The 71,392-nt window shown below is 45.2% G+C and overlaps 2 protein-coding genes across 3 annotated transcripts; one reads left to right on the forward strand and one right to left on the reverse strand.

The window, feature by feature from the left end:
- The first annotated feature begins 1,983 nt into the window (after positions 1 to 1,983).
- Positions 1,984 to 6,251, forward strand: LRIT2 (leucine rich repeat, Ig-like and transmembrane domains 2). Its single transcript, XM_049809706.1, has 3 exons — positions 1,984 to 2,168; positions 2,563 to 3,344; positions 4,851 to 6,251. Exons 1-3 carry the CDS (start codon positions 2,059 to 2,061, stop codon positions 5,660 to 5,662), a joined length of 1,704 nt encoding a protein of 567 aa, XP_049665663.1. The 5' UTR covers positions 1,984 to 2,058; the 3' UTR covers positions 5,663 to 6,251.
- Positions 6,252 to 8,223: 1,972 nt separating this feature from the next.
- Positions 8,224 to 56,753, reverse strand: CDHR1 (cadherin related family member 1). Of its 2 annotated transcripts, none has more exons than XM_049809689.1 (17): positions 56,589 to 56,753; positions 55,718 to 55,813; positions 46,827 to 46,972; positions 45,921 to 45,971; positions 44,498 to 44,587; positions 43,909 to 43,995; positions 42,079 to 42,195; positions 40,252 to 40,395; positions 37,200 to 37,278; positions 34,203 to 34,303; positions 32,242 to 32,445; positions 28,944 to 29,096; positions 24,143 to 24,307; positions 21,911 to 21,978; positions 19,090 to 19,318; positions 17,908 to 18,162; positions 8,224 to 11,063 (listed from the first exon to the last, which is right to left on the reverse strand). In XM_049809689.1, the coding sequence occupies exons 1-17, from the start codon at positions 56,647 to 56,649 to the stop codon at positions 10,512 to 10,514; spliced, it is 2,598 nt and encodes an 865-aa protein (XP_049665646.1). In that variant the 5' UTR covers positions 56,650 to 56,753; the 3' UTR covers positions 8,224 to 10,511. The 2 variants fall into 2 exon arrangements, with proteins under 2 accessions (XP_049665646.1, XP_049665648.1); XM_049809691.1 differs by having other exon boundaries at positions 10,952 to 11,995.
- Between the last annotated feature and the right edge of the window lie 14,639 nt (positions 56,754 to 71,392).

Consider the following 71,392-nt stretch of genomic DNA (forward strand, 5'->3'; position numbering starts at 1 on the left):
GCATTGGCCCATGGTACTGAGTGACAGCACTCTTGGAAAGGCCATTTTCCAGCCTTGTAGAAGATGATAGGTGGGACTGGGAGGAAAGCTCATGTCGGAGAAAGAAAACTGCAATGCTTTTTTTTTTTTTTTCTCTGTTAATCAACTCATTTATTTAAATTAATGTATTTCTAACAGAGAAGCCTGGATGAAATTTTACTTGCTGCATCCCAGGACATTGGGCATTGTGCACCCGTACTGTGCCCAAAGATTTACATGGCGGGGGGGGAAACCCACCAGTAGTTTTTAGTCTGTATATAAACCTGTTTTAATAAACAACACTTTTCATGAAAGATGTTTCTGAAGATGTGACTTAGCTGCCACATACTTTAAGGCCCTCCCTGTGAGCCATGGAGGTGGGATGTGAAGGTAGCAAAGGAGGCCTTCCCTGTGAGCAAAGGAGGTTTTTGCAAGGTTGGGCCTTAAAAGCGGTGAATCCCTCCTGCTGGCCTGCCTGGTGCTGGAGACAACCACACTGTCCAACCCAGTGTAAAATTATAAAATTATTATTATAAAATATTATTAATAATATCATTGTTTTATTAGGGAATATTTCCATGGCAGACTACAGAAGAGGACCAAAGGCACCGGTGAGTGTGGCGCTTGTCTCCCCAGAGGCCCGTGCCCATGCAGGGTGGGCATGGGGTCCCTGAGGCCCTCTCCTTCGGCAGCTGATGGATGACTGGGAAGGATACATCCTCCCATCGCAGCTGCCAGCATCACTCCTGCAGCACTCCCGGTTCAGCCAGCCAGCCCCGCTGATGGGTGTCCCCTTGCTGCTTAAGCTACACTGAAAGCACATAAGGAGCGTTCGTCTCGGCTCACGGGGGCTGTGCTGGCGCCCCTGTCACTGCAACAGCAACAGCTTCACCAAGACATGTCCCCAGCAGCCACCACGGTCGGGTGGGGGATTGATAGCTGCTGCATCTGCTGTGCTATGGACCAGCAGCCTTTCTTTCTCCTTCGCTCATGGCTTACTGACACGTTCAAATGTAGGGCAGCTGTTGAAATATCGAGTACCACACCATGGACAACTAAGGACCGTTTTAGTTTAAAAAAAAAATATCCCATAAGCTTGTAGTTAGATGCTGGGCACAGTGAGCGACAGCAGCCCAACAGGTCCACTACTCACAGCCTGCTGCTTGTACACAGGAGGCAAGCACAAAGCACTGCAACAGCCCCCAGCGGGTTACCATCAGTGCGTTTTGCTGATTTGCCTTGAAATCAAAGCACCTGTCGATTTAAAAGCTGCAGAATCAATCCTGTCTTCTGTAGGCTCACAGCAGCTACACCACTGCACACACCCCGACAGCCATGTATAGATCTAAGCTGTCACACCATAAATATTTTTCTATCCTGGTCCCCTAGGTTAGAGGTTAAGTAGGTCCAGGCTAATCTTGATTTGTGACCCAGCTTCACACGTACTGGCAGGGAGGTTAAGCCCTTTTCCATTGGCACGCTGCCTTCTGCGGGCTGTAATGAAGCCCATACACACTAGATGGCCCCAGGAGAACGCAGGACTGCTTGGAAATTGCAACCAAACCCCGCTATTTTGGATTAAAAAAAGGTGATAAATAAATTAGGTTACTCCAAGTCCCATCTCATAGAATTGTTTAGACTGAGTTTGCCAAGGTGACCAAAAGGCAATTGGCACCTGTGTTATGGGGAAGCTGGAGAATAGCACTGGAATTTTATATTTATACAATAGAGATAGGCCTGGTTAATTACTTGTAAGGGCTTGGGAACAGAAGTGATTTTGGCTCCATCTTACCAACCAACCAAACACGTCCGTCAATCAGAATCCCCACAGCTAAAGAATAAATGCCCAGGGGTGGTCCCAGGGGTGATTTTTAGCACTTTGACACAGCCTATGAACCATATTACATGTCTTCTCTAGGGTCGGGTCCCCAGCAGGATTTATTTCTGCGTCAAGGAAGATTACAGCTAATAGGATTTGCTTCTTGGAGGCTGTTGGCATGTTTGGTGCAAACCCTGCACAGTGCTTTCTTAAAGGAGAATATGGACCCTATTTGTCATATTTTTCTTCTTCTTCTGGCCTTCCACAAGATAAACCCATCTGTTTCATCTTGTGTCACAGGATGCTCTTGTTCTCAAGACAGCTTTGGAAGGTAAGAATGCTCATTACCCTAGTTGTAGCACCAGCAAAGCAGCTCACAGGGTCCCAGTACATATTTGCTGATGATGTGAGCACCAAAACCAAGCAGATGGCTGCATGATATGCCTCCTCTAATACTTGAATAGTACTAGCCTGAGCATAGAATGCCATTTCTCTTATTTCCCTGAGATACGTAGTTGCATACATAGCAATTTTTATGATATCTTAATTGTATTCTTTGTGGGAAAATGGCTGTAAAACCCAGGGAAGGATGGCTGTATGGCTTACGTGTGCCCTGCATACAACACCTTATAATTATTCAAGTGCTTGTAGATCTATATAGGGAACTGGTTTGTTAGCCATGAACATAGTGTGTGACCTGGAGAATTTTCTGGTTTCCTCCTTAGGAGTTTGCTCTGCATGTCTGCACTGCTGAGACAGATCCCAGCAAACATCCCTCAGGACATCCGGAAAATTAGAATAGAAAATTCTCACCTAACAGAATTGCCTCGTGGGTCTTTTGAGAATGTTAGTGCCTTGGAGTATCTCTGGCTCAATTTTAACAACATCACTGTGATGCACATCAAGAGCCTAGAATATCTGCCAGCTCTGAAGGAGCTGCGCTTGCAAGGGAACAAATTAAGTTCAGTGCCATGGACAGCATTTCAAGACACCCCGGCTCTGAAAATCCTGGATCTGAAGCACAACCGGCTGGATGTCCTTCCAGAACACGCGCTCCGCTATCTGCCCAACCTGACCTATTTAGATCTATCCTCAAATCAGCTTACTGTCATATCCAGGGATGTCTTCTACAACTGGCCCGTCTACCAGAGAAGCCAGAGGGCGGAGGGGCAGATAGAAGCTATTTCCAATGCCGTCCTGGCCCTTCATGACAACCCCTGGATTTGCGACTGTCGCCTGCGGGGATTTGTCCAGTTTATCAAGTCGGTTGGCCCACCTATTATTCTGATGAATTCCTATTTAACTTGCTCAAGCCCAAAATTCAGGGCAGGGAAGTTTTTTCATGAAGTGGAGCTCAACAGCTGCATGAAGCCCCTGACCTCAGCCCTTGACACCAACCTGACAGTCCCGGTGGGGCTGAACGTCACTCTGACCTGCTTTGTGCAAGCCAGCCCTTCCCCGGCTGTCTGGTGGACCTATGCGCTCAAACTTTTAAGGGCATTTAATGGTAAGAAAAGCTTTTTCTTCTTTTTTTTTTTTTTTCATTAAAAATTTATGTTCTGCTATTCTACTTACATAGGCCTTCAGGCCGTCACAGTCACCACACCATCTCTCAGCCCCTTTAGAGCATCACAGTTATTGTGGTGGCAATAATCCAAATAATCTTAATCACTCTATGTGTCTAAGCATGCCTGACCCATATGAGAAGAGCTGCTTCAAGCAGGATATCAGTCAAAGGTGATGGCCCCATTTTTACACAATTATTTTATGTGTGGATATTTAGCTCTTTCATCATGACGCATGATGTGCAAGAACTAGTAATAATACGTCAGTCATACACCTATAATAAATATGTCATTATCTAGACACGCAGGCATAGTTACACTATATATTATATAATACACACATATATGCACACACAGTCTATATAATTATATTTGTACGTACATGTGTGTTTGTAGGAGTGCGCGCGCGCGCACACACACACACACACAGAGTTGTATGTTTCTGTACTATTCCCATATGTTCTTTCAAGAAATACCCACACAAACCAGAAAACCCTGCAGCCCTGTTGCCTGTCTGTGTCCATTCATGTTCTACAAGCAAAACAGAGCTTGTCATTCTCCATAAGCCTTGCTTATTTACGTTTCTAATATGAGGCCTTTCCCTCCCCATCCAGCTTGGCTCTTACATGCTCTCCCTCACATTTATTTTTACTGAGAGCCTTCAATAGCACAAATTGCTATTTTCATCAGGTAAGCTAATAATGCATGCAGTCACCGCACAGGTTACGTGTGTTCCTAATAAGGCAGCTAGCTAAATAAGATAGCATTAGCCCTTAATCCTGGACTGATATTTGCTTTACTTGCAGTGTTGTAGCAGCACTTGTGCATCTTTCCACAAGCACATACTGAATTAATTACACACAGGCTTTTCCCGACCACAGCCACGCAGTCCTGTTTGGATAGACGACAGGGTGTTTCATACTGTTCTTAAAGCTGCATCTCACTTCCAGCCCAACACCTCCTGGCTCTACACACCTCTTTTTGGCCCGAGCCTCTTGAGACCGACGTTTTTCTGTACTCCATCCTAATGGAGGACGGAGCGCACGTCCAAAATGCAGCTGTGCCTCCTGCGCCTCAGTGGCTGGCTCTCCCTGCCTTGCCCTGACCTGAGCATGCTGACGGCACATGGGCGGCTTGGCCTTTGCCCGCGGCAGCCTCCCCAGCGACTTGCACTGGGCTGGGGGGTCGAACGCACTCCCTCTCTCCCATGCTCGGGTGTCCCAGTGCGTTTATCGCCTTTTGGCCCGGATAACGCTTTGCTGATGAGCTCTGTGGGGTTCGGTGCGCTCCTGCGTCCCTCTTCTGCTTTCCCTGGGCAGGGCAGGTCCTGCCTGGCCTCCATCCCACACCAGAGTGGTCTTGGGGCTGCCCCAAGGGCATGGTGGCTCCCTGCCTTCAGGGGCAGGAGGGGGCCGCCGCCTGCTGACACAACTCCCCTCTCCCCGCAGTGTCCACCGAGCCTGTCGGCGAGGAGACCATCCGCTCAGAGCTGCTGATCCCGGCCGCACGGCCAGCGGACGCCGGCAATTACACCTGCACGGCAGCCAACTTCTTGGGCAACACCTCGGTGGCCATCACCCTCCGTGTGGGGTCCCCGTGGGTGTCCACCACGCCCCTGGGCTGGGCCCCCATCGCCCCTGCCGAGCCAGGCGCCCACGTAGAAGTGCGCATCGCCAAGCAGACCGTCTACGGCATCACCCTGGAGTGGTTTGCGGCGGCAGCGGCGGCGGCGGACCCGGGGGAGACCTGGTACACCCTCCTGGTGGGCCGCTACGACGCCGCCCAGAAGGACGCCATCTACATCGGTCCCGGCGTCAACACCTACTCGGTGACCGACCTGCTGCCCGCCACCAAGTACGAGGTCTGCGTGGCCGTGCGCAACCAGGCGCCCCGCAAGGGCCAGTGCGTCGTCTTCGTCACGGGCAGCGACGTCAGCCAGCTGGAGCAGCGCGAGAAGCTCATCCACATCGTGGTCATCGTCTGCGCCATGGTGCTGGCCGTGCCCGCAGGCATGTACGCCTGCACCGCCGAGGCCCGTCCCGGCTGCCTGGCTCGCTGCCCCGGCGCCTGCCCCCGCCGCCGCCACGGGGGCCAGGCGCAGGCTGCCGGCAGCAAGGAGAGCACGCTGGACAGCCTGCCCGCCGGCAGCGAGGACGGCCTTTGCCGCCCTGAGGGCGGCCGTGGCGCCCGGCGGCCTCCGGCCCGCGAGGAGCCTGGCAAGACCCGGCCATCCCACCGGAACAGCGCCGACCTCTACTAGCCCGGCCCCCCGCCCGCCCCGCAAAGGCGGCCGCAGCGGCACGTTGTACGGACGACCTCGAACCTCAGCGCACGGTGGTCTTCTTGGGCGACCACGCGAGGAAGGCTCTGCGCTGCAAGGACTTGGCGTGCGACTGGGGTTCACAGCAGGCTTGGGGAGCCCCGGGAATGGGGGTACCCAGGGTGCGTGGCTGTGCCCCCGCAACTCCGGGCTGCCGCTGCAGCACTGTCGCGGAGCGACGCACGCGGACACGCAAGAAAACAAGCATTAACAAAAAACCCACCCCAACAGCAATAGCGATGCGCGTGGCAAAAGGCCTAAGGCCTCCCCTTGCTCACTTGCGCGGGCGAGTCTTTCTGTCTTTTTCCCAGCTGGGGGGTTGGTGGGAGGGTTGTCTGCGGCTCTGCCCTGTGCTGGTGCCGGTTTCTCCGGTGTGCTGCCTCACAGAAACAGGACGGGGGAGCCAGGGCAGGGCTGCGCTCATAACCAGCAACAAAAAGTAGGGAAGGAGTGGGTCAACGTGATGGAGCTCTTGTGTTCCACTTGGAGAAACACTTTTTTTTGATCAGGGGTGTTGGGTGTTGGTTTTGGGGGGTGTGTGTGTGTTTGTTTGATTGGTTTGGTTTGCTTTGTTATTTTGTTTCCTTACCCCTCCATAGGGTTTACACAGCCCTAAGAGGTTTACAGCTTCTATTGTACCACAACCAGGAAAACGTGAGGGCTTACTGAACACCAGCATAAGATAGCCGCAGCACAGGGTTTGGGTTTTTTTTGAGTTGTTTTCGGTTTTTGCTTTTTTTCACTAGGGAGAAGGGGAGAGCCTTTTACTTGTGTCCAAACATATCTTAGAGGTCCATTTTAGCACGCATGCACACACAGACACATATATACCTAACGCCTCTTGCTACACAAGTGGTGTGTTGATATATTCTTTTTAAAGTTAAGAACAAGAGCTGGTGAAAAAAATGAACAGTATTTGTTTTGCAGGCAAACACTCAACTGCTGTTTCCTCTTCCACCTTCCCCACCACTTGTCTGCTTTTCCCCAGGACGGCACTGTGACTGCGGGCTGATGTGGTGGGTGACAGGGACGCTCAGCCTGAGCCAGGCTGGCAGGACAAGTGGCCGGCGGCAGAGAGGGTGGTGGAGCCAGGGTTTGGGAGCCGAAGGTGTGAACTGGGCACCTTCCCCAAATGCAGATGGGCTGCCTGCCCATCCTGCTGCTTTGAAACCAAAGCTTGCCTCCTTTCTAGAGGCAACGTACCCCAAATATGCATGTAAAAGGAACCGGTCCCTGCTTGCGGAGCAGCTCACGCTGCATTTCTCGGGGGTCTGAGGACATGTGACTTATTTTTTTCTTTTCTGGCCTCATGCTTTCCAGCACAACCAAAGCACATGGCCAAGAGACCCGCAGCCCTTGTCATTTGTGTTGTTATAGACCACCTCAAAAAGTTAAAAACTAGAGTAGAAACCTCAGCTGTAAGCAGAGATAAAGTTTAATGTGAGCTTCACTATGTGGTACTTTGGCTTTCTAGTTGTATTTTGTTTTTTGTGGTGTGTTTTCCACGCTGCCTCTCCTCAAGCCCCACATTTCCTCCCCCAGCACCTCTTTCTGCTGTAACTTACTGCACAGCTTTTGAACAGAGACCTGTTTGGTCAATGCTGACTCTCGGTGTTAGACTCCACGGGACTTCCTAGTCTTGTCAGTTGTTTAGTGTCAAAATAATAAACACGATGGATTTTCAGAATACCAGACGTCCTCTGCTTCATTTCTATTCTTTTACCGTTACAAATTGCAAAGAAACCTGAATGCTAAGGAGCTCCGGGGTTCGGCTGCAGGGACAGAGGAGGCTGGGTGGTTGCAGCATGCGTGACGGGGGTCTGGAGTGGTGAGGAAGGGGCAGAAGCAGCCAGCCAAGTGGGGAGACAACCTTGTCCTGGAGAAACCCCCGGGGAGATGGTGCATACGGGGTCAGGCATGAGCTGATGCTGGTTGAGGGCCAGCACGGGGCCATGTACGAGGGGGTGTAACAAACGAACCATTGCCTGTAGCGACTGGCCGCCGCTCACCCCAGTCAACACGGAGGAACAACGGCAAACTGTAGAGACTGTAGAGAGAGATGCTGAATCATAGCAAGGAAACAGCCAGGGACAGACAACACGTCCCGTCACCACGTGTAGGAAGCTCATAATAAATCGTGTACACAGTGAGCACTGGCATCAAACTAAACCTGCTGTCCCACAAGGAGCCTTCCTGCCCCCGGGGCCATGCTGCAGCAGGCTGCAGAGCACAACGGGCACTCGGCCAGGGGCTCGTCTCTGACCCTGCCCATCCGCCGTGCTCCACAGCATCCCGCTTCTTGCCTCCTCTCCTTCCAGGCTGGTGTTGCCCCAAACCGACACGGTCCCTCTCCTGACTCGCGGTCTGAAAAACGAGCCATTTGGTCATCCTAGGAAGCTGTCTGGCTGCCTGTGCCCGTGCGGTCACATAACAAGCAATGACAAGGCATCGTTGCCAGCAGAACAACATCATGCACAGAAACACCTTTTACAGGTTTTTTTTTAATTTATTAAAAAAACACCCCTGAAGTTGAAATACAGAGTAACCGGAAAAAAGTCTCACAGCATAGTAATAAAACATCTTTATTCCCTCTTAAATATAATCTCTAAGACTATAAGCCTATAACTCCTGTTAAATCTCACTTAATTGAATGGTCTTTAAAGGCTTTCCTCATTGGACAATGAACATTGAATACTGGCTTCAACACAACAGCGGGAAAACAGTAGTACAGGAAATAAATCACAGACTCTTGGTACCTCGGGAAACGTTGCAGAACTTGGTGGAGACGCAACCAGCAGAAGATGCGTGCTTGTGCAGGGCAGCAGGATTGGGGCCGGGGGCTGCACGTCCCCTCCCTCCCACCGGCTCACAGCTGAACGACAAGGATGACGTGACCGCACACAGCGCAAGAGCCTGGGCCTCATGCCACGCGGCCCCAGGAGGAGGAATAAGCAAGAAAACAGTGGAGGAAATGAGAGAGGCGGAGAGGCTCTGGGAGCAGTGCTGCTGCCACGGCCCCCAGCTGGGACCCTGCTGCACCTTTTGGCTACAGCCCCTGGCTCAGCCCATGGGTGACATGAGCCATGGTCACCCTCTGGCTTCTAGGTGTCTTGAACTGAAGTTCAAAATTACGGGATTTTCCCTGTAAGTGGGTAACTTGTTATTCAACCAGCTATCCCCTACTCTGAAGAAGTCCTGGTGCAAACAAAGGGAATTACACCAGCTAATGGGGTGAGAGAAGAGGAGCCCCTGAGGGCCAGGTCTGCTGATCCAGCTGAAATGACAGCTGGATAAGAGTCTCGTGAATTAACACAGTGTCCTGTCCTGTAGGGTTTGCTCCCCATCTTGATGTTCACGGTGCTGAGCCATGGGAGCCCAGCTGCCCTGTGGGGCCAGGGCTCAGGCAGAGGGTGCAGGGTGCTGCTCCCCAGCCAGCCTGGTGCATGCTGCCTTCTCCCCAAGGGATGGGAAACAGCCAGGCCCAGCTGAAAAACATCTCTTCAGAAACAAACATGAGGGAGAAACTGTGGGGTAGATCCAGTGAAAAAAGTGCTCTGCCTTTGGTGCCTTTTTACTGTCATGTAACAGGAAAAAAAGGTGTCAGATGCCGCCCCCCCCCCCCGCCCCCTTAACTGTTGCATAATTCACTCAAAAATACTGATAGGACAAACAAGAATATTTTATGGAAACCTCCTTTTGCACTCACCAGTCCCTGGAGTAAGCCAGGAAAGGTGATGAAATACATTCCCCGACACCTCCTGCTAGCAGTGCACAAAACCAAATGATCTTTCCAGACACTTCCCTGATGGACATATGCGACTTTACAGCACTTGTCTGTATTTTTCACTTATCATTTTTCTCTCGGTTTTACCTTGTCTTCCCTGCTGCTTTAATCATGTCCTTCTCCTGCTGGCCTCTCCCTCATGAGGGGACGCGGTGTCAGAAGGAGTGAGCGCTGCTATTGAACTGCGCTCAAATCTTTCCCCAGCTGGTCTAGGGAAGGCTGAGGTGGCCCTCCCGTCCCCTGATGAGCAAGCAAGTCCAGGGCAGAAGCAAAAGCGCAGCATCATGTCAACGTACTCTGGCAAAATCCGGCATAAGCTGCAGGAAAATGATGAACTTCTCCAAGCCTGCCCCCTTACCTTTTGGAAATGAAGGTACTCGGGCCATGAGCACATCGCTCCGCCAGCTGTTGCAAAGCATGTGGTGCCCTGAGGACAGCGAGTACCAGCTACGTGCTACCCTCCTGCAGCGCGCAGTGTCGCTGATGTAGGAGACTTGCACGTCGGTGCTGGTGCCACAGCCAGGCCAACATCTTCAATAAGCGGGTCTGGGATTTCAAGTGACGTTCTTTTGGACACCTCAAATCCACCTGCCAGACCAGGTCAGAAGTGGCATCGTCCGGTGCCTTGGCTGCAGAACGTCTTGGTTGAAAACCAGGACTCTGGGTAGGGACCTCCAAAACCAGGGCAACCTGAATCCCCCTTCGCCTGGGGAGATGGTGGCCGGTGTGAGGGTACTCGGCAGCCCGGTCAGACAGCTGCAGGGAGGGAGCAGCACTGGGACACGAGCCGAAGGGACTGCAGTCGCAACTGGACACGGGCTGCAGAGTCTGCTATGGGTGGGGTGACTCCGTAGCGTGTAATACTTGCAGAAGGTGAGGGGTGGCTATCACAGCAAGAAGCTGCTGTCAGTTCACAGGGTGCTGACGGACACGGGGAAGACCACGGCACATAAATACATCCATGCACAGCCATGATCCGCAGTCTCTGGGGGCTGCCAAGAGCACCTAGATGTGGGGCTCACTGATAGCTGCGTTCCTCTCCTCAAACTTCATTTTGAGCTCTGACACGAGGGCATTGTGGGCGCTGCCATGACCTCTCTTCTTCAGCTGCTTGTTTATAAACTTGGGCGTGAGGGAGCCGGACACGGTTGACACCCGCCACCCTGGGGCGTCCCCCCTGGGAGCCAGGGCGGGGGGCGGCGGGGGCAGGGGGGCGGTCGGTGGCACGGGGGCAACCTGGATGTTGTTGTTGCTGTTCTCATTTTGGAGGCTCTTGGCATCATCCTCAACAACAAACTTCTCCGCAGCATTGCTGGGCCTCTTGAACTTCAGCCACTCCATCCTGACTGTCCGGGACTGGGGGGTCTGTCTCTTTTTTATGATCCTTCTTACCGGCATGATTTTGTTGGACCGCTTATTGCGCCAGAACATGGCAGTAGAGATCATGATAGTTATCAGCACCATTATGCCCATGACACCAGCTAGCACTCCTAAGGCTTTCATGGGGTTATCTTTAGTTTGCATCAAAAAGGCGGCCATAGGCCCTTTGTGAAGAGTCTGTAAAAGAGTACAAAGAAAACACGTGACTTACTCTATGGGACAGACAGTGACCCAGAAATTTCATTTGTCCAAAATATGTAACAAGCAGGGGCTGACTAATGGGAATTGTCTCTAAAAAAAAAAAAAGAGAGTCAAAGAGCCAGTCCAAGTTTGGAGAATTTAGATGGAGCAGGAGACTGGGCAAGCATTACTGTACTGTGAGATGGATGACTGTCGAACACAAAAGCTTACAGGAGTATTACCACCAAATTAGGACAGATTCCTGCATGTCACCATAGTGTTTGTTTAACTTGCAAGAACCGAGCAAGAAAATAATTGGCTCCAGGATCTGCAGCTGTATTGTTGTACTACACTTCAGAGTTAATTTCCTAGGAATAATAGTGTTGAACACAAACAGAAGTTTATGAGTAGAAAATGATCTTTCAAAAACAGTTGCAGGTGATATGGTGATGCAGTTTATAGGACTATTACTGAGCATTGAAAATATTATGAGAAAACTTCACTTTATAAAATTACAGTATACAAATGAGTAGTTAGCAGGTATGTGCTGCATTCTGTTTTCAAGTACTCTTTTACAGACATAACAAAACTCTTTGAGGTAGGGAAGATGAGTAGAGCTAAAGAGCTTTGCTTTTAGAAATAAAAGAAAAAAAAGCAATAACATGAGCTACATATGGCATATTAAGGACAAATGAATGGCCAGTTCACTTTGTAGCTTAGCACACTGTGCGTCTCGGAGGTCCCCGTATGATTTTGCGGATTTTGCCCTGCGGGTGGAGCCTGGATCTTTTCACACTTTTCCAGTACATGATGGTGGAGATCACCATTGTTACAGAAATGGTGGAAAGGACGCCACTCATGCATATTCCAAATATTGTCCATGGACGCTTCTTGAGGCCTAAAATATAGGATTTTACCCTGGACTTGATCTGGAAATATCAAAAATAAGAGAAATGATCAACCCTCACATGGTTATATTTGAAAGAGGCCAGGATCTATTATAAATACAGTTCGGGAACTAGGGTGAAATGTGTACAGGATAGAGAGCGTATACAATAAAGGGAGCTAAGTGTTGAACTAGGCACAGAAGAGGAGACGCAGTGACATTGAACTGAATCCAGAAACACTAAAAGAAGTTAGGAAGCACATATAAACACTTGGCTGACCAGGAAATAAAAGGTAGCAGTGTGGCACATAGATCACCGTTATTCATGGCATGGACTACTTTTCCAAGAGAAGTTCATAATGAATACAAGCTCCTGCAACGGTATCTGGACAGACAGTAGTGTTGTGCAAGGCCAGGAGATCCTTCAGAAATGGCACACTGGCAAGCAAGTTTCTTTACCAAGAGCTGGTCATAAAGCTATGTGCAGCTGCGGAGAGACAGGGCTACCCACTATGCCCCACTCCTCTGGCCTCGACCCCAGGAGGGAATCATCACCCAAACTTTGCATGTCTAGTAACAGGTTATCTGCATTGTAGTTAGCAGTCTTAAGCTCCCAGCTTTTAGTCAATGGGGAGAAAAGGACACCTCCAGAGTAGTAGTCACCACATGCTAAAATAGGCGTCAAAGACAGTGAGTATAAGGAGAGCCTTGTGACTAGCTTGGACTTGAACCTCTGATTTTTAGACATTTAAAGTGAGATTAGATGGATTTCCCTGTATGACTCTAAATTGGACACTCATCTCTTTATACTCCCCAGTCTGCGGAGGGAGGTGACTAAGAGTATCCCCAAAGGATGCTTCAGAGTGCCTCTTGTCATGTGTTACACAGCTGTACTATTTATTTTTAAATCGAGATCCTAAACTTAGGGAATGTAAATTCATTAATAAACACCCTTCTTCACTTCACTTCTGCATTTTCACAGCCTACCTCAAACACATTATCCAAGCCCTCTCTTCCCCTACCCTGAATGTTTCTTGTTGCCAAAGAGAAATGGGTGAAGAAATGCTATTGAAACTCATGGACCATGTTACCTTACAGGTAGTAATGAATTTTCATCATTTTGCTGTGCAGTTATGAAGAGGTGATTAATACCAAAACTAAGACCATTAAAAGCTGGTTCAGCCTATACTCTAGTTGCTGGGCCTGTATTATACAAAGCTTTGCCTAGAATCAGCCTTTGATAACAACTCTTTTGTAATGTCTGCATAAAAACATAAGGCATTTTGTAAGCATACAGTGGGAGAATTTCTGTTTGTCATGGCCATGACACTCACAGGATAAATAGGAGGAAAAACTTGCAAACCCAGCCTGGAATGTCATCGCCCTCGCCAGCCTGCAGAATAGCTTATGGTAAGTGCGTTTGTCACCAAAAAGCTTTGCAGTCTTGTCTGTGTCATCACTGTGTCCCAGTCAGTTAACACACAGAACAGGTCTGAGCACCCTCTGACAGTGAAAGTCTGGGAGCATTTGGACACCTAAGTTTTAGCAGTTTGGCCCTGAGCACTACGCAGCACACACATACAAAACAACATCAAGTCCTTGTATCGATTACCAACAGTGCCTCAGAACTGCGTCAACAAATAGTGCCACTTTGTAATTTATTTAGCTGTTGGTTTTTCCTGTTGTTGTTTTGAAGAGTACTGATTTTTCTTGTAAACATAAACCAAAAGCAGATACACAATGAAATGAAAGCTGGTATGGGAAGCACTGTCATATCTCTGTGGGCCAAAACCTGGAAGAAGCACTCTCTTTCTTAATAGCCATCAAAGGAGTTAAAATACCACTGCTCACAAAAGATAATGCTGTGCCGTTTTTTTTGCTGTGACTTCACAGTTATAATGAGCACTGGCCCAGAGAAGGGTTGGGGACAATTAGAGGGTTACAGAACCGTGGCAGACTTTTGGAAGTAGCTAAGCTGTTCGTATCGGCTTCAAGAAAGGAGAACTCCGATCCTGGGACAAGAATACAATTAAAAACATTAAAGCAACTGTTTGGATTAAAAGATGTCGTCACCTGCTTATTCAAAAGGCACATATGGTCCTTTGCAGAACCCTTGTGACTGTCTTTCCCCTGCAGAGAAGCTCCTTGGCCCAAATCCCGTGGGGTGCTGAAGTGTCCAGCAGTCACTGGGACTCGCCAGCTTTTGAGGGGCTCTAACACTGACACTGCCTTTGAAGCCAGTTTCGTAAGACCCAGTTTAAGCGTAGATAGATGCTTTCAGGCTGTGTACCTGAAAGGCAGGCTGTGGAAAACACCCCTCTGCAGCACGTGGGGCTTATTCTTGCCACCCTTCCTCCACAGTGGCATCCTCCTCAAAACCCTGAGTTTTCCAAAGGGATGCCCCTGTCTCTCCTACTGACATGGTGACTTATTTCCTTTGTTTTTCTCTCTCCTGCCACAACAGTTTGCAGTGTACAGGCATCCACACCTCCTGGCAGCTTCTCAAGAGCCTTTCATAAGGCATGGGTTGCAGTGAGCAGAACAAATGGGCAACATATGCAGAAGTTGGACCCAACAGGAGTGTGTGGTTGAGCCGTTCAGCCACGAGACCAGCTAAGGCTCACCAGCTATATTTAGAAGTCTAAGTAAGTAGGTGAAGCTGTTAAGAGCCCAAGCTATTGCAGATTATAGACAACTCAGGCTGTGGTGACTTGAGCAAGTGGATCTGTACAACAAACCAGCTGGTTCCGAGGAGCCCGCTTCCACATATTCAGCATTTCTGGGATTTTGCTTCAGATTGCTCTAGCCTGGTTGCAGGGACAGACTTCCTGCTAGTGTCAAAGCACACTAGGTGTGCTCCCCAAACATGTTTTCATCTGAAAGAAGCCCGCTTTGTGGGCTTGGAGCTATCTGAGACATGAGCCATCCCACAGTACGTGGGGATGATCAGGAGATTTGCTTCAGAAGTAACTCCTGATCCGAGGTAGAACACAAGCTGCCCCCTCCAGTGCTTACCCAAAGAGCAGTGCTATCACCGTATACAAAGCCTGCATTTACACCACTTTGCAATGCAAACATGAGCATGGGGCAAGACTTCTCAAGTTGAACCAACCTTCTCTGAACAATTTTTTTCGAGGTCTGTGTAACTGTGGAAAGAAGAGGCTAACTGCTCTGCAAATGTGGCAAAGGATGTTTGGTACCATCAGCAACCACACTTCCCATGGTTGCAGAGTTAGTGTGGGAGAGGAGGAGATATTCACGTTAATTCATGGAAGGTATTTGTTGAACCTTTCAATTAGGAGAATCTAAAACTGAGACTCACCAGCTATATTTAGAAGTCTCAATGAGTGGCCAAAGCTACTATGAACCACAGATCATGCTGTCTAAATGTGGACTTAAGCCTCAGTCCGTGAAGAGGGGTAAAAAAACACCCCCATATATTTGCAGAACCTCAGTGGAGTCATGAAGAGGCAGAGGGGTCGCTCCATCAGGCCAACATTCAGGATCAGGAGTGGGAAGATACTTTCCGTGAAAATCTTGGGCAGCAGGAATAGATTTTTGAGTGAGACATAAGGGTGAAAAAAGAGTGGCTTTTTCAGCATATGTTTCTTATTCGGTTGAGAAAGGATAGGAAATTAGCAGATGCCACTCAATACCAACTTCCATAAAACCAGACTCAGTTAAATTAAAAGGCCTCTGGAATTTTTTATCACTGTATTTTTCCAAGAGCAAAAGGTCCTTTTGATGTGCAATACTGCTGAACTTAGCCACAAGGCATCTATCTCGAAGGGCACAGCCTTGTGCTAATTGCAATGGTAAATGTTAATCAGAAAATATGCCTGTTTAATTACTTAGTGTGATTAACACTGCAGGAAGCCTCTAGAGGATGTATTCAAAATATCCTCCTTATCCAAAATCAGTAATACATAAATGCCCACCAAACAGCTAACTAAAAGAGACTTTGTACAGCTGGAGCACAGAGAGCTGAAATGTACATTTGTAACAGCGAAAGTGTGAGTGTGTGTGTACGCAATGTCCCTATACCAAGAGACTGTTTTTTTTCACAAAGTGTTAGCAGTGACTGTGCTGTTCTTGGGACATAGGAAGTGACCACAGGTTTTGTACGGTGGCACTGCATCTCGCTCACATGCAAGCTGAAATTGGAGAGTGGTTTTTCCTAGGAGAGATGATGCTCTTGGACAAAAAAAATCACCAACCCAAATCATTGCAAGCAACAAAAGAAATAATGGAGAAATGTACAAAAGCTTACGGAGGATGCAACATCAGATTAGTAGTGTGGATCCTGCTGAAGAGACCTATTCAAGTGAAGAAAGAAGATGCTATTGCTATCTCAGGCTCTGTGTCGGGACTTGGCATCACAAAGAGTATGGGAAGAAGTCCTCTGAGAGGGCTCCATGTCTTGACAGCCCTCTCTGCTTCCCTTTTAGACTTTATCAGGAGGGGTGCTCCCTCACTTTGTGCCAGATCTGTACCCCAGCAGGGGGAGAAAAGGAAGCAGAGGGGGACTTTGTATGAGACACCTTCTTCATCAGGTGCTGATGTCGCTTCAAGCACGAGAAGGAAATCCAGGAAACTCCTTATCCCAAAGCATCAGCTGCTCTTGTTTTCCTTCCAGATGTCCTTCACCAGCTGTTCAGGGACACATCTCCCGCCCCGGCAGAGGCGGTGTGGGGCACCCTCCCTCCCCTCGACACGCCTCAGCCTTAGCCCCACGCTGACAGAGAGGTTGCGGCTCATCCGGGAGGGGAGGGAAAGCTGGAGGCCAGATGCTGGGGGGCCAACAGTGGGGACAGGGCACCCCCTCTGCTAGGGCAGTCCTGGTGGGGCAGGCGCCGACCACAGAGACCGGGAATTACTCCTGCACGGCTGGTGGCTGAGTTTACCTTGCTGACGAGCGCAAGTGTTCGCTGCAGACACCTGTTAACCTCCAGCAGGCTCTGAGCCCTATACAAAAAGTAGCATAGAAATGCACCTGATAAGGGGCATCAGTGGAATAAGAGGAGATGGAGAAAACAGAGAAAGATTGTAGCAGATAAAGGAGCAGTGGGTTCATTTTGACCAAGCGAAGAGAAGGCCAACTGCTGTCTGTAGGAAGAGATTTGCATCGTTGCCCGGTGTGTGTGTGGTCCAGAGACTGTAAGGCTAATGATGTGTTTCTCATCTACTTGAAAGGCCATTTCCTCCCTGCTGGTACCTACTTAAAGGCATGTCAAGGCAGTTACAATAAACAAGAATCATGCGAGCATGTGCTGCTCACCATAAATCGCTGCTTGTTCTTTGGTTGATGTAAAAGTTGGACTAACAGGAAACTCTCAACCTACATGTGCTATTTTTTAGAGTCTTCTTGTTCTGTCTGCTAATAATACTGCAATTATGAAACTCACATCCAAAATTCTACATACTTCAAAGCACTTCTATAAGGTTTTCTCATTTTTCCTGTGTCACTTATGTTGACTTGCAAAACTGGCCTGATATATTTCACTCTGGCGCCAGCTACTTTCCACTCACTTTTTGTAGGGGAAAAAGATTGTTTTCATCTCCTGAATGAAAACAAAAAAGCAGAAATTTAGCAGTCAGGATTTACCTTTACTCTCGGGAGTCTGCAGTCCTTAATTTGCATCTCTCTTTAACAACCAGATGCAAGAAATTAATCTCCCAACCACATTATGCTCCCACCTTTGTACCTTTCAGTTTCTCTGATCAAAATGTCTTTGACATTTGTGGCTGTAGAATCCAGCTTCACCACAAGGCTCTAGAAACACTCCACAAAACGGAGCCAGCAAGAAAGGAGAAGCAATGACTGGCAACTTTTTGGCTGTTGATTTCAATTCCTGAAGTATTTTTAAAGTAGTCTCAGAAATGGAGCAAGCAGTGACTACTCTGGTGCCTCTCAAGGATCATCTCACATAAGAATTTTTTAAAACATTTTCTTACCTCTTCTGTGATATCAATCTTCAGAACTGCCGTGGTACTGAAGGACGGGGAGCCTCGGTCTTTGGCCTGCACCACCACTGACCATATGCAGTCTTTGTTCTTTGTGATGTTGTGGATGATGTCCAGGGAACGGATATAGGATTTCAGCTTGATTTCCCCTGTGCTTTGGTCTATATCAAACACATTGGCTGGATCTGCTTGCATGATGGAATAATCCACAATGTTGTTGGGTTCTTCTGCATCTTGATCTATGGCCTGGTAGGGGAAGTGTAAAGAACAAAGATGTTGTTGTTTGTATCTTTGCCTGAAGACAAAACTCTAAAAGTTTTTGAGTGTTCACTTCTGATAATATCCATGCTGTGAGATGACTGGGCTGTTTTTGTTTCATCTTGGAAACAATTTCCTCTTTTCTGGTAACAGCTATGCTACATTTTCTAGTGAAAACCAGCAGGACTAGAGGTTTTTTGTGTAAGTGATTTCTATTTGAGCTTAAATAAAATCAGAGGAAAAACTGAACCATAACCTATCTGTAGATGCAAATGGTCCACTGCTGGGGAGCTCTCACACAGCATGGGGGACAAATGTGAAGTGATAGAGAACAGTGGGATTAACTCCACACTATAAAATCTAGCTGCCTTAATTTTTGTGCTGTGCAATTTATTCTGCTAACAATAGGTGTTGTGTAATCAGGCTTCACTATATGCATTCAAATATGTGTAACGTAGAATGTTCTGCTCCTTTGCCTGTGAATTGTTATTGCTTTTCTTTTTTTTAACCTCCTGTTCCACACTGGATCAATGAATACAATTCTGCAAAGACAAGGGAAAGAAGTTGTGTGGTTGAGCACAAAGGTGCGGCAGGAAGGTTAAGTATTCAAAACCCTGTACTTTCATTCGCTCATCTTATTTGGGCTTATGATCACTGTATAATCCAAGATCCTCCACCAGCTAATGGTTCCAATACTGTAACAGAACTTTATCTTTTGCCTATAGAATTTATTTCTCCTTCTCAGCAGTCTGCAAATACTATCATTCCACACTTTAATCCATTTGTTATGTACAAATGGATGTGCAAAATAAAGCTCCAGGAAAAGCCAACTTTTAGACATTCACCATGATCCCTGAGCAGAGCTGGGGCTTTTCCAAAGCACTCTGCTTTGTGACACACTGTGTCGTCTCTCACCTCTATCTTCACCGGTGACCCGATGATCATCGTCTTTTCCTGGATGTTTTCATTGAACTCTGGAGAGTGGTCATTGACATCTAGCACAGTGATAAACACTTCAGCCAGGCTGTATTTCCCATCCGTGTCCTCTGCCTTCACGTAGAAATTATACTTCGAGTTCACTTCAGCATCTAATACAGCCCAGGGCTGGGTGTAAATTATACCCGTTGATGGGTGGATTAGAAACCTGGAAAAGAAGCATGAAAAGACTTTTGTGGTTTTTGGTCACTTAATGTGTGTTTACAGCCTGGGGCAAAGGTGGGCGCTAAACATTGAAATGCTGTTTCCAAAGATTAGTACTTTTCACCTAACTCCTGTCTGGCCGATGTTTCCAAATCATTCACTCCACCTATTTTTGGCTTGTTCCTTTAGGCTTGAAAACCAGAGAACTACCAGTGTCTGGTGTTTTTCTATCTATTGTGGATTAGCCATTTTAGCTGCATTTTCTGTTGAAGTCTTTGTCCTCAGTAAATGCTCAGTGTGATGGCCTTCTCCCAGAGTGATTTCTTTGCGTTAAAACACTAAGGAACTGCCTTTTTTTTTTCCCAGTTTATAAGTACCATGTATCAGATCGTGTCCTGCATAAATTAAGATTGATTAATGTCACCTCAATAGCTAAGGGAAGTATGCTGTGTATCATATTTTAAGCTCTTCACTTCTCAGAATGGGTAGGAAAAATGGCTGCTCTCAAATCCCCCAAAGTGCAGGGCAAATTATCTCCTCCAAAAATAATCACTTTTCCATAGACTGGCACTGGGATGGAGTGGTTGTTCAGAGTTATCTGTAGCAAGTTCAATTCTACACATTTGTAATTACTGAGACAATGTCAAAAGTGTCACCCATAAGCTTGGATTTATAGAGAAGATGATACCAACACAGTGTCTCTTTAAAATGGACTGCCAGTGCAGGCTCCAAGCAGTAGGGTTTTTAACAGATGAAAGGTTTTATATACCCTTTAGTTAATGTACAGGATACCAAAATATTTTCTGTATTCCAACTGTGAGCGCAATTGAGAGCGATTATAAAAGGGGCACTTAATAATCCAGAATCCTCAACTGTTTTCATTACCCTGTTAAACAGAAATAGTTTTGACGAAAGCCAAGACCTGGAGGTGGAAAGAGCAGTGCAAACTCTTGGTAGGAGACAGTGCCTGTGCTGAGTGCCTCCTTAGCACTCAACCCAGCCTAACCATGCTGAGAGGACTCTCAGCACGCGCATTTTAGTGGAAGAATAGAAGCACTGAGATGTGAAGACATCACAGCAGTATACCCCACTCCCAATGGCAGTTTGGATGTAGGATTACCAGCATGATGGTTTTATCTTCAACAGTTAACACCATTCCTCTTACCCCAGTGCAATTCATCTCTCTGCCAACACAACTGCATATCCACTGATGAAAAAATCATGTATCTAATTGAAACTCTCAAATCTGCATCAAACTTTGTGTTCTGCAAATCTGGAGGTCCCAGGGCTGGGAAGTCAGCCTTGCAGAGCCGTGCCATTCTGGCACAAGGAAAAGAAAAAAAAAATCATACTTAAGAAGAACAAAAAAGTCTTCACATCTTAATTTCCTCATTCAACAGCATAAAAACTGTGAGTCCGGGCATCTCCATAACTCAAATCAGAATAAAGTTGCACTCATTTTTTTCTAAATCCTTTGTCAACAACCTTCACAAGCTTCTTTGCACCAGCTGCTATATTTTAAACGTAAGAGGTCTGCCTGCATGACATGACCTTTGACTGCTTGCCTCTATGCAGTCAGCAGCTAGCTTAAGGACTTAGTGAAAAGCTCAAAATAATCCATTGTGGAAATGCTTCCATATGTGTATCCTTCTGGCTACAGAAGAGGTTCACCCTTAACATCTTGGATTTTGGACTTTGATTGTGCCTCTAAACGGCTTTCACCTTAACAAGAAGAGTTCAGCTTTAACTCCAGGTGGATAATGTACGGAGAAAAACGGATTCTGGGGATGAGTGCCTGAAAAGCTCATTTATTTCCAGTATTCTGCCCTGCAGCCGCACCATGTCGAGGAGCCGCAGGTTCCAGCAGCAATATCTGTGATGGCCAGTGATGCTAGCCATGGCTGGGAGCCCCAACCAACAGGCCAGGGCAGCTGCTGGGATGGAAGCAGTGTGGGAGAACCCAGTGTTTTAGGATGTTCTTACCCCAGCACTGTCCCCAAAGGCATGGAGAGGGAGCTCTGCCTACAAAATTAAGTAAGCATCAGATTCCCTTCTTCCCTGGTGCAGGACTATTAGGTTTAAATATATAAAATGCTTTGAACACCCAATGCAGCTGGCCTCCCAAGTTAAAGCTTATATTCTTGAAAGTCTTGTCTTCTTTGATTTATTTTGACAAGAGTTGAAACGGAACTATTTGTACAGGTATATGGAAAGGGAAAGGGAAAGAGCAAGGGATTCCCCCCCCCCCCCCCCAAGAACTGACTTTTCACAACAACTCAACCAAAACCTCCTCTTTCTCTTACAAGTGTTTTTCAAATGGCGATCGAACAGATCCTGTGTGTTGGTACTTCAGCTGCCTTATGTCTCTTTGGGGGCTTGTGGGTAAAATTCCATGGGTTCATGAAGCAGATGTTTAATGATCACACTAGTTTTTCTGTTGTTTTCATAGAATTCATAAAGAACATGGCATAAATGTCCTTGGAAATGAGCAGGTCAAGCATGAGCCTGTTCTTTTAAAACTCTGCTTAGAGGTTATGTAGTTTTCTTTTTCTTTTTTTTTTTTTTTTTTTTTTTTTTTTTTTTTTTTTTTACTTACAGATCTGCTCCTGTTCCATAGATAGAGTACTTGACTTCTCCCCAAAGCCCTGAATCTGGATCTGTAGCCTTAAGAAAAGAAAATAAGAGAGTAATCCTTTACTGAATTGCAAAAATAAATGCTTCATTTTTCTTTTAACAGCAGGCCATGTAAAAACCCAAATGCTTTCCCCTCTTGTTGCTATCACATTTTTAGGAGGAAATCACATAACAAATGTGCACCCACAAAACTGCAAAATGTAACACAAGGAAATGTCACTGGCTGTCCCAGGGAAGGTGGGAAGATGCCGCCTGTCTCCCGGCCAGGCTGGCACCCAGAGGCTCCAGCAGGGAGAAAGCCACTAGATGGCTCCATCTATTGATATTTAACGTATCCTTCCTTTAATAGAGATGAAGCTAATCTCGATGACACGAACAAACTGCCCACTCTCAAGCTTTCCTAATTATCAGTTAAATATTAATGTATATTCCCTAGACAAAATTATTTACTTTATATAGAGTATTTTTTAAGCCTCTGTTTGTTTAATTGATTCAATTTAAAGTAATGCATAGCAAATGTTTTGATCTATACACAATATTTCAGCTTTGTTTATATTTTAATCACTCTTGTGCCTGTATGACTTTTAGTAATGCAGATACCACACCAGATGATATCTTTGTTCCTGACTCTTGTTGGCTTCCTTTCTTAGCTCAGGATTAGGAAAGCTATTGATTCAGTAACAGCTATTCCCACAAGCTCCTGCTTCTCTGATAGCTCTGAGCAGGTGTTACATTATTCTGTTGTATCTGGCCATCAAAATTCATGGTGGCAGTGGTTGATTCATTCATCTTCCCATTTAAATATTTGAAAACTGGAACAATGTCTTTGATTCCTGCACAGTTGACGTAACACACCTGCAGCCCTACTGATAGGTGGTTTTTAGTTCTTTGACATGAGCTTGTCAGATTCTCTCACCCCGTAAGTTTGACCACAGTCTACTTTAGGATTGCCTAACTTTTTCTAAAACATTTGCACGCCTGGGACTTCTGCCAGAATTGCCATCCTGAGTACTTGGAGTATCTCAGTTTGTCAAACATATTTGTGAATGTGGGTCAAGTACTGAGTTGACAGCACATGACAGTATATTTTGCACAGACGCCTCAGCTACACTGTCCTGTGCACCTTGGCTCAGAATGGCTAGTTTTGTTGCTTTTGCAAACTTTTTAAAAATTTCTTCTTTTGCTGTCCACCTCCTAGAATTTGTTATTCCTCTTGCTGCAAAGATAGTGATGTTTGGGAATCTCTGTTTTCTACAGCTTTCCTATTAGTTTGCTCTAATAACCTTTTCTGTATTGTTTATGTTCCACTTCTTTCATTCTTCCGTCCCTAAAATTTGCCTTCAGCACTTTATTATGCTGATTATTTAATATATTTTTACTTGCAGCCAGCCCGTGCTGGAGATCTCTGGCAATCTGCCTCTATCGTCCTTACCCGTGAGGCCTCTGCAAGGTGACTTGCATCACCCACTGAGCCCACACGGCCAGGAGCCTTCTTGGCTTTGTGACATAAGGTCTGTTTCCAGTCCTAGCAGCTGCATTAAGGAGACACAGCTCACACCAATGGGTGGAAATGCTTCTCCAGCACATAGGGCCCATGTAATACCCTGACTTTCTTTCTAAGAAAATGTGAGATACTGGAAAATCTATGGGCATATTTTTCCCACTGTGAGAGGATACTTACATAGGGATCTTTCTTTCTCGGCTCTAAGAATTTTAATTTGATATTCTTGCCTTCATTAACTGCCTAATTATGCATTTAGTGGCCAGATTCCTCCCAGGAGGAGGAGACCAATACCTACTAAGCAGCCATCTTGTTTTCTTTTTAATCGTTCTTAAGCAAGCAAATCCAGTAAATCCAATTCCGCTTAGTCATAACTGAATCTTCCTGCTGGACACTGATTAGACTGGGGCTTTCTTAGTACTTCCAGACCATGTGATTTGTCTTAAAAGAAGATGGCCTTTAATTAAAACCCAAAGGAATTTTGTTGTTCTGAAAAATGTTTGCCTAAAACTTTATTTTTTCAGAAGTGACGGGTTTTTTGTTGATTCTGGAAAGGAAATGGAGTTCAGTCCAGAAGCTGAATGGTGAGTAAGATCTGCTGCATGCCTCTTGTCCACTATTTTTAAGGTACTTGAACTGTCTCCACAGACACCTAGAAAAGAGAGCATTTCTTAAGAGATGAGTGAAACTTACTGTAACAGCAACTACGTTTGAGCCCCCTGGGGAGTTCTCGGGGATCCTGGCAATGTAGTAGTCCGAGGAGAACTTCGGGACATTGTCATTGGTATCCAGCAAGCGTATAACTACGTCAGCCGTCGAGCTGAATTTCTCCGGTGTGTTCACCTCTATTGCAAGAAGCTGAGAAAAGCAGGAAATTACTACAAAGCAGCTATTAATACTTCTTAAAGGAGCTTCCTTCCACTCCCCATGGCACATTGGTGCATTTTAGCCTGGTTGGACCAGACGGCGCAAAAACAGGGAGATGATGAGCTAAGCCAGTATGCAGCCTAGGCTTGTTTCTGCATGCTTCCAATGGACAATCAAGCTGTGGAAAGAGGACCTCAAACCTGTGTATACGTATTAGACTTCACATGACAGATGCGGTTGGTCATAACTAACCAACACAGCTCGAAAAGCCATAATAAAAGCAAGCAAGCACCCATCCCTGGGCAGCTCCTAGAACTTAGGGAAACATAAGCACTGAATAATTTTGAATAATCACGTAAATTGAATCATGATCCTTTGCAGAGGAAGCATAAATTCTTCATCAGGAAAGATGTCAGGGCAATAAACTTCATCAAACAGGATAAAGAGATGAGAGAACCAGTGCCCTGGGATGTTTGGAAGCAGCAGTACCCCCACCCCAAATGCAGGATGGTCAGGGATCAGGCATGTACAGCAGAATCCCATTGCACAAAGTTTGTGAGAACTCCTACCACCAGGCTTCTTGGGACTCTACCCTCGCTGCCTCATGCTCATTAGGACTTTATCAGATGATACTCACTGGGACTTTTGAATTGCCTCACTGTCTCTGAGGAGGAACAGAGAGCTCTGGCATAACACGTTCTCATAACTCTGCTCATCTGAAAGGGCAGGCGACAGCACACAGCGAGACCAGGGATGCGGAGAAGCCAGGAGGATGGATGTTCTGGCTGGCTGTCAGCAGAGCTTAACACTAGCCCATACCTATCTCGTGCCTCAGCTGAGGGATGGCACTGCTGGGTTAGCAAGTTGGTTTTTTACATTGCCCCTTAATGCACAGCTAATTGATGCAGGGAAGGGCAGCCACCACAGAGAAGGAAGAGGATAACCCAGGAGTCCGGCGTGTGGCAGTTCTCAGTAGGCAGCAGGGAGCTCTCGGATCCCCGCCTGGGAACAGACCTGAGCAAGTGTTTGGTGAGTCACCTCTAAAGCCTCAGACAAGCACTTTTCCACAGGACTTCAGCTACTTAGCGCCAGATGTTTTCTCTCTTATTCTTAGCCTAACACGAAATAGCAGCAGCGTTTCTCCTGTGTCTCTGTTTGCTCCTCAGTAGATTAGGGGAATGTCAGTAGGAAGCCTGAGCTGGTAGCGCAGCAAGCCTATTGTTCAGGTGGGGTGCAACCGAGCAAGAAAGAGCAGTTTCAGCAACAGGTACGGAGAGACACCGAGCCCGCCACAGCCTCCAGCCCAGGCGTCTGGTCCCTGACGGGTGGCTGCATCACACAGAATCAGCGCTAGGACATCAGTCTTGGGCTCTGTAGGGGCTGAACCCAAATGACTAACACAATGACCAATGGTCAACCCTTTGGTTTTCATGCTTGGGCAGAGACCTAGTTAACACAAAGCGGGAGGACTCTAGAAACCTACTGGGGACAGCGCACCACTAATAGACCAGCGAGCAGGACATTTAACTGAGATACGAGAGGTTCAACTGAAAAATCCAGCGGCGCGGGTTTGAATTCCCAGTAGACACATGTCCCAGGAGCTCCCTCAAAGAGGGTGAATACTTATGTGAGCTTTGAGCTTTGGAAGGTGGAGCAGGGCTGCCGCAGCGTCTCCTGCCCCGCTGGTGCAGCTCCTCGCTGAGACGAGGGCTGTGGGAGCTCATCCTTCCCGTGCCGCTCGACAGGGGCTCAGCCTCTCTCCCGACATGCCACAGCTCCCCGTGGGGCAGGTGACGCACACCAGCGGTGGCACGTGCTGTGATCGGGTAAGTCTCTGCTCTGCTAGGTTTGGAGAAGTTTGTATTGCCTAGAGGTGACAGGGTTTGGGGAGGGCAGGGAGCAGGTTAAGTAGACAGGGAAAAGGCTATCTCTGTATCATCTCCTGGAGCTGTTCCTATTGTATGAACATTTATAATGGTTGGAAATAAACGGTGAAAGGGTTCTCGAAGAAATTGATCTTGAAGGATTGCTTGTAATTGCTATAGGACACATCTGCTCTGAAAGGGGAGTTTGGTCACTCCGCCTCTGTGCTAGCTTTTGTGTTTGGGAGTCCCGGATGATGTTACAGCAAAAGAAATTTTTGAAGGGGCATTCATACAGACATCGGTAAAAACCTGCTTGTGAGAAATCTCAGCTCCGAAAGCAGCACAGAGATAAAATCTTACTGCTTATCAAGCACATGGAGCTCTAACTAAATTATAACATCTGCAGTGAAATAATCTTTGCTGCTGGAATCAGCCCATCTTAGAATACCTTATGAGAGCTTAGTATTTTTACTTTGTTTTCTACATTCATTTTTTTATTCCCTCTCCTTTTAGCAGCCATAGTCCAGCTATGTCAACATGCTGACAACATCTTCCTTCAGGGAGGGATTTTTGTCAGCTTACTTGCCTGCAATGTCTTATACAGAGCTGTATTGTTTGTTTTATGCAGAGAGAGAAAAAGACAGCATAAAACTATTAGCTCACAGAACCACGTATCAACAATTAATACAAGTGCCAGCAGAGCAAACTGAGATGTCATCTTAGAAGTGGCAGGTAAATTTTTAAAACAGAATTTGATTTTGGCAACTGAACATAATTGCAGCCTCATCTGGCCCCTGTCTGTGGGAGATGTGAGCGTCTACAGAATGTGAGGGGTAGGTCCAGGCTCCTGTCGAGGCAGGATGTACTCTAAGCTGAAGGAGGTGGAGGCAGGAGGTTTGGCCCCCAAAACATGTCAGCCCATGACAAGGTGGGACAGCACTATCTGGGCCCTGTGGCAGAGGCAGTTGAGATGTAAGAGGGGTATGAGTTACCACAGCTGCCACACCGTGGGAAACCCACTCTAGCTCTTGGACAGCTGAAAATTAAGGAGGTCCTGACTACCAACTACATTTAAGAGCCAGCCCTAAATGGAAGATAGATTTTCTCTAGCAGCCTTTGCTTTGGGTAGTTTTTCAGTGCCTCTCCCAGTCAAATTAGCTTTTATTCCTCTCTGGCATTTTACAATTCAATAACAAAGCAGAGGAGAGGGATCATTGCTTACAGAAAAAAAACCCCTGAAAATAGCTTCTCAAAGCTTCTGTGGCATACATGTTGAATAGAAATGAGAATATATTTCATCCAAAATTCTAACCAGAATGACTACATTGGCAAGTAAAACTGGGTAGGAAGTGATCTGAACTTTTCAGGGAAATGGAGATGGCAATGAGGTCTTTATAAAGTATTTGCTGCCATATATTACTAACATATCATCCAGCTGCACCTTCTTCATTTGGAATCTAGACAAAGGCTCTGCATTTTTAGCAAAGCCTTATGGTCTTTCTCCAGTAGAAATAATTTCATTAAAAAAAAAAAAAAAAAGAATAACTGCTTAAGCTAAAAAAATATATATCCTTTTCCCTGGTAATTAATTCTTTCAGTGTTCATGACAATCACACTAACTACTTTGATTTCTATTAGTATTCATGAGGAGGCCATGTGTAACTTCTTTACTGGTCTTTTGGTAGTTTAACCTGAATAAATGTGTGCTTATTATAATTAGTTTCGGTAGCACTTTATAGCCCTTTCAGAATCTTCCATTTTAATACAGTAATGATGCCTCATTTTTGTAGCATCCATAACCTATGAAGCTCAAAATGACTAAGGAACATTACAAGAGAAGACATGAAGCATACTGCAGTGAAACTTGTTAAGGACACAAAGCAAACCATGTAGCAAGGGTGAGAACAAAATCCAGGAAGTTGGCTTCTGGACTGTGCAAAAAATGCTACTTCCTGTACAAAATTAAAACTAGGATATGTTAATACTCAGCCAGATAGCTTTGGCAATTTTTTTTTTTTTTTTTTTTTTTTTTTAATAATTACAGGGATTGTCTATGCCATTCTTTGCAGTCAGAACTGAACCATCTATACTCATGTTCAGAGGCAGCTGACACAAAACTGGACTACTTAATTATCTTGTTGATGAACCAGTGAATCCATCAGGGAAGGTGATAATGCGAGGGTCCAGCTTTTGGATTGAAAGCTGGTTCTTGTATGTCTGGCTTAGAGCATGGTGAGACAGCCTCAGGTCAGTCTGCAAAAGGCCATGTAAATAGATACACTCTGACAAAGGCAGTGAGCAATTTTCAGAAATTATCTTCCAGTCAGCTGGGGCTTTCAGCCTGCCAACATTCAAAAGCATGATCATGAACCAAATTACTTAGGACTAAGCAGGTAAAGTTCTGGCTCCAGAGAAATTAGGATTTCATCCTGTGAATTTATCATTGTAAGACCAGAAATGACACCCTTAGGGTTCAGTCTAGAATGACTCAGAGACGCCAACATGTGCAGTTTCCACAGAGAGAAAATACTCAACATTTTGCACTGACTGGACTAAATTAGTCCACAGATGCATCCATTAAACTTTTGGAAGTTGATGAACCAGAGGCAGAAATTAGTTTCCCTTACATGGAATATAATGTCACTGACAATGAATGCATCAGACAGCTCCAGGTGGATTAAGAAGCTAAATCCCATCAGATACATAAGCCATCATACACATATCATATACAGAAGCAGAGAGGACCCAGAAAGCAGAAGTACCTTGAAGGTTAACACCTTGAATTTTTCATAGTCAATAGCAGCAGAATTTTCCACTATTATTGTAACCTGGGCCTCATTCAGGACAGTTTGGGGAACCACTCGGAAGATGCCACCAGGTCCAACAAGACGGAGGTTGAATTTAGCATTGGCTCCCTGTCAATAAAAGCAGATACGGCATTGTTTTCAGCGACCGATGCATTTCTTACAGCCTAGATTAGCTCTGTTTCTTCACACTGTATAAAATTAGAACGAGTCTTACTGCTTAGAGCCCTCTGCTCTCCATCCCCTAGGCAAGAGACTGCTAAGAAGCTTAGTTCTATAATCCCTCCAGCCCTGGTCACAAGATGGACACAGCTTTTCTTAAAATAGATTGACAAGCTTGGTTATTCTATCAGTCATAATGGAAAAACCCTGCAGCAGGACAGGCTAAGAGATGGACTCTTGTGGCAAGCAGCCTTGGGCTTCGTGCCACGCGCTGTGAGCTAGTGCAGGTGACAGAGACGACACCACGTGCACATTGGCAGGCAAGTCCTGCCTCCTCCTGCTTCTTGCCAGGGAAAGACAACTGAACGGCCCGAGTCAGAACAACAGACCCCTCAAAAACCCAGCCTGTGTCGTAGAGCTCACAGCCTGGGATGATGATGGAGAGCCACAAAGACGTGCAATTTTTGAACAGAGGTAGTACTCCACAATTTGCACTTAGCACATTAAGCTAGTCCAGAGTTAGAGCCACTAAACCTTTTGAAAGTTGATGCACCTGGGGGGAGAGGAGAGCTCCACTTGTGCAGAATAAAATCTGACACACATTTGACAGCTCCAGGTGAAGTAAGAAGCCGAATCCCATTATATAGATAAACCTTCTAGCCAGAGAGGACCTGGAAAGCAATGGTATCTAAAAGGTTACCACCACTTGTGTGCGAGTTGGGAAGAGTCAGCCAGAGCCAGTTGGCCAGACTAATTCTTTTAAACCAACCTGGACCACAGAAGAGAAAAGATGAAATGGGGATTCTCATATTTCTGCCTTACAGGGGAGGTGGGAAAATGAGCTGAGTCCACTTCACCAACTTTGAGTTCACCAATTTTTCAAACAATGTCATGTTTACACTGTGACAAACCGGCCAGATTCACTGCCTGGTGCCATGTTCTCCCCCTAGCATGAATCTTGAGATGAAGAATTTCTAATAACAACTTTCAAACAGGATAACTCTACTTTCAGCTGTAGCCCTGGAGGGCTTGTTATGAGCAGTTCTTTCTGCAACCCTAGCTCATGTCAGGAGGAATCATAGAATCATAGAATGGATTGGGTTGGAAGGGACCTTAAAGATCACCTTGTTCCACCCCCTCCCTGCCATGGGCAGGGACACCTTCCACTAGACCAGGTTGCTCAAAGCCCCATCCAACCTGGCCTTGAACACTGCCAGGGATGGGGCATCCACAACCTCTCTGGGCAACCTGTTCCAGTGCCTCACCATCCTCACAGGGAAGAAAAGTATTCAGCAGTAGTTCCCCAAGGGAAACGGAATGATCTTGGATCCAAACTCCATGGTCTGCATTTTTTGGTCATACAAACCCCCACAGCTACAGAGGTGGCAACAGGTTTTCTTTTGCTGGGTAGTAAAGCCAAACACACAAAGCCAGAGCTGCTGGACTAAGAAAAATAGCACTGATGGGGAAAGCAGACCATCTGACCGTACAAAGTGCTCTGCTCTTGGGACTGTAGATGACCGGTGGGGAGAGAACTGCCTCCCTCTGACAGCTGAGTGATTTCTGACAGTGATGTCCACTGAACCCAGATCTACTCTGAGCAAGCCATGCTGCTGCATGTCTCCAAGCAGACAGCCATGGGAGACAGGTACGACTGAAGGAACAACAGCACTGAGCCCTTAGATGTGTCTGTCAGATGAAGAGGACTGGGGGAGAAATTTCTGTGTAATGTTCTTGCAAGTAAAGGTGGCATTTCCATCAAACTGTAGGCCTAAAAAAGACCTTGCCCACAGCTTCCTCCTCCTCACCTGTACCATTCACTCCCCCAAAACAAAGAGTCACTAATGGCTGTGACAGAAACAGACATATGTTTAATTTTCTTCTATATAGTCCTTTTGTGCGGAAGGGAAACCATTGCATTCTATGCCTTAAAGGAAAAGCAATCCAACCCCCCCCCTCCCCCCAAGTGATGTCTTACGCTGTACTAGGAAGCTTCTTGAGAAATCTATACAGTGTATTTGGCAATGTTTTCTGCTTATTTTATAGCCTAACTTGCAGCCTGAATATTCTGTCAGCCTACATATGATACATATATATTTTGCCTCCAAATAGAAGAGATGGGTTTTGTTTCTTTCCTTCTGCAGCAACATCCGCCGTGACAATAGCAGGATAGACGTAGCACTGCTTTGAAAGCAGTCATTTATCTGCTTGCTGCAGAGCAGCAGGAGGGAGGGGGAAGAAGCTAGTGGGTTTGATAGAGTACAATACAGTCAAAACAGCACAATACTGAGCACAGTTATATAAGAGCGCTCTTTCCAATAGTTCTCAGATGCATTAAGCTTTTCTCTTGTCACTACCTAACCTCAGGCTAACTCAGATGGATGCCATTCATACAGTATTTAGCTTAGGGATCCCTATAGCAACCATCACCATAGTATCTATGGGCATCACAGGTCAGTGAGATAGCAGGCTGAGATGGATGGAGTCTTCTTTCTTTCTTTATCTGGTTAGAGTTAGTTTGGCTCTGGCATAATTTTTAAGATTACCTAAAAATATCACTCCAGTGGGAATGATTTATCAAAGCATGCACTGCAGACTCTGGCTGTAACATAAGGGCCAGAGGGATAATATATTGTAATAAAACAAATGTAAGGGTATAGACTATTGTTTCCAGCAGGGGCTGAGAAGATACAGACAGCAATTGCACTTGAAATTACTACTAAAGTGATTGGAAACTCTAAGTAAATCTCCAAAGGGAGTACATTCTTGGACATTACACTGACAACAGCTAAATGTAACCAGTAGTTAGGGGAAGTTCGTAAGGACTGTTCAACTTTAGTCACCACAAGAACTGGGCTGCAGCTTTAGGACCACCCTCCTCATCGACATAACAGTATATGACAGACTAAGTATACTTCTGGATCCAAACTCTCTGTGGTAATGGACCCTACGACTACTTTGTCTGCCCTAGGCTTTTGGGGAATGCAGGTGAAATAGTTGAGTTCCTAAAATGACATTTCCCCATCTGACAGCTCTTCCTAGTCTTTGGGAAAGTAGGGCAGGAAAACTCAAAGTCCACATAGTTTCCGTTTACCTGATCTGAATCATTGACTGTAATCTTCAATCCCCTCAAGATTTCACCCTCTGGGGGATGCTCGTACATGGTCAGTTCAAACCTGTTCTGGGGACCATTTTCTCCATAGAAGGTTGGTGGATGGTTGTTGAGGTCCACCACCCGTATAGTCACCATGGCAAAAGCGTACACTGAGGTGTCACCTTCCTGACTGACTTCGGATGCCTGCAGCAGACAGGAGAGAGAGAAGGATGATGAGGGTATACTCTTTCCTCAGTTCCATGTTCAGATATTGTTCTGCATGTACAAATCACCCTAACACACTAACTTCTATGAAGATTCACAGCTCTATATTTGTCTAGAAATCTCAGTCCATTTCACACTGAAGTTTATGATGATTAGAAGATTAAGGTAATAAACCAGTCCCAATAAAGCCCCAGTGAAAAAATTCTCCTCCTCATTTTGTGAGCTTAGTAACTCACCCCAGGTGAAAACAGTTCTCTAAAGACAGATAATCTAATAGAGGCAAGATAATTGCTTGCCTAAAGTTTTGACAGAATAGAAAAGGAAGACAATCTTTAAATTTGCTGTGGTACCACATGTAGTTGATTTTCACATTGCTGCAAGGACTGCCGCCTTAAAAACTCCGTGAGAAAAACTGTACTTGCGGTATTCAGGCAAATATTTGAACAGGAAAAATGACACGCCTTTTTTTTTTTTTTTTTTTGAGATTTAGTTCCTGATTTACAATTCTGCTTTGCTGTCTAGACGAGCTTAATTTAAACTGGATATAGTTTGGAGAGACAAGCAAACCTAGCTGTCATTTTTCTGAACTGAAAGATCAAATCTCTCTGGGTTTCAACAATTCCAACATGCAGCCTGATTCACTGGATTGAACCTAAGACGTTTCTTCTGTCAGGACAGAAACTCCAGCTGGTGTTTTGGTAACAAAACAGCTATCTCTAACATGCTTTTTTGCTCAAAGGGCTCAAAACCAAAGGCACCAGACTGCTAAATTTCTCTGAAGATGCTAGTCTGGTAAATGAAGCGCCTGTCACTACCTACGCTGGGTAATACAACACCCTTTTGGTTCCTCAGACAGATTTCGTAGCCTGCACGAGCTCTGGGGTCGCCACAGATATAACTAGGAGATCAGAAAAGCTTGCAAGGGCTTAACTAATCCTGTATCTGGGAAGCACTAGCAGACTGCAGCAAACCAGAGAGATAAGGGTGCCAGAGTTTAACTCAGACAACGGGAACTCTATGATCTCCCATGTTCAGCAAGCTGCTTGAGCCCACTAGCAAGCAAGTGCCCTTGGGGATGCTACACTGGTTCTGGCAGTGTGCAAGGCATCAGAGCTGCCTTGAGAAAATATTGTCCTTACCATGACAAACTCTTGTCTTTGTAATGTGTATTTGCTGAAGAAAACTGATATAGTCTTCACAATTTAACTCTACAATTTTAAAGTCTTGGTCTTTAGAAACCGCTTCAAATAACGCAGCCTGTCACACTGATACTAGCTCATCAAGGCGTTAGCATAAATTTGTATGTGGCTGATCAATGCTTCAGGAGTGGATACTGATATGACATTGCATGATCTACCCCAGTCCTATTACTAATCATAGATTTGACAGTTACCTATCTCATCACATAGAGATTGCAAGACATTAATTCCCAGTTTAGCAATAAAATCTGAAAACACAGAAAACAGTTATCTACATACTGTAAAGGATGTTGATTTCTCTAGACTCAGAGATGAAATTAGGACAAGATGACTTCACTTGAAAGAAGTAATTTGAGACACTAAATATCCCAAGCAACGAAAGCAGTTTGTTCTGTTTTATACTATCTGGCACTCTGCTCAAATATAGGAGGTAGCTTCTAAAACAGGTAAAGTCAGCTATAAATTGAGCTATTTTAGCAAATCATGCCTACTCATGGCACTTAAGACCAATGGTCTTCAAGAGGCCACAGAACATACCTGAACTTTTAGTTCGTACACTTCTTTCTTGAGCTGATTTGGGCTTTTAATAACAGAAATAGCTCCAGTTGTGTTGCCGATTTCGAACGAACCTTCACTTCCTGCAATAAAACCAAGATGCTCTAGTTACATGCCACACTTCCTTTTTTCTGAACAAGCATGAGCAATCAACTACACACTTCATTAAGCATATCTTTGTCCATATGCGGATCTGTATCTATTAGTAGATCTGAAGCCAAATTTCAAAAATGAAGCATTTCTATGCCTGGTCACAGTGAGATGAAAACACAGATGAGGGCCAAAAGGGTTTCCTCCCCAAGGAACAGCTCAGTAGAGCTCTGCCCCTATGGGCAGCTGCCCTCACTTTCCTCTTCCTACCCTGGTCAGGTTCCCTTCAAGCCTCGGCAAGCAGACATGCAAATTTGGTATTCATTTCTATTATGCTGTCTTCTTTATATGCTGGTTTAGACAAAAATAGACATTCCTCATTTTAATTAGCAAATGCATAATTAAGTCTCTGAGAAACAAGAACATTTCTCTGACTAATATCAGCTAAGGTGAGAAGCCTGACAATCTGTCTGAAAAACGTAGTCACTCCTTCTGCAGAGAGCATCTCTGGAGAAGCATCTTCTGGCCTTAGAAATTCAGTTGTTAAAAAACTCTCAGCCTCTTGCAAGGCTGTCCTGAGCAAAAAGGGATTTTGGAGGATCTGGAGTGAAACCCAGGCGTTTTGCCCTGAGGCAGAGTCTGACACAGGCAGGACAGGGCTGCAGGCTGACTTCGCTACCGCCGACCTAACTTCCATGGATCTGAGCAGCAGATCAGTTACAGGGCCGCAGACCCTCAAGACCTGGTCGATTTGTGGTGTAGCAAACGCCAGCTCGCAGAGAGGCAGCGGTGTCTCACCGCGGTGTCTGCAGCCACCTCGCCATCACGGCCAAAGGCGGGCTGGTGCCTAGGGAGGGGACCAGCCGGCAGCTCAGGGGCCCTGCCCTGCTCTGCCAGGGGGCTATGGGCACCCCCGGCTGCTAGCTGACATACAGTATTGGCCACAGCCTACGCTTCGTGGCAGAGCCTACCATTGAAAGGAGAAGAGAGGAAAACCCTTACAATGAAGGAGATCAAGCCTTCAGAAATAAAGGATGATGACTTGAAAGCCCAGTCATTTTTCTTTTTCTCTAACTCAATTCCAATGCTGACTTTTAAACCATTTGATAGAATCCCGTTTTGCTAATACCTGCAATAACTGCAACTTCATTAAAGTACACTGGACACAACATTGAACAGATATTGACTCATACAATGGTCAGTTATTAAGATACATTGGCCTGGAAAGTACATCCTGACTGAGAAGAAGCTTAAGTCAATAGTGGTTTCAAGCCACCATACTTCATGTTATTGTCTAGTTATCACAGGGAAATTGGTAACTCAGAGTATGTAGCTTTATGTGTGTTCCTTCATACAGCGTGGTCAGAGAACTGGAGTATTTTCTAAAATTATCCTACACTCCCTGGATAAAAAATGCTTATGAAGAATAAATAATTTCCCATTTGCTGTTAGTATTTTCTTGCCCTTTGACAACCTAGCCTGCAGGTACTAGAATAATGGCTTCTCATGACTAATGCCAGTTCGAAGTGCAGGGCCAGAAACCTGTTGTCATCTTTTGTTCTCTATACATTTCTTCAACTTTCTATGCACTAAAAAGCATATTCCCTTCCCCTCTTTCCCATTGCATGCTAAAAAAATCCTGTGTTAATGTGCATGAGGAAAGCCTGCTCTCCATTAAGTCATATTTTGTGCTACTTCTCTGTCATCTCCTTCCATGTTCCATCTCTTCCACTCTTTCCTAATCACTTACCTTTTTTATCCCATAGCACCTTTTTGGTCCTCCTCTATTTTCTTTGGAAATCTAGTATCTTTCCTCATTAATCCCATTTCCCTTTGACATTTTCCCTGGTTCATCTGCCTTCGCTTATTCTCCTTACTCAATTTCTCCCTTGTCTAGTATATTTTCATCCCAATTACTTTGTTTTTACTCTTCATTCTCTACCTTTCTTTTTACCTTTTCTAATTTTCCATCTATTCTCTTCTGCAACCTTTTACCCACTTCTATCTATTCCCTTGCATTGAGGAGAAGGAACCTCAGCATGGATCCCATGCCACATCAAGGCAAAACCTCAAATGCAATCCTCTCTAGACCTTGCTATTTAGATCACATAACACAATGAAGAAATTACTGCATAGCTCTGCAACTACACCTCAGATTTCTCTTATGAAATTTTGGGATCTCTCACACCTGGGAGTTGGGGTTCCCAGTTGCCATGAGGTCTTGTTTTGGAGGAAGAGAGGACCAAACAAAACTAAATTTGTAGCTTGGGGTTTAGTTCAGCTAAGATGCTGACTTCACCAGCTAATGAATCATCAATTCAGCTAAGTCTCACATTTATGCTATTGAAAGACGTGCAACCGACTCAGAATAGCTGATGAAAAGCATTAATATTCTGATAACATCTACTTTCTTCCAGTGCAGTGTACAGCCAGTGTCTCTTCACTGGTAAATAAAATTTCTTCCAAGAAATCAGAGGTTTGACCGTTTAGCCACTTTAATCACAGTATTAATGAAAACATCCCTCTAAATACCATGTCTGGGTTTCCCAATGCATGCTCTTGCCTCCCAGATTAAATGATAGAGATGCTCAGTAGCAGTGAATGCATCTCCGTTTACGCTTCGTGAAATGACAAGCAGGCTACCGATGCCTAACAAATCAGCAACATTAACAACTCCAAGCGTAGTTCTGTGAAGCGGATACTAAAACTCAGTGAATCGTATCTTGGCTGTTCTCTGGTAGACAGGGCCCTGGAGTTGTTCGAGATACCTGACGTTATTTCATGAGACTTTGTCTCAGCTTTATTAAACTCTAGCATATCCCATTCTAATTCAATGTCAGATCTAGTTTCGACTGCCCTTCAGATTTCAGACGAGACAAGTCTACTCACCGTTCACGATGCAGTAATGAATACTGTTAGGCTTTCCTCTGTCTCCGTCAAGAGCAACAACAGTAAGGACCTCAGAGCCCTGGGGAGAAATGGGAAATCACAGTCTGTGGGCTCAGATCAAGAGTGGTGAAATTGCAACTGTGTATTAATAAACCGAACTCCTGTAAGTCTTTCTGCAGTGAGGTGTAGGAGGGAGGGTGGGTAATTTTGCTTGTGCTCTATAGGGAACAGAGCAAGGGCCATTGACTCCCACCTGGAAAAAAATCAGTGCTTGGCTTTGCAGAGCAGGAGCTGAATGCTACTCCTCGGACCAACCCTGTGTTGGTCCTCCATCGATAGTTTTAGTTGTTCCCGCACTACCTCCAGGCAAGTTGTTCCCGTTGTACCTCCACGCAAGGTGGGCACACCCCTGCTGCTGCTCATTCCCTGCGGACCCCGCTGTGCCACCTGCCCTCGCCAGCCTGCTGCCAGTGCCGTGCCGCTGCCTGCACCGATGGCAGAGCAACCTGCTGCGGTGCCTGCGCCTCCGCTGCCCCAGGGGGGCCAGGGCTTGGCGCAGCCTCAGGGCATGCCGTGCGCCTGCCAAGGGACCGGTGCCGGTGCACCCGGTGCTCGGCCCCCTCCTCCTTTTTTCCAACTCGGCTTTGGGTGAGGACCAGAGGACCAGCAGGAGCACACTGCGCTGCTCCCCACGCGGCAGTGACGACGGCGTGGGTGTGAAATGGCTGCACACCCCACGCGGCCACGGGTGCCTCTGCCCCAGAGGCAGCGGGAAGCCGTGGCCGGGGACACCTACCTTGAGCCACAGGCTTCGACAGGGCATTTGGAGTGACCGATCTGAGACCCGAGGTTCAGTTTGGGTCAGTACCAAGATACCCTCTGGTAGCTGCTGCGTAGGCTCCCGGTGTTGCTGCGTGCCTCGTGGCTACACAGTGTGCCGAGACGCCGGCAGCTGCTGAGGAGTCATCAGTTCATTTTGGTCCTGCCTAATTAAGTCCAGACAGGCAGCAAAAGAAAGCAGAGATCACAAAGCAACTTGGCCCACGGAACATCGAGGGCATGAAATTGTGATGAAAATTATGGTGATTTAACTGTCCTTAAACCTTCACTGTCTTTCTGTGCAAGTAACGTGGCCGTGGGCCATACGTATAGAACTTGTGTACTGGAGACCATTTGCTTGTGTGACTACTCCTATCAACTCAGAGGGATGATGACTGTCAGCATTAAAATGTTCACCCAAGTGGCAATGAGCTGTGCGATTTAGGCCTCTGAACTAAAGCGGTACTGTTTGGGGCTGCAAAACCAAAGAATGTTGAAGTAACTGTCAGTTAATCACAAATGGCAACAGCGAACATTTTCATGACAACCCTTGAGTGAATTTTTCAAACAAGAGCGAGGTTCTGTAAGAGCGACTGGAAATACAAAACTGTATTTATTATCATTTATGCTGGAAGCTGCAATAAATTCTGCCTACTGGGCAAAACACAGTGCAGTCCCTTTGAAGGTGACAGAGTACTTGTAAATCCTGACAACTCCGCCAAGGAGAAAAGAAGCAAGTTTACAAAATTAACACCAAACGTGTAAACAACACTAAAATCAGCTAGCGCGTCTCTCTCTGGGGAGTTCATTCTAATAGCAAAACCCACAGTGGGAAGGACGAATTCGTGCTTCCATCATTACAATATCATAATGGTGTAAGTTATGAGCTCAGGCTGGATGTAATTAACATTTATTGCCTCCCATTTCCATAGTAAACACTAACTCCTGCGTGCACCTGATAGTTATTTCAAGATCTATATGTAACTATGCAGAATAAATCAATATACATAATAGCATTCATTTCAAACATCTGCAAAGTACACAAGCATTACTTCTCTGCCCTGCCGAAATGTAACCGCCTAAGCACTGAATTGCAATATACAGTCATGCAAGGGCTGCAGCGTACATTGGAGTTCTGGACAGATAGTAAAGACACAATCTTTCCTGAAAGTCAAGGGAAGATCAGGTGAACAGTGTGCAATCCCACTGCCAAAGAGATCAATAGTCTAAGGTTGGGCAATGTCATGAGTAGATACCATTTCTCTAGATACCATTCCTACGTATGAAGAAAATGTTAATTAAATCTTATGTGTCGGGGGAAAGCGGATCTAGACACAGTATCATGCCACTGCTTAGATACAGAGAAAATTCATTAGTTTGCAGCTTCAAGAATAATACGTGGCTGAAGGCATCACGGTGGAAATAATAAACTAATTTGCTAAGCTGTGTGCTCCCTTTTAAGCGAATCTGCCATTAGGCATTTCTGAGGTGATGGCACAGCCAGAAGCTCAGTGTTACTCCTTGGACTCTGTGTGTGTCCGTGATACATACAAAGTGGTATATTCAGCAGCAGACACATGCTGACAAAATGCAGTGTCCCCCCGTGTACGTGGTGTACGCCCCTGCCTGCTTGATAATCTGGTGGGTTTTAGGCCTGGAGGACTTCCTGGCCCATTCTGCCTACCTAGCCATCACTGAGCAGAAAGTACCCTGCATTTTGGGGATATCAGGATTGCTCCTCCCTAGGTGATGTCCATGGGACAGCACAAAGAGTCTAGAGCATTTGGGCATAAGTTCTCCCCACACCTTGCACAACCAGCTGTTGGTACCAGACTGTTCAGCTAGAAAATAAAAGCACCATGAGACCACACAGCACACAAAGACTTCTAGCATGACGTGTTCAGGTGAGGCAACTGGCAACCCGCCTAAGCCTTCAGCCAAGTGCCTCTGCAGGTCTCAGCTACAAAAGAACTCTTAGTCACTGTCTGGACCAATGTAGATGGGCGGAATCCTTTCTGACTTTAATGACAGCAACAGGAAGCCTTGCATGGCAAATTTGCAATGGATGTAAATAAGAACAAGTCTGAGATTTGGTCAGCTCATTTCACCTAGGGGTCAAATCAGAGTTTAGGTCCCAGTTTCCAATAAAGCCTGTGCTAGAAACCATAGGGCTATCTTGACTGAGATGTGAAAGGTTGCACTTGTTCTCCTACAGGTAAACCCCAGCACTTACTGCGAGTGTATCCTCATAGACATATCCATAGTAGGGAGTCCCGATGAACATGGGAGGAGTGTCCTGAACATCCTCCACATTGACAGTAACTGTTGTTGTGGCTGAAAACACTTTGTTGTCTCCCCTGAGCTTCCCACCACCATCCTAGAAGAGAAGTCATCGTCAGATCCCTCTGCTAAAACATGTCTGCAAATCAGCTTATGGCATTGCATGCACCTCATGAGCCTTCAGAAGCACAGTCCCAGGAATCCCTTCTCTCTCTCAACACACGGATTAATCTCTGCTGCCCTATTCCCTTCTCTTTGCCATTTGTCCTGCTCCCTGCCGGATTAGGAAGACAGCTTGCAGTGTCTCAGAAGTAATTTCTTATATTAAAAGCGGTTGTGCCAATATACGTAGTCATACATGACCTTTTATCAACAACAGAGGGGACAGCAAATTCAGGTTTTTTTCAGGGAAAAAAGAATGCTCGAAACTGATGCAAAAATTTAGCGACTAAGGTCTACAGCTTTTCATCCCACACATAGTCTTGTCAAAAACACAAGAAAATGCACAGTAGCAAGGTAGCGCATTTCTAGGGGGAAATTAAACAGTGCACATGATCGAAATCTCCTAACGACTCTTACGTGATAAAGTGAAAGCACGGAGGAGCTGTGCAGCCAAGAACTGTTAGATAGCCGCAGTGTATAAACAGTCTCTGGGGACTTGACTACAATCAACTCTGTGCTACTGATACAGCAGAGCCAATCAGAAAGATGACTCGCAATTTTAGAAGCTTTTAACACCCTCAGTCTCAGAGCACCGGCTGGAGGTCAGTAGTCATGCTGGTGTATAAGAGTGTGAATTGTCCAGCACGTCTGCTGTACCAATTCTAAAAATTCCATTTTTTGGAAAAGATATGCTCATTTTTCCCCCCCTTACTGCCCCAAAGGCAGCACTTAAGCCAAATTTGTTACTTCTCCTCAAATGAACCCCGGCTAAATAAATACATAAAAAGATCCGTACGTTTTTCATAAAACATGAGAAACTCAAAGTCCCCATAAGTAACAGCAAAATCATCCCCTTTCCACCCATGCGAGTCTGTGTGACAGGTCCCCACAGGATCCTGAGCGACTTTACTTCAGAATCCATAAACTTTTAATGCCTAATGAATCCCCAGCCGTGCCACAGGCGCAGCACTGCTGAGAATGACAGTGGCAAGAAGGGATGCGCAGCAATATTTGCAGGATTTGAATAAGCTCCTGCCACAAGGCAGCAGAAAACCGAAAGAATGAAACGTGCACAGATATTTCCAGAAAAGAAGTCTGTCGCTTGTGCTGCACCCGGTCCAGCTGTGCCCTGTGCCGTACTGTGGCTAACGACTGCAACCCGCACCGCCTGCCTGCCCGGGGTTTGCCCTTGTTGCGGTAGGGCCATGCCCTGGGCAGCACGAGGGAGCCCTGAGCACCTGCACGGGCCCAAGGGCTGATGCTTCGGGAAGCTGGGGCTGCAAACGCCAGCCCTTCCCTTCTAGGGGACTCTCAAAATGCACAGGTGACTTTCTGCGGTGGGGCTCGCTATCCTGGCACGGGGGCCCGAGCGAAAGGTGGGAAACCCACTCCCCAGTGCCTCCAGATGTTGTTCAGCAGCAGACACCGGTCACCTTTCCTCCCCCACTTTTCCGTGTTACCCCCCACACCTCCAGATGTCACAGAGGGAGTGATTCTGCCGCCTCAATGCTATGCTTCGTGTTTCAGCAATCCTTTAAGTCACACTTGTATTTGAACTAATCACTCCTACCCAAATGCAACCCCCCACCTCGTCTAGTTTCAGATAAAAGCTTCATACTTTGGCTACGACGATGACAAAATGTGTTCTTGATTTCTCATAGTCCAGGGTGACCCCTGTTTTGATGCGCAGGACACCACTGTGCCGGTCTATTGTAAACTTATTAGCATGGATGTTCTAGAAGGAAAGAAAAGAAAAAACAGCGAGAGATTACAGGTATGGAAATAAAATTGCCGTAGGGATTCATCTTTTATTTCATCTGCTAAGGGAAAAGACTAGAATAATGATACAGTTTGGGTGAATAATGTATTTGATGAATTTCACCTCTGTGTGTTTATGAACAATTCATGAACCAACCACGAGTCTCTCATTATTCAGAATAAATCAGTTACCTGCAATGTAGATTTTTTTAGTCTTTTAGTATTTCATTGTGAAATCTTTGGTTAACACAGTTCATTGCATGGAAGGAGGTAGGGAGGCTTAGCAGAAAAAAAGATGAGGGCAAAAAGAAGAAGAAAAAAGGTGTTATCCCTTAGTGTTTGTTTCAAAGTTCTACTGGCTTAAAAAAAAGCAGGAAGTTTGCATGCATAGATTGTTGTCAACAGAGTGGTGTTTTGGTGATTTTTGTGATATACAAATTATAGCTAAAAGACATCTGATTTCCAAAAAGGCCTAAAAATGTCTCCCTCCATTCTTCTGGACTGGAGGGATCTATAAACACACCTCCATTTGGGCATCCATATACAATGGCCACTGTCGGATAATCTTGGCCTTTTCACTAGACCTCACCACCTGACTACATCAGACTTTCGGAGAGGTTTTTTTCTGTGCAACTTGAGAATTCCCAGAGACTGTGCCAAAAGACATGGCAACATTTTTTCAACAAATACACAGATTTTTGCCACACAGATTTATCAACTAGACATAGAAGTCTGAAATTGCTGTTCCTTGGCTTCACAGGCTACCAGCTTAGTGGAAAAACCCTGTGCAAAATTGCATCCTGCACATATTATATTTTAAAAGGATCATAATTCATGAAATCATAACTAAATTCCAACAAGGCACTCAAGGTGTTCTTTCAGAGTATGCCCATACTCTTAACAGGATTAGCTTTAGTGCTGTGTAAATACCTTCCAACTTGTTTCCATATCCATATTTGTATCCAAAGTAAATATTGCAACAAATTGGCTTTTTTTTTCTTTTTCTTTTTTTTTTTCTGTTGCCTCTTGAATAAGGGGAACTGCAACTAATCTGGACAAAGCTGCTAGTGGGAAGAAGGAATTTGAAGGATATAACGCAAAAAGTTGCTATTTTGGCATGCAGAAGGTCTGTAATACAGAAATTCAGCTTTAAATACGGAGCTCTTTCTGTTCTTCACCAGCGGGAAATAACTGAAAGGCTGGTTTCAAGCAGGCACAGCTTTGTCAGTGAGAAGACTTAGTACCTCATATTTCACACCGTGATCCAGGTCTCAGTTATGCACCAGCCTGCTACACCAAAGTGCACATTCAGGTTTCCAGCGCATTTTGCTTTCTAAAGAAATCTATTTCATGCTTTAGAAATCCCATATGCATACAAGATTACAAGTTAGACTTGCTCTCTCTGTCACTCCAAAGAAGAGGCTAATAAGAGCCCTTCCGTGAGGAGTCCTGCTGGCAAGCGTAGGAGTGATAGTGGCAACTCCATCTCCTCTTCCTGCCTGCTGGACTGCACTTGGCTGCTTGCAACTCGATAATATCCATTTTGTCAATGCTTGTTTTCTTGTGCATGGTACGAAATTGGTCCTGTAGACACTAGTAGCAGGCTCACTCCTCAAAATCTTTTTTTAACCTGATTTCTGAGATCTCAGTAAATGAAAGATGATTTTTGAAGGTACGGGTAATACCTTACCTGCAAGAAGTAGGTGATACTTCCTCCAGAACCTGTATCTTTGTCCACTGCCTCAATCTTAAAGATACTGCTGCCTGAGGGAGCGTTCTGTGGCCAGAAAGAGTTACCAGTCACACAAAGTGGAAAACCAGGTGAGTTAGAAGAAATGAAAAATGAGCATGCAAGGAGGCAGAAAAAGAGAATGATAGTAGAAAGTATATAAATGCACTGAGGGAACCAAAGAGCAGAAAGAAAAGAGGGAAGAGATTAAAAATGAAGGAAACTGGAGAAGAAAAAGAAGGAAAAAACACTTTTTGGAATAAAAATGACAGAAAATCTCAGCTAAGACAGAGTGCATCCTATTCCCACTGAAGTCAATTCTAAAAACTCCTGATGACTCGCATCTTGGAGCTTACCCACAAAATAGCACGCCTTAACTACCCACAGACTTATTCCCCAAGTTTGCAGTGGATATTAAATATCTACCCAAACCCTAAAACAAAAGAATGGAAGTTAGTCCTGCACATCCTGTTATTCTACTGAAAACATACTAGCTTCTCTTTGCATCCTTTTGAAATATACTTCCAGTATGCAAAGGAACTTCACCAACCTCTGGGACTTGGACTATGTAAGGTGTATTGATAAACTCCGGGCTCTCATCATTAGCATCCGTTACAAGGATCCTGACTTTTTCAGAAACCTGGAGTAGAATGTGAAGAATATATTATGACTCAAGCTGATTTTCAACATGTACCTGTTCATTTGCCAACTAAGGTGCAGTTAAAGGCAATGAAAAATCATGTTGCAATAGAATATCTTTGCACTACCAAAACTGAGCACATAAAAGAAAATACAGAAAATCCCATAATACAGAAGCATTTGCTCTGTGGAGAACACCTAGATATCTCCAAACTAAACAAGGAGTCTCAGAGTACTTTATAAATTACAGATTTGGGCTGATTTTCAAAAGTCTTTCTTCTTCTTTATGGCATTCAAGATACCATGATGTATTTTATGAGAATATATAAGCTGATACCTGACAGCCAAGAGCATTCATTAATGCCAGATTTGATATCATGATACTAGGTTAACAGCGTGCATGATTTGGATGTACAAATACATGCTACCAATATGTAACAATCCATCTTGAACAAATTGTGTGTTCTCTTTCTAAAAATACAGAAGCAAACATATTTGACCAACGAAACCTCCCTGCTGTTTGCAAGTGGACATGTGGATGTGATCCTGTTATTTCCTATTTACAGAGGTTGCCAAGGCAGTTGTGCCTGTAGGAGGCTGGCAGCTCCCAAATTTTTTGTTGTAGTAATCTCAATTAATTTGTTTGAGATGAGGAAGAGCTCTAGAGTTATCCAGTCTTGTGCATAGTAAGAGGGTCCCACTTTTGTGGCATCTCTAGTGATGAAGCCCATGTCCTCTTATTGGCAGAGTAATATCCTGGCTGTGACAGCATCTGTCCGTAAACTGAAAATGCCAAGGGAATTTGTAGAACTAGGATTGGATGCTTGTGCAATGCCTCAGATAAGTCCTTAATGATTAGATGTGATCAAAGCTTTATTCAGCAGCAGATGAGAAAACCCCCACCACCTTAGCCTAAGCAAATCTTCTTAACATCATGCTAGAGAAACACTGTGGGGGTGGAGGGACAGTCAGCTCTTGGGTGTCCAACACTAGTTCCTATAATGTCACGCATTTCTCCAAAAAGCCTCCAGATCTTTCTTAGGTATGAATCCTACTGAGCTGACAGTGAAACTTCATAGGAAGCTGCTGTAATTCTGCAGGCCACTAAGCCAGTCTTCCAGCTCACACTACATTGTAATTATCCTCAAATAACTGAGCAAAGAGCTGGAGAGAGACTTGAGTTACTGGGACTTCAGTGGCTCTTGAAACAGGAGGTGAGATTCTAATGAGGTTATGTTTTCTGATAAAATGAGATAGTCCCTGTAAGGTAGTTTAATCGGAGGAGGTATGTGGGACAGACAGTTTGACAAGCTACATGACAATTGAATACTTACTGTACTCAGGCCGTCTGAAATACTGACAATAACTTCAATCTCATCTTCCTTCTGTAAACCAAGAAAATTCGTTTTTTAGAGAGATGGTGTTTGCCTTGATTGGAAAAGGGACTGCAGATTTAAACGTGTCTCAGCAGGCAGATGAAAGTAACAACTAATACCACAAAGCAACCAGAGCAGAGGCTAGGAAGACCCCTCGGAGGCTCCAGCTGTGGGGCTCCTTGGAGTTTCTGTGGCTACTGTCAAGAGATGGTTGGTCTGGGAATCCCTGTTGTCCTGTAAAGTGCTAGTGAAAAATCAGTCCCCTTTTTCAAGAAACACTCCCTAAAAAGGCACAATTGGTTCACAATTCTTCTGTTTCAGTAAACAGTATTTTGAAGGGTTTTATAAGTACTGCGCACCCTTCCCTGTGAAGGGGACATGAAGGGTTCAATGCCTGCGTTCCCAGAGTAAGGATGCCTTCAGGCCACTATTGCTGGGAACGCCTTCAACCCACGTGGTTACATGGGCTAAAGAGCTATGATATAACTAAAGAAGTGTCCCGGAACATTGCTTACACAAATCTCTACTTCCTCCTAATGACAGGAGAGTCCCCTGTCTGAGGATTTGAGGACTGTAACTGCCCCTTCGCTCTTGAATGGGGTGTGGGTAGGGGAAGATAGGAATAAAGAGTAAAATTCTCTTTTGGCAAAAGCCGGATAGACAGCTGCTGAAAAATTTTATAGCAGTGTCGGTGGCACAAGTCAACTGGAAAACAACGTGATGGGTGAAGTATGATGTCTCAGAATTGCAAAATACATTACACATTTCAGGGGCAAATAAGTTGACATTGTTGTGCAAAGCCACAGATCAAATTAAACTGAAGGAAATTCCATGAACACACAGAGTGGTGCTATTTCACTGTACCTCTCTGTCAAGCTCCTCGATCAACGTAACATTTCCAAGGTTCTTGTCAACAGAAAAGTAGCGTCTTGATCCAGCTTCATAGGCCAGGCCGTACGACACGGGATCTCCTTCTGGATCAGTTCCATTCAGAGTGTACACATGGGTACCTGAAAAATTGGCATTCAACAACATTTCCCTGTGGTTACTTCAATCAGTGATTATTTCACCGGTCTGTTCCTTAGGAACTTAGCTACCCTGCAGCAGGCAAAGCTTTTGTGAATCAAACCCACTTACCGGGAAATGTGGATAAGCAGACAGTTCAATAGTCCTGACTGCCACTTTTTAGCCTACTTGTTAAACCAAGTTTGTCAGCCCTGGTTTCTCTCGCTTCAGGCCTTTTCCTGTGCAACTGCACCTGGATTGATACTGTTCACGTCATAGCGTTCACATAGATGACAAGCTCTTGACTAACTCTCAGCCCAGGCGAGTCAGAAGCAATGCTGTTGTACGACGGGGTGACAATCTCAGCGGTACAAAAGGCCCTCGCACACCTCTGCTCTATGGGAACAACGAAACGGCAAACTAGCAGGCAGAGGATCTGGCAACCAAAGGCAGCGCTCCCACAGGACTGGACCCAGGCTCTGAAGCTCATGAGATGCAGGGACATTTGCAGACTTTTCCACTTTTGGAACTAACAGATGCAAGTCGTCTTTCCTACTTCACTCCCCCTCATTAGCTCCCTCTCGTTAAATTCCCTACTTGACACACCCACTCATGCTCATACCAGTGAATAAATTCTCCAACTCATCAACGTATTTCTTTCACAAGCTGGGGAAAGAGAGATTGTTATTTCTATTTTTAAGCATTGGAGAAGTTGGTGCCAGTTTTTCCAGTAAACTGACTTTGTTTACCAGAAGCGATACTTCCTGGGGGAGTTACAACACCCACGTTTTCAAAACAAGGTGATGGTTTATCAGTGTTATTTTTTTAACTTACATGTCTGTCATTCTACTGTGCATTAATATCTTAATCCAAATAACTTCAAGCACTTACAAATATCAGTTAACTGAGCCTGAAATATAAAGCACTGCTGTTGCTTCCTTCCAATCCGCTGTGCCTTGTGTAAGTTACCCAAGATACTCAAGTTGCATAGGTTTGGAACATAAACTCTGCTTTACATCTAACAAAGTTCTCTGCACTGGAAATACTGTAGCCAAGTGACTCACTTGTTAGTAGGGAGTTTTGCTTGTGCATGGACACAAAGATATGATGGAATGATCCCTGCTAAGAAAGTTAGCATGAAGTGAAGGAAGAGCACTGTTAAAGGGAACTCGGAAGACTCCAGTTTTAAACTCCTGTGGCCCTGAGATTGAGAGGTTTTTAATTCTTTACTCAAAAGTCGTAATCTTTTTCTCATATCCTCTCTGCAGTGGCAATGCGGTTTTTCACTGACCAGATCCATAAGCTTCGGTTTAACTCCAGAGCTTTGGTTGAGGTCACAGCACTGACAGGTCAGCTTCTCGAATGTTTCCTCACTTCTGCAATGCAACCTTTCACTCCTCATGCAAAATGTTGAAGCAAACAGATCAGTGGGCTTAACGGATGTGCAACTTAGGCATGAGCAGTGATATTCAGAAAACATGTCTGTCGTCTTTGCATAGCAAGAGATTACGCCAAGCCATGTGGGATCTGTGCTCACTTATGAGGAAACTCTCTTATGATAATTACCAGGGCAATATTTGAGCAACTTTATACAGAAAAATGTTCACGTTGCAAAAACCAATGGGCCCACAGGAGCACAAACAACAGATCCTGTTATGAGCTGGCTCGGCCAGCCAGCAAATAGTCAAGATTTACAAATCAGGTTCACAAAACTACAAAACACTTTCCACATTATTCTTGGACTTTTCCACAAAACAGAGTAGAAAATAACAACAAATCTGTAATTGAGATCCCCCCATGTTATTAGGGAAAGACAACGAGCAGTATGATGAGACGCTTCTCTGATTGAACAACTGAACTGCATAAGTACAACAAAATGCAAGGAGAGGAATAAACGGGGGCCGATATAAAATAGTGTCCTGAAAGGACACCTGCTTCCTGATATAGCTGTCTACATAAGAGACTGAAATTTCAAGACTGTTGAAGGCTCTGCAGCACCAGCACTGACTGCATTTATTCTTGTTTTTCAAAAGCTTTGTCTTAATATCACAGCTGGGGCCAAATGGAGAATTCAGGTGTCAGTTGTCAGCACTTGACTGACATCATTATTAATACAGTGCTTTTCTTCAGCCTTCTTCGGTCATTAGAAGTTTCTACTTCTTAGTTGCTTTTCTGCCCTCCTTCTTCACTTTTCCTGTCCCTTCCACTTGAAATACCACTGGCTGTCCTGCCTGTATCTAGCTCACGCCGATGTCTGCAGCAGTCGCTGAGCAGCGCTGCCTGTGCCGTGGAAGAACAGGACGGACACCACAAGCCGTGTCTGGGGTCTCCCGGAGCCTGCAGGCAACAACCCGGCACAAGGTCTAGTGCTGCGACTGGGGCCGCCCTGAACTACCAACGCTGGTAGTACACGACCTGCAAACCACTCCTCTGGGATCGCAGGGCATGTGCTAGAGAAGAATACACTGTGAAAGCTTAGGTGAATACATTTGAACCTGGGCTTGTTCTTCCAATCTCACAATTTTCTCTCCTACCTTTTCTAGGCATTTTCTTAAAAGGAAAACAGGAATTATCTTGCTGCTAAATGTGAGAAGAAACATTGTTATTGGTACAGACTGAGACTACTGAGGTTTCTGAGCAAGTAATGAAGGACATCATTGATCTTTACACTGGACTGTTTGCTTCCTAGCTAAAGCTGATACTTCTTCATTTTTCATGATACAGGACACTTGTGTGCCTTTTAAATTGGACTGTGGATCAAAATTCCTTTTCTAGTTCATTATAATTCCTAATTTTTTCTGAATTGTAATTTCACTGCACAGTACTTTCCATATCATTAACACCCCTGGGAACACTTCTCAGCACAGTGTTAATGCCAATTAAAAATCTCCTCTCAGTGTGCTGCCTCCACTTGCTGAAAAGGAAATAAATTAAAAACCCAGCTAAAATCTTATCAGTGAGTACCAATAAACAGCCTCTCCCTGTCAGAAAGATAAGAGAATAGAAGAGTCTTTACCCAGGGATATGGCAAATGCCATGGAAGAGCCCCAGTCGGAAGAGCTGGATGCTCCGAGTACCTAGGGGATGGCACAGCAGGCTGGGACGGGCAAGTCCCGGGGACGTGCACGCTGCTGTCTGCCACGGGAGCCATGCCAGGCCTTCGCTGGGTTAAAAGTCGTTTCCTCTTCGCTCCTGCCACTGAGGCTGAATGGCTGTCCCATGATGCCATTGCTCCATGTTACTTCGTTTCTGGCTCAAATTTATTCACGGCCAGCCTCTGTGCATTTTGCCCTCTCACCGAAGACACGCTCTCCCTCTCTGCTGCGTGACACCCGGCAATCAGATCCTCCCTGCCAAGTTAAACAAGCCAAGCACGTTTTGGACTCGCGCTCAGTCCCCCTGTTGTCCTTTGCCACCACAGCTGACATCTGTTCGCAAGATGCTGAGCGGAACATCCACGGCCATGCTCCCAGGGCAGGACACCTCTCTCCCCAGTGTCACAGCAAACACCATCCCGCCCAGGGTTACGCGCCTGCTCTCCACCGGTCTCAGCCGAAGGCCCGTTCCCCCACCAGGAAAGGTGACGGACAGTTAACACGAAGCCTACAGGCAGCTGGTTTACACTCCGAGCTCACCCCGAGCAAAGGGGAGCTCGGGCTCCTGGAGGCCATGGACCCCATGCCAAGACTACCTCAAAACCGGCTCCTTTCCCGTTTGCTCCCAGCTCAGCTCCCGCTCCTTCCCGAGCACTCCCAGGCGACTCCTGCTCCCTCCCTGCACCCTGGCAGGCTGGGCTGGCTGACAAAGCAGAGGCACGGCCAGGATCGGCAGCCCAAAAGCCACGGCTGCTACAGCAGCAGCCGAAACAGGCCCCGCAGCCGCAAGCCCCCGCGGCGGGGATAGGGGGGCACGGCGGCGAGCGCTCAGCACGGGCCCCAAAACACCGCCCCACAGACAGCAGCTGTGCGCCCCTGCGGCACCCACAGCAACCAACTCCAAGGAGAAGCCGTCTGAGAGCAATCTTCTGCAGAACTTGCAGTTTCTGTTAGAAGAACAACAACAAAAGCCAAGGCTGTAACGCCCGCGAGTCCTCAGTGCATCTCTGAGCAGTGCTCTACTTTGCAGGGGGGCTCCGTGTTGTGCGGTGTCAGCTCTGCCGCAGTGATGCGGAAGGCAGGCTGCGTTTAACAGTTTTGTGCTGGTAGCTCCTAGCTTTCCATGGGGGGGAGGTTTTAGTTTCTGCAAAAAGTTGAATATTTTTGCACCTTCAAAAACTTAGGCTTTCTGGAGTCATCCAAATGTGAGGTCTTGGTGGGTCTCTACATTTCAAGACACAGCTTGGGCTAAATTGTCCACGTCTCTGTCCTTTCTAGTCAGAAAGGAATTATCATTTAAAAAAGAAGTGTGTTAAGTCTTTCACTCAGATATTTTTTGTGACAGGGAGAGCTGGAAATAAACTGTGGGCAGAAAAAGATTCCTTGTGGGTTCAGCTACTATGTCTGTGAAGGATGAAACACACACAGAGAGATGGCCGAGTGCCGGGGTGGGATTGCTGAGCATTGAAGGAAGGTCCAGTTTGGGGAGCATCAGTTGGATCAGGGTGACAGAAACAGGGAAGGGGTGATGGGTACCAGAGGGGACAAGAGGGCTCTCCCCAGCCAGCTGTGAATGATGGGAAGAAATGTGACCAGGAGTGTGTGGGAACAACAGGGGAAGCTTTAAGGATGGAGGGACCTGGAGTGGTCAGTCAGCCAGTGGTAGGTAGCTGGCAGCTGTAGCTTGGATCAAAGAATTGCCACTGCAAACTGGCTTTTAATGGGGTGGAGTGCATACTTGGGGGCATGGGGACAAACAGAAAGGAAAAACGCAAGGATGAGAGGCGTGCAAAGATCTCCAGAGCACCGACGATGCTTGGGCTTTGAGAGAGTAATGAACTTAGGCCTTCTGAGTATGGGCTTCAATCCCTTGCTCTGCAGCTGTTCTCAGTCCCACCGTGTCCCCACTAGGAGGGCTTACAGGGATTAATGAGGTAAGATGAAACAAACAACCTGAAATAGCATCCCACACATGCCTTAAGACCTTGATTAGGAGCACACGTACATTTTGTATGTACACAAGCAACTCTTTGCAAAGAGCTGATCACCCACCTGCCCTGCCAAACAGCCACACAAACTGCAACTGTTATTTCAGTTCATAACTTTCCCCATTCTTCTTAAATTTGGCACTGGAGGGGGCTGCTGCTCTGGCCCTTCTTACCTAAAGGGGTCTCTGCAGCAATAAATGGGATCTGGGGATCTGCAGACTTCCAAGCTTTCACACAGAAATAGTATTTGCTGGTTTTATGATAACTTATGTTGCAATGTATGTAACTTGGTAGATCACAACTATATGTATGTAAGCAAAATTCCACAGGGGAAATGAAGGTCAAGTTAAGGATGATATGAGCACGATAATGTGATTTTCCTGAATTTGATGCATTCATGCAGCTGCGGCACTGCAGTTTCTCTTTCTACAGTCACATAGAGAATCCATTGCCTCCTTTCAGGGCTCAAAAATGTTGCATGTCCCTTGCCTACGGATGCCTGGGAATATAACTAACACATACCACTTTGCCAACTGCTTGTAATCTCAGCAGGGCCGAAGGCTGTAAAATTCCTGGAGGTTTATTAAAGCTGCTGTCCACGGCGTTCCTCAGATCAGACACTGGCTGCTGCCAAGAAAAGCATCCTGTCCAGGAAAAGCATCCTGTCTATGACTCCAAATTTTATGTAAGCACAGGGAAGACCTAAGGGCTACCTGCCCATTTTGCAGCACCTATGCCGGAGTGAAGCCATCCAGAATCAAACATATGGGAGTTTTAATTCCTCTGTTTTGTCACTGATGCTCCCGCTCAAACTGAAAGACGGCTGCTGCAGTGTGGATGCTTGGGACCGCACATGGACATGGGAGACCAGATTCCTTCTCCTTCTTCTGGAGGAGATCAGGGCAGAGGGATGAAGAGTAATAGCCTCTTCTGCAGTGCAAGACCTGCCACTGGGGCCACAGAAAAGGGCCAGCCTGGTAGTCATTTAGCGTGGGCAGCGTGAGCCCTCACTGAGCTCTGGCATGAAGCTCTGACTGCGGGCTGATGTGAACGCTGGTCCTCCCGCCCTGCACAAAGCTGAATGCACACCCAGTACTGCAGCACCAAAGCACCAATGTCATTCATGCCCCCCGAGGGCAGTCCTCCCCGAGGAGCGGCTGTGCTGATGGGGGCAGTGGGTAGCAGCAGCAGTTCGCATTGGGTAAACCCCTAGCAGCCACGTCCCAAGGGAACTTCCGAAAGTGGTTTCAGAAGAGAGGACCCTGCAGTACTCACAGCTTTTAGTCAAAGCGCTCTGGGAATTAGCCCAAAGAAGCACCGGCAGCTGCGGGGCAAAGCTATCACATTTGGACTTCTCAAAAGCAAGGTTTTATCTCTCTTTCTCAAGGGTTTCTCTAGGCCCTTTGCAAAAGTCTAAACTCAACACTTCCTAACCTGTCACCTCAGATAAATGCTTTTGGCGGCACCTTTGGAGCTTTAAGCCAGAAGCTGCTTCACTCTTGTCTTTTAAAGCACATTTATACAGCAAATTAGAAGTACACGCCAGCCAATGTAAACCCATTCCGGATGAAGCCAGCAGGCATGAGGCACAGCAGCACTGAAGACAGAGCAGCTTGAGCTTTATCACTGCTGCAACCAAAGCATAAACTCCCCAGGGACCTCTATGTAGTCTGGTTGCTAATGCTACAAAAGCACATGCAAAAGCCCATCACATATTTGTCATTGTTCTTACTCAGGCTAGTTACAAGAACGCTAACACAGGGTCTGAACCCTCACACTGCTGTTTTGCTGTCGAGGCACGCATACTCTCCTTTTTTTGCCTGCCTGGAGCCCCAGATCAGGTGCACTGGGACCCAGCCCTGAAAAATTACTGCTGTACTTTGCTGCTGCAGGGAGTGCTGCCATCTGAGACACCATGTGGTGCTGCGGTCCTGATAGGAAGGACATTTTTGACTGCGTTGCAGCTGTGTGCCATCTTTAGTTCCCCATGCCCAGGCAGGTGGCTGGAGGCTCCCAGCAGTGGCAGGGAGAGGCTGATGCTCGGTAAAAGTCTGTGAACTGGCACCACACCAGGGGATGGGAGTTGTACTGCCTGTGGTTTGACTGGTGGAGTTGGCAAACACCACCCCAAACAAACAGAGTTGGGATCCTGTTTTGTGGCTATCTGGCATTACAAGCCTTATCTACACCATTAGACGAGTGATTCCACTGGCTCATCTTACTCCAATAATCAGCAGAGCCATGTGGATCACCAAGGCTGAGCAAGTGTGGTTTCCATGTGAATCTGGGCAGAAGTACAGCAAAACCTGCAGCTCCTTGGTTTGCCTCTGGCTTTTGCGAGTGCCACTGCATTACTGTTGGCCTTCAGCTGAGGTTTTCACGTAAGCTTGACCGAGCTTATAGGAAATCCCTGGTGCATCATAAGCAAGCTCTTTTTAAGTTCATCGGCTAGATGCGTCACTTCTACGCTATGTGCCACCTTCTCCTCCTCCTCCTCTCCTCTGTTGAGCAGGCAAAGGAGAAGTCACTGCTTCCCAGTCACCCTCTCCCCACCCTCTAGCAGGCCCGGTGTGGATCTTGGCTGGCATTAACACCGTTGGGCCATGAATGGAGACTTTGAGCAAACCCCAGGCAGGTGCTTTCCAAAGCAGTGGGTGACCCTGGTCATGTTTAGGAAGGCAAAGGTGGCAGCGTCAGTCTTCCAGGGGAGGCTGTGCCCTCTGGATCCTTCCCTCCCCCTTGCCTCCCCCAGCTGCCTAAGCCCTGGGAGGGCAGGGTTTGGGGAGCACCCCTCCGCGCAGCCATGAGCCTCTCCTCTTTGCATGAGGCAGCTAATAAGTGCTGGTGCTCTGGTACCCAATTTGCAATAGCTAAATACTCCTCTGATTTAGCCTGTAAAAGCTACAGACAAACAGGAGCAAATCCTAAACAAAACCTCAGCGCAATGTTTGAAGAAAAGGTGGTGTTCATCGCTGTAATACACTTTACATAAAATTGTTTAGATGTTAGGAAATTATTCTCCCCCCATGAAAAATACTGATTATAAATCACCTTTTTGTTCTTATTTATTTTTTCTTAATGCAACTACAGTTAAAAGAAGCATAGACATGCCTTAAAATGATGAAAGCTGAAAAATGTATCAATTTTTGAATTTTCAATAAACCAAAACCAAACCTTTTTAAAAAAACATCAGTTATTTAGACAAAGCAATTTTCATTCCAAGTAGAAACATTTTCTACCATTTGTACCGTAGACATGAAAAATGTGATAACTGTTTAAAGAAAATCATGCCTCTGTTACTTTTCAATGTACAGCTTGCTTTTACCAAGACTGTTAACATTACCAGCAACTAGACTTTCTTCTCATAAGCATTTACGGAATTGGTAAGAAGTCCCTTACCACCGTGAATTTATTTCCGATCCCAAAAGTCTGTGCTCTGATGCTGTGAATAGATTGGTGGACCAAGGAAAGGGGAGCTAAAATTCATGTTTTAAATTACAGCTACAATTCAAACATGTCATTTTAAATTGAGGCCAATTAAAAGCTTGAGAGAAAAACATGCAAGACCACAGTATATAACAGCAACCTACAACAAAATATATGTTGTTAATCAAAAGAGCAAGCAGCTCCAATTTCACAATTTAAACATGTTAATTTTAATACTGACCAACAGGTGTGTCCTCCGAAAGGCTGAGGAGTGCCATGTTCCCGTTTGTGCTTCTGGCTCCATTATCAAAGAAATAGGGGGCATAATTTGCCTGAACTGCAATTAAAACAAAACAGAAGCCACAGAAAAGCATTTTGTAGGTGGCAGTTATTTGGCTTTGTTACCTGACTCTCAGTAAACATGAGCTGTTTTGGGAATACTATGAGTGCGTAACATACCCAGTTGCTGCAATGGACTTTCAGAACTGTATCTGTATCTATATGTCTGTACAGGTATTTTTAAGAAAATTACTTCTAAGTGACACTGTGCCAGTATTCACACAGCACCAAATAGAGAAAGAGGGTATATGGAAAAAACCCCAAACCAACAGAAACAAAGCAAGTAGCAGGATCTCTCTAAAAAATCTCAATCAGTTCCAGAGAGCTTCATTGCAAAATTAACCTTTTCAGCTTGCAATGACTGTACTCCCCTACTCTACACATGCATGTCTGAAACTTTCCCAGTGTCTCGGTACCCTACCCAGTATTCTAAGCACATTCTGTCTTAAAACTATGCCTACTGCATGAGCAACTAGCCATAATTAAATAGTTACTTACTTGCTGCCAGACAACAGCAAACAAAGTTAAAAAAAAAAAACAAGAAACAACAAATTAGTTGTCATTCTACTGACTGACTGTTAGAGATTCAAAATAGCCCATCTGAAACAAAACTCCAAACATATAAACACAGAAGGTAACATTTGCACAGGGATCAGTTGCCAAGGAAAATATTTCAGGAGAACATTACCACATCAGTAAGAATTACTACAGGATTTAAGGTTATGCTTGTATCCTCCTGTATTTTTACTTAACGAAGTGATTATTGTACTCACCCAGGCAAACGTGCACCAAACTGAGAAATAAGGAGGGGGTGGAATGCCTTACATGCTTCATCCCACTGAAGAAAGGGTCAATTTCTTCTCTGTTTCAAGGGCTTGTTGTTTTTTTTTCTCTCTGAAAGGTCCGGGAAAGTGTCCTTCAGACTGATGTAGTGGAGAAATGTGCAAGAGGCAGTAACAGATGCTAAGATGTTAAGCGGATGACACGTCTTAATTTCTGAAGAATTTAAAGAAGCTCCTTCCTACCACCTAATTAGACCAATTACTTTGCAGGGAGCTGTGGGACTAATTTCTGAGACAAGATTTGGAGGAATCAGTGTAACTGTCATAGGTTCTGCTGTTAGTACTGTATTTGTGGTGCCCAAACACACAAGTCAGAGAGAAGGTGAAGTAGAAAGTTGGGTTTTTTTCTGAACTCTGTCTTTAATTCTACAAGCCAGTCCTCTATTTTTGAGAGCTATAAGAAGTTTCTCTTCATTTTACCTTTAGTAATCTTGAGAAACTACAAAGGAAGAAAATCTAATGTGAGCAACAAACAGTAGATGTGGTCGTTACTATTTTAAAGGAAACAATCACATTTATGACAGCAAAAAGTATACAAAATTGCATACTAAAAATGCAGAAATCAAAATGTTCTTTTCATGAGCTGGCCTGATTGTTTAATTCTTAAACTGCATGAATTTCTGAAAGCATCTTTTACGTTCAGCAGATGATTTCTAAGCAACATACTAAAAAGTGTGTTTAACCACCAACACATGGAAAAAAGTTAACAAAGTAGCTTTTTTTCATTGCTTGTTTTGGCTTTCTGCACATGAAAGGTGTTTGCACTAATTTAAAATTTACGACATCCAAGAAATTATAGAAAATCAGCCACTCTGGGAAGTTTTTCACAGTCAAAGCTTTTGGCTGCTTAAAAGGAACTTCATCAGCGGTAACACCTCGCTTCCAATCAAGGAGATGTTTACACAGTGGCTTAGCTGTTTAAACTTGACCTGAGGCAAAGCGCTTGCCCTTTAAGGGTGCGTTAATGGAGTTTTCTGTTTCTTAATTAACAGCCTTCCTGAAGGAAACGTCTAAGAAATTAACCAGTCAAAGAGTTCTCCACGGCAATGCTTTCTGACGTGACAGAAGCTAGGCTTTCCTGCCGGCCGAGGCCCTTGAGGCTGGCGCTGGCCGCACGCAGCAGGGCTGTTGGTGGGATGGCCGCTGGTGGTGGGATGGCTGCTGGTGGGATGGCCGCTGGTGGTGGGATGGCTGCTGGTGGGATGGCTGCTGGTGGTGGGATGGCTGCTGGTGGGATGGCTGTTGGTGGGATGGGTGCTGGTGGTAGGACGGGTGCCGCCACCAGTGCCCCGCAGCCCACCTCGCCTCGGCGGGCAGGCCTCCGGCAGAGCTGCTGCAGGAGGAGCTGGGGGTGCTGCCAGCCCCTCGGGGCCTTCTCCGGGCCAGCGGCCGTTCCTGCAGCAGTGCCTGTGGGCCGGGCCGAGCGCGTGGGTCCCCCGTAACTCCGTGGGGTGCTGCATGTCCCGCGGCGGCCGGCTGGACGCAGGCAGGCAGCCGCTGCCCCCTCGAGAACGGGCTGAGACAAGGGCAGAGCCAGGAAGCAGCTTCAGACGGGGCAACAGCGGAGATTCCTGGCTCCCTACTTGGCCCATGCGTTTTATCATTATTTGCAAAGTTTTGGGAAGACACGAGGCAAGCGTTCCCTAGCCGTAACCCTACAGACAGCGTCTCCCTTCCCAGCACCTGCCTGTGGGGTGCAGAGCTAAAGGTGGGCAGCGGTCCCGGGCTAGCTTCCATCACACACGAAGTAGGGGGGAGGGACAGCCTAGGCAGTTTCTATGTGTTTTTCCTACAAAGGGAGCTGGCATTTACATCCTGCCACGTATTCATAGCATACGTTACCCACCAGCTGCTGAAACTGCAGGGTGAACAAATGATGGAGGAAGCCATGGGAGAGAAATCTTTGCCGCAGACGCAGCGCTGTGAAGCTCCCGTGCTGCGGAGAAGGCACTTCTGCACCTCCAGATTCCCCTGGACCTACGGTGCTGCTGGGAGGACACCTCTGCCTGCAGAACAAATCAACTTTAGGGGACCCAGAAGGGTAGAAGTAAAACCCCAGTGCACAGTATTAACAAAACTCACTTTCCATCGTGGAACTTGCCAGAGAACGGTACCGAGGCCAAAAGCCTAAAAAGGCTCCAAAACAGATTAGACAAATTAATGAAGATTAGGTTCATCAGTGACTAGCAGATCTAATGATACAGATGCAAACCGTGGCTCAGTAAGGCACTAAATTACCACCTGGCAGAAGCTCGAAAGTTAAACCAGAGGGGAAGGCTTTTGTCATCTTGATCTTTTTCTAACCATCTCCTAGAAGACCAGACCTTTGGTGTGACTCCATATGACTAATTCTGGTAGAGCAGTGTTTGCAAAGGCTCCATGTCAAACCAACGTGTGACTGCAGCAGTGGCCTGTAAAGCTCAGGGGAACCTGCAGCAGGCAACTAAAAAAAACAAATGTATTTTTAGTGCATTTAAGTTCACAATAAAAGGGATCCGAAGCTGAAAATTGTGTGGGAGAGGATACACATATAGAAGACGGATATAGGTGCAATCCCTGTTACAGATTTAACCATGCCACCACTGTCAACAGTGATATTAAAGTGCTGATAAAATCACAGAAATGCACCTGCATGGTGCCCAAAAGGAAACATAAATAGCACCTAAATGTCCTCACTTGCCTCCTCAATCCGGAACTAACAACCTACTTTTTGTTTGCAGAATATTTTCCTAGAAAAAGTGATGGAGAGCTCTTGTCAAAGTTAATAGCTGTCTGTTCCTCTGGTTGCATCCCCTGGGGATCTAAATCTCTAGGGCCTGCATCTCCAAGGAAGCAAAATGTCTCACTCCTCCTGAATTTCAATGAGTTTGAGCTCTTAATCCCCTTAGAGTTTGAAAACCTAGCTAATATGCGTCTATGCACACTCAGATACATACCTAACACAGCAATGCTCTGACAGAGTATTTTTTTTCTGTCAGAAAATATGCTTTGATCAAAGCTAATACAGCTCATGGAGCCAGGCTGATTCTGATGAATTTTCTACTTGGGAAGAAAAGAGGCAGGAGGGGGTTTCACAAGAGCAATATATTCTGTCCCAACAGTTTTAGGAATAGAAGGATGCCTCTCTTTATGTAGAAGAAACTTTCTATTTCATACATTTTTAGCATATCAAGTAGCAAGAAACATAAAAGAAGAATGAAATATACCCATCTGATCTGAACCAATTCGTTTCCCAGGGTGTTCTGCTTGTTTACTATTCAGTATGAAAACAAATCTAGAAATAATATTTTCAGAACAAAAGTTCTGGATTTGGGTCACTGATGAACAATATCTACTAAAGTTTGTTAGACAACCTGAATTTTTATAAAATAAAGGTTGAAGTGTTGAAGGATGCTACAATAATGCAATGAATATTTTTGCAGTCTTCACCCCTTCTGACTGCAGCGTGGGTGTACTGGTTGTATCAGCTGGTTTGTGCATTGTGAAGCCCCTTGGGATCCCCTGAGCCACGGAGGCTCCTCTTGCCCTAGCACAAACCTATACCCAATCTGAAACAAGAACCTTCCAGGGCACAGGGGCCAGACACAAACCTCACCACACACAAGCCCCTGCCAGCTCCTGCCCTCTTATCTCTCTGAGCCTTCAAGAACCTTGGAAAAGCCTGGGCCCCAACATGTTTACTTTTCTCAGCCCCAAACCCCAATTTAAGTCTAAGACTAGCAGTCTTCCTTAACCAGGTATGGCTGACAAGAAATGGGCTTCCACCAGTACTGACGGCTGCCCTTTTTCTGTTTCTACATCCCTGAATACGGGAATCAAAGGCCCCATCAAGACAGCTGTTCTTGAGCCCAATCCCAAAGCCCAACCTAAAACGTAGGCCAGACTAGAACTGGCAAACAGCACATAAAATGCCACAAGACCGCATTCCCTCACACTACGCAGCAATACCAGTATAAGCCAGTGTTTCCTCTGTTGGGGGTGCGGGAGGAGGCCTGTTTACAGCCAGCAAAGAGCAAGTGCTCCGATTCGGTCACTAGCATCCCAACTGGCACTCTCTGCCACCTGTGCTGGCAGTCTCAGCAGAGAGGGCAAAGACGGAGCTGGCACAGAGATAAATTACTCTTTCCACATTGTGGGTGGCCCTTCCACCTCACGGCAATCACACTAGAGCTGCCTACCTGGGGAATGCCTGCTTGGCATATAAATGTGAGGTTCTCGTGAGTTGTATTTCAATCAGTTTTTGGATGCTTGCACGCATTTGCAATTTAAAAATACAGAGAAAAATAAAATTAAAGCAATAACAGAGATTAAATTATCTTCCACTGTCCCGCTTTGCTTCATATTAACTACGTATAGTCTTCAGATTGCATGCCTGCTTCTATCTGAGTTAAAAACCCCTCTGTTATAGATTCTGGACAGTATTGATAAGTAATGAAGTTCACAGTCACATAATAACAGCTCAGGCTAGGCTTTTTCCTATGCTTATCCTCCAATTCTGGGTGCATAAGACATTAAGCTTTACCTTGGAGAGGAATATTCAGCATTTTTTGTGTGTGCGTTTGTGTGTCTAAATAAATTCAACATAAAAAGCTCCGCACACTTTATATAAACTTTAACATGTGCAGAAAGAGTCCAAATTACACTCTGGCCTTCCCTCTCTAAATCACCTGCTAAGAAGGGATGTGGGAGTTGCCATCGATACCTGGAGGCATTCTGCACAGAGCAATTCACTCAGAGTTGCTCGATGGAATAGCCACGAAGGAGAGAAGTGGAGCCTCAGCCATTTTCAAGACCCTTCTCAAAACTCTCCCTATTATGTCATCTTTGAATGTGATAAGGAAGTTCTTATTCAGCTTTGAAAGCAAAGGAGGGGAGCAGGGTGGGCCTGTGACATACGCCACAGGTAAGGCAGACACCCTAACAACCTTGAGTTTGACACAGCAGTAAACCACAGCTGGGCTGTGCCTTGCACACCGAAGGGTCAGTTCACAAGCAAGTCCCACAGCACAACGCAAGCAAGAGCTGTCCAAGCTGTTCTCCAAACATCTTAACAGCAGCAGGATGTGCTAAAGTACAGTAAACGTAACAAACGCACTTGTGACTTGGATGTTTGCTCTCTGGCTGGGACCTGGCGGGGGTCATAGGCTCTTTGTTTCAGCAGAGCTGAGTCAGCATAAGCAGAGTTGAGACAAAGTTAGACGCGCAGGTTCCACCACAACCAAACCAAACCACTCTCGCCTGTCCAAACTACATCATTCCTCCCCCGCAAAATCACCGCCCCAAAGTACTGAGAGATGATTTATACTGGGGCACATCATCACTCTCCACCAACTTCCATTACTACAGAGTACAAATGATGGTGAAAATCCAGAAACAACTGTTGATGACCATTTCCGATGACTGTTTTTGGTGGTGAAGAATTTTACACGAGCTATCCTTTGGCATTTTCCTAGCACAGCACCATACCTTCCGTCTGGCTGCTGAGAGAAACTACGGAAAGTGCTGGCGGATCTGCAGGAACCTGAGCCGGTCTGATGGCAGGAGAGAAGAGCCTGAAATCCCTCAGATGACTTCACTGTCCATCACTATCTCTATGTTTCAAATTACCAGCTATAAGAAGGAAGCAGACTCACAATAACATTGCACAGTAGGAACAGCAAAAGAGAAACAGTCCTGTGTTTTTGGTGGTTAAATCTAATCAGAGACACGTGCTTGAGCCCTTGCCCATGATCACCAAACTGATCCTCCCAGTTGCCAGAACGAATATGCCACCTCCTATATAAGAGTTTATGCATCTCTCCACAGCCCACTCCCATCACTTGCAATATGCAAATTTGTTAAAATGACCTGGAATTCTTTATAGACCTGCAAGATTCAAATGCAAGCCAATAAACACCTCTTCCTCCCTCTCACTGTGTTACTATCTTGTTATTAATTGAATGAATTTAACACTTTTACATCTGAAAGGAAAATGATCTCATTGTTACAGTTCTGACTCACAGGGGTCTAAGTTCAGTTTTCATCTCTACCACAGACAGTCTATAAATAATGAGCCCAAGATCATTAAATTCACATTAACATCATCAAAAGATAGTGATGTGATCATTAATGATCTTGGTCAAATTTATAAACCTCTCCCAGCTCAGTAATAGCTGAAAGTGATATTGTACTGCTTGGTTTGAGGAGTTTAAAGAACAATACGAGTCGTAACTCTACCCACCCTTTTTTATATTGCAGCTCCACTGAGCAGCTATGCTAAACCTCAGCAGTATACAGGAGTAATATACCAGAAGTAAGTATACCAGTAAAACCCTGGATAGAATCATAGAATGGTTTGGGTTGGAAGGGACCTTAAAAGCTCATCTAGTCCAACCCCCCTGCAGTGAGCAGGGACATCTTCAACTAGATCAGGTTGCTCAGAGCCCCGTCCAACCTGACCTGGAATGTTTCCAGGGTTGGGGCATCTACCACCTCTCTGGGCAACCTGTGCCAGCGTTTCACCACCCTCATTGTAAAAAATTTCTTCCTTATATCTAGTCTGATAAAACACATACCATGAAGAAAATTGGTAACTCAACTGCTTCAGGAAGATACTGCCCACAAAACAGAAGAAAAACATTCCTCATTCATGGAAAGGAAAACCAAGATTTAGAGAGGTGACAACAAGCATCTGACCACAAGCAGCATGCCACCTTGAACCTCCTTGGAGTATCCTCAATTGGATAACAAGAATGGAAGCACCCAACATAGCTGTCTGCTTTTGAAATTCTGGGACAAAGTTTGGGCAAACAAATAACTAAAGCACACAAACTGCAGTTTCTTCAGGAAAGTTGTAGCACATTATCTTTGTCCTTGATGCAGAAAATCTTAGCAAAAGCCATGTAACAAGAAGGCTTAACTTCCTTTCAGGAGCCAGGTTTTCTGGCACTTGGTTACTTCTCAGTGTCAGAAGGCAATTTTTTTTGTTTGGCTTATTCATCATGTTTAAGAATTGCATACACTTTTAGACTGTACGTGATCTACTTTTGCTCCCTTGCATCTATAAATAAATTGGAGAGCTTATAAATTAAGACTCGTGTTAAAATGAGCAAGTTTTGCCTTGGGGTTTGACAAGGTATCTTAATTATTAGGATCAGTAAAAAGCTTCCATTCATCATCAGTTTTTCTAATACAGAAATCACTTTTGACCTTAAACACTTTCATCTTCTTCCTTTGGAAAATGCTCATTTTGCAGTGAAACCATACTCTGATTTGAAATATTTTCATTTTTTACATAAATTTTGTGCTTAACATTATTCCACAGAGAGACTGAAAATTTCAGGGGGAATGCAAACGTGGATTTCATCCAGCTCTTCTCAGGGAGAGAAACTGTTTTCCATCCTGCTGTACTGACTCTTACCGGCAGAATCCCCTGCTCCAGCCATTTGCAAGGAGTGGGTATGCTCTTTGTTGCAATGGAAGCAGAGGAGGAAAGAGAGAAGGGGATAACTTTGCTGGGAATAAGCAGGAAGGCCAGAGAAATCCAGATCACAAACCTTCTCTGTGCTCTGCAGTTGGTGTCGTGCGTGTTTCACTCTGCACATACCCTCCCACCTCACAGCCTGATCTCCTGTTTGATTCAGAGCAAAGCTAGTCTCTGCCATCCTTCGGGACGCACCTTATTTTCTCTTGGCGAGCACCTCCCCCATTGCTCCTCCGATGAAGTACTGTCACAGCCTGGATGCACCTGATCAAGGATGATTATGCAGAAGCCACTGGCAGGGAGGGCAGCATGAGGAGCTGCAGAGGTGTCACACCAGCTTCCCTTCCACAGGCACGCCGTCCCCAGCCCAGACACCCGCGGCTCGCTTATCGGCACCGTACCCAGCTCTCCATAAGCCAAGAAAGCTTCATACTGTGAGACGTGATGAAGGATTACTGAATAAATTAGCAGAAAGAAAAAACATCCCTGAATAATCATAATTCTTCTGCCCCCAACTGTTTTGGAGGAGTCCCATTGCCAAACATGGGATATGTACTCACATCTCCAGATAGATGTAACATCTTCACGCTAGGTTTTACATTTCTTTCAGGTTATTTTCTTGTATCCCATATACCCTTGCATACAAAGCAATAAATATAGCAAGAAACTTCTCATATTTTCCAAATGGATAGCAACACTTCTAAGAGAGCAGATACACAATCATATCCGTACACAATCTCATACCTGTGAAAATGCACTTTATAATGATGACCAAATCTGAGGGTGAGAGCTTTTTAAAAAAAATGAACCAAAACCAGAAGTCTACCTGTAATAAAAATATTTACCTGCGTTCACTCCCACTGCCATGAAAAGCTAGAAGGAAGTCAGAATTCTTGTTCCAGTAACTGCTAGTGAAGTGTTGTCATGAGGTTACAAGACAGACCTTGAAGGAGGAAATACTCATTTTATTTTTCAAGTGTGCATAGACCAAGACCAAATTATGGAGGTATGTATGGTCAGTATTTCATAAAGCACAAAATAATGTCAGATTTTCCTGTCCCTAACTCCTTAAATGGCCTGATATAGTTAAGTCAGACCAGAATCTTCTTTTGCTGGGGGAATATTTTAAATGCTAAACTCCACAGATATATCTAAATAAAACCAATTTTCATTCTCTGTGGGCCCCAGTTTACTGGACTTCTGATAGCACTTCTGCTAGGCACAAACTGTGAGAAATGACTCGCTGTACTGCACCAGGAACCAATAAAAGTTACCCAGGTCGCTGAGCAAACATGCCAAGGTAATGGTGTAGGAACAGGAAGTACCCAAGGCTCCTTAGGACAAAGTAGTCTGAAAAACTGAATAACACCATTCCATGAGGTCAGACAGCCCTCTCATTTCACATACTACAATATACTTAATGCCATGCTACAGTTTTATACAGTGCTGTCAGGAGGGAACCACAGACGTGATGTCCTTGGCTCCAAAGGAATTAAGAAATTACAATGGGAGGAAAACAGAGGGAGACCAGACACCAAACACCTAGCAATTTTAGCATTTCCACGGTGACTATCAAAAAGATGTCAAAGTGCTTCCCAACAAACTGTGCTGGTTTTGGTTGGTTTTTTTTGGTTTTTTTGGTGTGTGTGTGTGTGTTTTGGTTTTTTTTTTCTTTTTTTTTTTTTTTTTTCCCCCAGACAGGTAAAGAGACAGTGCTATCATGCCCTCAGAAAAAAATTGCTAGTCTGCAAAAGAAAAATCTCAGAGCACTTGCCTGCATGATTTATCATGAGTTATTGTCATTCACTGTGGGTGGCAGCAGAGAAGGTTTGGGGAATTCCTGGGATAAAGCAGAAACTCTCCCAGTGCTTCATCTCAGATATGGCTCCTCCTGGTTGTAGTCTGCTAAAGAGTGTTTTACAGTGTTTGCAAAAAAGGCACTGCAGGTAACTGGGGAAAGGGGAATATTTGCCACAGCTGCTAAGTAATTAAAGTTCCTGCTAAGCCATTTTACTAGCTTAGAGGCTTTTAAAGACCGCTGCAAAATCCATTTACAATTCAGTAACCTTGCTTCTTTGGAAGCTACATATCACTCTCCTCGTTTTGTTTTGACAGGGATAGGAAAAGAAGAAATAGTCCCTATAATATCCAGGTATATTTAGATAGCCTACATCCACTTCGACAGCATGATCTCTGATGGATGCGGTGCCACGGCGCACGACACAGATCCATGTGAAAGATGCTATTTAGTAGCAGACACGCAGTCCAAGTTATTTATGGAAGAACTAGTATTGTTCATTGTTTTGCCTGTAAAAATTGTACATAAAAGTCAGAGTTGGGGTGTGAACAATGAATGAATCAAGATTTTATAGTTTACTTGGTGTGGCTGAGAAAAATAACAAGACTTGTCAAGGCAGAGCAAGGAAATGCTTGTGTTCTCCCTCTACATCTTCTGGGTGGCATGCATGCAACGGACATCACTGTGTAGATGCCCTGCTTGCAAGACAGCAATATGACTTGTTGAACCAGTGGATGTATGAAAATTAAACATGCTCCTTTCACTGCCACCTCAAAATAGGTTTTCGAATTGCTCAGTGAACATGCCACACAGCTGGCACCGACTGTGACACAGGTCTCTGCAACAACGCGAACGGGAAGTTTTGTCTTGAGAACCCACCTAGGAAAGACAGCATTTTCCAATGTACTTCAGTTTGGGGAGCCCATCTTAAGAGAACGCTACAGAGATTTGATTTTCAGAGACCAGGCAAGCTGTATTTACTACAGACTAACTGAATAGTGCCTCAGGAATATATCTTTTTTTCCCCCAAGGCTGGGATGAGTGCTGATGACCAAACAACATCGCAGAACCCAGCAGAAAACCACTCTTCTTCACTGACCTAAGCTTAAGCTCTAAGTGCCATCTTGCCTGTCAGGTGAGGGAAACCCTGCTGCTGTTCTGACTTGGAGATCCTATTAGCCAGCATACGTTAGTTGCTTTGACTGCACTACACTTATCACAAATCCACGTGCACTTTGATATATTTAAGAGCTTGTACAAGTGCCTAGCAGGCAGTTAATCACAACCATCCATTGAACATGCATTTTTGTGTGACTAAACTTTTAAATGCTTGGGCTTGAATGCCTCCTATAAAAGGTTTAACTCATCACCTGTGAGCACCTATGCTGTACTGCCAGCTGGGACTAACCAGCTCTTGAACTAATACCCTGGATGCAGTTTCGAGTCTCTGACAGAAACTGGGTTTGGTATGACAGCTTCTAGCGACTACAGAGATTTTTGTGATTGTGTCAGGCTGCAGAAGACAGACAAGTCATGTTCAGTTTAGGATCTCTCAGAGGCACATAGTGACCTGATTTCTCTGATAATGCTTTCAGAGGCTGACCAGATGTCATTGTGAACATAAGGTGCTTATCCTACAGCAAAGCTCTGGCCTTAGCCATTCCCTTATGGAGCATCAGCTTGAAAATGTGGAATTAAACCCCCCCACACCTGAAGATTTTCACACTCAGTGCATTTGAAACACACAAACAAATGTTGGCACAGAGACTGAATGAGGACTTGGACAAATCCATATCCAGACACTGAACTTTCCTAGCAGAACCTCCCACCATTGAGACATTGAAAACAGAAGTAATTTGGGGGAATTCCTTCTATGCTGATAGCGCTGCTCTAAGATCAAAAGGCAAAGCATGATGAGACAGTTGTGTGTTCAAAAACAACATAGGTCATCCCATGGCTACCATAAGTCTTATAATACGGAAGGGCTACTGGGAACCACAGACATCCATGGGTTGGAATCAACACCCTTGCTCATATCATTTAATGTAGGACTAGGGAGCTCTCTTTGCTCCCCACCAGCAATTAAAAAAATGCTTGATGAGTCCTGCAGAGAAATTAGCTGTGATGAAGACAACTACTCGCATCTAGTAAGAACTGGTTGATCTGAGGCAAAAAAAAGATTGGTTTGTAAGGGGGATTTCCCCTCGTCTTCAACCTACAAGAGGAGAAAGTCATTGCTAAGCTTTGGACAAATTCTTCTCAGAACAAACTTCAGTAAAAAGTGTATATGAACCCAATCTGTATTCACCATCCAACAATACTTTGTTAAAGCTATTCATGGGGGGTAGTTAGCAAGAACATCGGACAAAATAGAATGAGGAACAGATGTCCAGACTTGATCCAATGAACACTGAAGTCACCAGGAGTCTTCCACTCAGTGTTGGCAAGAGAGTTATCTCACAAGAATATATAAATCTACAACAGGAAGTATTTATTCCTCTGCTTTTATGTTTCACCTGAGTTTATTATTTGAGATGATACTGTCCATGCAGGATTTTAATTTTCCTTGGCAAATGCAATCACAAGAAGTTGTCATTGTAGTCCCTACTTTGGATAAACAGAACCTCTCCAGAGTTAAAATCCTGAGCTCTTGAACTATACTCAGGCCCTTGCATCAGCTGTGCCACGCAGTCTAGAGGGCTCAAAAGCCACCATGACACCTTTTGGGATCACATTTTATGTAAAGAATACATAATTTTATTTCTTCTACTACCCACTTTGACAGAAGAGATCCCCAAACCTGCCTCTGCCCCAATGCTCCCTGTCAGCAGATATCATTTCTCCCGTGTTCCTGACAATTCACAGTCATAGTGCCGAATAAGACAGACTGATTTGGTGCTAGCTGGTGGTACTAAGCTCTATACAAAGTGAGGGGCCACCTGGCTCACTTAGCTGAGAAGGTCAGACCAGGATCCAACATCTGTTCTGGCAGGCATAGAGATACTTCAGAAACATCTTTATTGGAACTTGAAGGCTGTGCAATTTTCATGCTTGACAGCCGAATGCACACAAAAGCACAAGATACAAACAAATGCATTTGTCAGCTTGGACAAGCTAAATTTACTACATTATATAAGCATACAGCTTGTGCGCTTAGAAAAGCTACTGAACAAATATGTTTCTCCTCAGGTAATGCCAAACAAATATACATAGACATGAAAGGAAAACAAAAGGAAGAACAGATGCCTGTAAGTGAAGCCATAATCAGGTGGTAGCTCTGTTCCACCACATGGGGAAAATTGCCTGGTACATAAGAGTCAAACTCCTGTTGAGGAATCACCTTCAGAGGCTGACACATGACATCCCAATACCTCTAGACAAGGCAAAAAGCATGTTTTGGGCAGCAGTCACAATCCATGCTGAAATAATTTGAGGATTCCTGCTTTAGTTTGTTCAGTCAAGACCAGGACCTCACACAAGTAACATTTTTAACTTGAATAGCTCTCAACCTTAGGTTGAGGCCAGTCTGGGAACCTAAGTGAGTAAAATATTCAAGTGCATTGGATGATGTCCCTGCATCCCTCCAGAGACCTGGAGTACTTCTCTAATTGTGCTAATGGTCTTTGGGACTTAGCTTCTTGCTATCAGAGAGAACATTTTGCCTGGAGGAGGATCAGAGAGTGTGGAACACACTGGTTGGAGGGTGTGGGGCAAAGAGAAAAATCATACAGCATTTTTCAGATATAAAAGAAATGGGCTGAAGCTCACATTAGAGAACAGAATCTTCATACCTGTTAGCAACACTTTATACAGAGCTGTAAACACACGGCCATATTTTACACTGTAAAACCTTGCTGCAAACACATTTAATACCAAAAATACTTTTTACATTTACTTGTCATTTGTATTCTACAGATTCCTTCTGCGAGCTACAAAAGACAAAATAGAAATAAAATATGTTTGCCCAGTGATCAGCAGCAAAACAATCAAACACAGCTCCTTCACCAACCTCCTGACTCAGATCTTGTGAAAAGAACTAGCAGCTCCTTTATCCTTGATATAAATGCTATGCACGGTCACCTCTTCAAAAATAGGAAGCTGAGAGTCAGATCTATCTAATCTCAAAACCAGTAAGAAAATAAAGTAATAACAAGCACACAGAAGACACAGAAATAGATTCAATTGCTCAGTACATTATAAACATTGCCAATAAGAGAGCACGGCCCCATGCAAGTGTCCATAAACTTGACCCTTGGGAATTGCATTTGCCTCTGTGGGTTACAACAGGCCCCCGGCTATCCCCATTCAACACCCCCAAATTCTGAAGGGCACTGAGACCATATCTATCATACAGAAAATTATGTTTAAGAGAAACTGCAGTACTATGAGTACTGAGGGAAAAATTACTATTTGCAATCTGCAATTTACCCAACAGCAGAAAAGCTTTCTACTCCTCCTCATATTCACTAGAAGGAAAATTGAATTTATGAGCATCCAAGTGATTCTGGTTTAAGGACTCACCCCAGGCAGAGAAATAGCAGCACATGCAAGGCACAGCTAGGAAAGGACAGAAGATACATGAGCGCAGACCCCAATCACTGCTAATGATGTCAGCAGAGTGTGCATCAGTTTCTTTGTTACTCAGCCCTTTGGTATTATTCTTAGCATTTATTTCAAGCTCCAGTAAGTTTTATTTATTAAGGTGATCACACAACTCAGGTCCCTTAAAAGAGCAGCTGCCTTCTGGCTTCAAGAGGAAGAGATTTAATCTGATTAGCTTTAACACCTTTTCAGTATGCTGTTTAATAACCACCTGATGACATTGTTCTAGGAAATTAAAGAACAGGGCCCTTCGCTTTTCAAGCCAGATTTAAACCCCTAGAGGACATATTGAAAAGCTTACCACTGTACTTGAATCTGGTCCTCTACCACTATTCTAACAACCTGCTTATCTAGTTTCTCAGCCCCTTCTAAATGACGAACTCTCTCACTTGCTAGAAATTCACTTCCAAGTGGATTTCAAGCAATGACTGCAGCAAAAATCATCACGTGCCTAGCTACAAACAAAATCCTTTTGTCAATATAAAATAAATCATTCCTAGAAAAGGTTAAATATGCATATATACTGATAACTAAAAAGAATAACATCAGCCCTTTCCCACCTTTTAGGCAATCAAAAAATGCAAAACAAAGTGATTTGGCTAGCTGTCCTCTTTCTTTTATTTGAGGAGCTAAATCCCTGTTTGGTGCAGATGAATATGCAAGTGACACAAAGTCCAGTGGCAGGCAGACAGCTTTGCCTGACTCTTTAGCTGCCAGGCTAATGTTAAAAAGGTGCAGGAGCCTGAGTGAATGAATAAACAGTACTGACTGAAGCCTTTCCCAAACAAAAAATAAAGTAATATACACTCATGTCCTATCTGTGAAAGGAGGGCCCTCAACCAAGTAAAGCGCTGGCAGGCAGATGCTTTTCAC

The sequence above is a fragment of the Accipiter gentilis genome, chromosome 9 (assembly GCF_929443795.1).
Source record: "Accipiter gentilis chromosome 9, bAccGen1.1, whole genome shotgun sequence".
Classification (NCBI taxonomy): domain Eukaryota; kingdom Metazoa; phylum Chordata; class Aves; order Accipitriformes; family Accipitridae; genus Astur; species Astur gentilis.

What these genes read in the sequence shown, in the direction of transcription:
- LRIT2 (XM_049809706.1), top strand. Translation starts at nt 2,059, where the DNA reads ATGGACCCTATTTGTCATATTTTTCTTCTTCTTCTGGCCTTCCACAAG. An exon ending in TCTCAAGACAGCTTTGGAAG is followed by an intron (nt 2,169 to 2,562) that starts GTAAGAATGCTC and finishes TTTCCTCCTTAG; the next exon opens with GAGTTTGCTCTGCATGTCTG. An exon ending in ACTTTTAAGGGCATTTAATG is followed by an intron (nt 3,345 to 4,850) that starts GTAAGAAAAGCT and finishes CTCTCCCCGCAG; the next exon opens with TGTCCACCGAGCCTGTCGGC.
- CDHR1 (XM_049809689.1), bottom strand. Translation starts at nt 56,649, where the DNA reads ATGAAGCATGTAAGGCATTCCACCCCCTCCTTATTTCTCAGTTTGGTG. An exon ending in TCATTACTGCATCGTGAACG is followed by an intron (nt 34,304 to 37,199) that starts GTGAGTAGACTT and finishes GTTTTATTGCAG; the next exon opens with GAAGTGAAGGTTCGTTCGAA. An exon ending in AGATTGATATCACAGAAGAG is followed by an intron (nt 11,064 to 17,907) that starts GTAAGAAAATGT and finishes ACTCTTTTACAG; the next exon opens with ACTCTTCACAAAGGGCCTAT.